The following is a 59,848-nucleotide window of genomic DNA, read 5'->3' as shown; positions in this document are numbered from 1 at the left end:
TATGGAACCCTGACCTGTTCACCGGACATGCCAACTTGTCCCGGATGTGCTGTTTTCGACTCTCTCTCTACCGCACCCGCTGTCTCCAACTCTGAATGCTCTGCTATGAAAAGCCAACTGACATTTACTTCTGAGGCGATGACCTTGTTGCACCCTCTACAACCACTGTGATTATTATTTGACCCTGCTGGTCATCTATGAAAGTTTGAACATCTTGGTTATGTACTGTTATAATCTCCACCCGGCACAGCCTTAAGAGGACTGGCCACCCCTCAGAGCCTGGTTCCTCTCTAGGTTTCTTCCTAGGTTCCTGCCTTTCTAGGGAGTTTTTCCTACATCTGCATTGCTTGCTGATTGGAGTTTTAGGCTGGGTTTCTGTATAGCTCTTTGTGACATCGGCTGATGTAAAAAGGGCTTTATAAATACATTTGATTGATTTTCTTCAGGTCACTGTACCCCCTTTCGCACAAGGCTCTGACTTTCCAAAAAGCAGGCAAGGTCAGCAATACAGGCGGCTTGATGTAATTGAAACCAGTAGTCATGAGTGTAATTGATATGGTTTAGTTATTTCTGTTGGAGTTTACATTATGGAGAATAGGGTGGCTTGCCTGGGGCCTCCATATTACGTCACACCGCGCAAAAACAACTTCCGGCATGACTTCGGCATTCTGATGGGTTTTATGTAATAACTTGAAAAATAGAAAAGTGAGGTAACTTTGCATTTGGACTTTTGATGCGTATACTAATGCAATTCCATATGTTACATTTGGTTGAATTTTTATGCTTACCTACCCTTTAATGCAGGGTTTGATCTAAACTTCAGAAGTTTCAAGTGGAATGGTTACAATTTTATGTTAATAGAGTGGGATGGTTTTTCTGCTGGTGTATCCTGAGGTAGCTTCTTTCTGTGAACTTCTTCCCGCATTGCGTACAGGCGAACTGCCTCTCTCCCGTGTGAACCTTCAGGTGTATCTTCAGATTGTCCTGGCGGGAGAACCTCTTCTCACACTGGGGGCAGCTGTAAGGTTTCTCCCCTGTGTGGACCCTCTGGTGCCTCTTCAGGTCACGAGTCTGGGAGAACCTCTTCTCACACTGGCTACAGCTGTAGGGTTTCACCCCTGTGTGGACCCTCTGATGGTTTTCCACCTTCTGGAGGCAGCTGAAGCCTTTGTTACAGAACATGCATAGGAACCGTTTCTCTTTACTATTGCCTGATGTGGCTCCCCCTCCCTGAGCCTGGTCTCTAGCCTTCTCGTTTGAGTTCAATACCTGATCGAAAAGGACTTGTGAATCGCAAGGCCCCACTGACGTGGACACTGGGTCGTGATCCCTGAGCGAATGTAAAGGAGAGTGGGTCGCAACATTTGGATTGGTCTCTAAGCTTTCCCTGTAATCTAAGGAATCTCTGCCCTGGGACTGTCCGTCTCCTAGATGACTATCTGCATTCCATGTGGGAGGAGCGTCGCCCTCCACTTTCACAGTCACTTCATCTACCACTATAACCTCCACTTTCTTGTCTTGGCACCCTTCGGAGTATACACTACTACTGTACTGGTTCCAGTCCCCTCTAGACAGATCAGTCTGTCTCTCTAAGCCCAAGGATATGTTGCCAGCGTCCATTTCTGTCACGTAAGAACAAGACAGGTCATCACCGCCAGTGTCTAGCGCATTATCATCACCGTCTCCACGGCAATGAACCATCCTCTGGCTCTGGTGAAATACAGGTAAGTACTCTGAGCCTGGAGCTGGAGGACAGCCCAGTCTCTCTGGATCTGATCTGTGGTCATATCCTGTGTGCAAGAGCCTGTGGGTTTCAGTTAAAGTCTCAGGGTCCATCTCTGACGACGTTCGGTATTCCACTGACCCGATGCTGCATCGGGTCCTGGGCAGCGCTGGGGCGGTGATGGGGTTCTCTGTGGCTAAAGGAGCCGTTCTTTCAGTCTTCTCCTGCTTGACCAGAGACGATCCTCCAGGACCTGCAGCCTCTGCATCTGCAGACTGACGAGAAGAGGGGTGGTACATGAGTTGAATTGGATAACAATGTCATAGGGAAGTCGCACAAGCTCCTATATCCTCCTGAGACCCAGCAATTCATTTTTATGTTCTTTAAATGAACATTCGTTTTTGATCCGTATCTCTAAGGCCATACATGCCACTGTGTTAGGTCCTGTTGTACCTATGAGAGGAAATGTTGGGCTTTTCAATTATCACGTGTAGCGGTGTCACCTTCATCATTTTTTCTTGTGTGTAATTATTTTTGAGAGTTTGATATTCAATATTTTCTAATAGGTAAATATCTCAATGGTTTGAGTTTACAGAGAAGTGGAATAATTTTCACACTAAATAAGATCTAAACAAGAGCTTATTAATAAATGTTCTCTGTTCATATTCCCTATCAATTTTTATGTCCAAACTTTTTTTACGGGTCTCTGAAGGCTATGACAGGTAAATGTGGCTGTACAAAAGCTGAAGAACGGCAGGTAGCCTAGTGGTTAGAGCGTTGAGCCAGTAACCAAAAGGTTGCTAGATCGAATCCCTGAGCTGTCAAGGTAAAAATATGTCGTTCTGCCCCTGAACAAAGCAAATAACCTACTGTTCCTAGGCCATCATTGTAAATAAGAATTTGTTCTTAACTGACTTGTCTGTTTAAATAAAGCTCAAATAAAAGAAATAAAAAACAACATACGCACATCCAGATACTTTCCGCAGGGAAAACAGAAAGGAAAACGCAGCACACTGCTGCTCATGCTCCCAGGTGATATTTATTTACAACAACATGTAAGCAAGTGAGTAGCATTTGAAATGATTTCACTATTTAAATAATATCATGATGTTTTTGTGTTTTAAAGAATGTATTTAAAAAATGTTTTACTTCAATGAAGAGTTGAGAGAGAAGGTGCTCTACACTAAGGGTGGGGGAGGGTTTAGAGAGGAGAAGGGGCAAATGTGTGTAGCACGGAGGGAGAAAGTAGCCAAACCAACTCACGCTAGTTCGACAAACTTGTTGCTGCCATAGTTTCTGTCATGCATGTCTTGACTGCATTGTTGTAAAGGCGCTAGCTAGCTACAGTAGCAAGGCTGAGGCTATTTTGCTGGGCTTCCCTCCCTTGTCTTCAACTCTGTTCATATGAAACAGCCTACCTGTTGGTTGATCATTGTAGCCAACTTAATTCTGTAACTTTAATTCCATTTTGCATTGATTTGAAAGCTCCCACTTCACTTGCTACACATGGTTCCTCTTGATTGACCGACAATAAGCTACACCAGTGTGAAACGTATGTGGGCTACCGGTGCCTTTTTTTAAATGAAAACTGTCAAACTATTTTATTTTTTTTAAAGTCATGTAATGGTCTATCCTTGTAGGCTATGTAGCAGTGTCACATAGATCATTATATAATTTTAGAAAAATGAATACTCTCCCTAGTAATCGAATAGTAACAGTTTGGATATTCGAATAACCATGCCTATCCCTAGCTGAGAGTAGCCTCTAACTCTATTACACTAACCTCTATCAAAATAACATGCTGGGTTGAGGTTCCACTCCCCTCATCAATAGTGATTGGTTGGTCATCTCTCCATGTATTGTGTACCGCTGGCTTCACAAAGCTCCTGTGGCCTTCAGTGAGATGTCCTTCACCTGAGAGAGTTATTGGGGAAAAGAGGTGCTTAGTAGAGCCTGACCGATATGTTTTTTTTTGTCCAATACTGATTCCTGTATTGGGGTGACAAAACTTAAGGATACAGATATATCTACCGATATACTGTTACAGTGGAAAATTAAAGTGTAATATTTTCATAAATTGCTGTCTAATAACTACTTCAAATGTTCTTATATTGTGACAAATTATACGTAAGAATGGCCGCAATTGTTCAGATAAGCATCAGATGACCTTTTTCCATATCGGTTAGTTTCAATGATCCACTGATACCAATATCGGTCGGGCTCTAGTGGTTAGATTAGCTACCGTGAATGCTCAACAGTAGATTGTACACTATTGACACAGTCTAGAATTGGCAAGGATGTAAGGTAACATTTCTCATAACTTCTTGATATACTATTTATTGATTGATGTATTATGTATCCATTTTTTTTCATTAAATACAATAAACAAACATCTGGTTAGAATATTATATATTGTGTCTTTACGCAAGATGGCTAAGTAATCAGGGGAATTGTTGCTTATTATCCAAGAACTGACCAAGCTGTCAAGAACCCAAGTGGGGTATTCTGCAAAATGTACCTCTTGCCATTCCTCTGTATCGGTCGAGGATCTTGACACTACTGGGACGACTGGCATGGACGCGCTCCCGTGATACCTTCAGTTCGAGTAGCTGTAGTTTCTTCTGCAATGCCCTGTTTTCTGTCTGGCTTTTAGTTATTTCCAAACTAAACACTGCATGTTCGTCGTCTATGAGTTTACAGATCTCTGCCACGGCTGCATTCGCTAGAACCTCCATGATGGAAGCTATTTGAGTGTGAAAAACCATGCAGTTAGCCATCGTTAGCTAACGTTATCAACTAGCAAGCTAGCGTTACCTAGATAACATATAAACGAAGTCCTGTCTCCAACGCGAATTACACACTGCCTGTGGTAGGTTTGTGATATTTTCTGTTCCAGCGTGTTAATAAACGTCTAAATAAAAACACTAACATGGAAATTGTTCTTGGTCACTGTTTACTTCCGTTTACACTTGAAAGGAAATTATCTTATTGGTTGGCGTCATAGCTCAAAGGTTGTGGTTAAATGAAAAAGGTACACGCACCGTTCTTTGAAACGCGGCACTGGTTTTTATACTGAACAAAAATACACTGCTCAAAAAAATAAAGGGAACACTTAAACAACACAATGTAACTCCAAGTCACTCACACTTCTGTGAAATCAAACTGTCCACTTAGAAAGCAACACTGATTGACAATAAATGTCACATGATGTTGTGCAAATGGAATAGACAACAGGTGGAAATTATAGGCAATTAGCAAGACACCCCCAATAAAGGAGTGGTTCTGCAGGTGGTGACCACAGACCACTTCTCAGTTCCTATGCTTCCTGGCTGATGTTTTGGTCACTTTTGAATGCTGGCGGTGCTTTCACTCTAGTGGTAGCATGAGACGGAGTCTACAACCCACACAAGTGGCTCAGGTAGTGCAGCTCATCCAGGACGGTACATCAATGCGAGCTGTGGCAAGAAGGTTTGCTGTGTCTGTCAGCGTAGTTTCCAGAGCATGGAGGCGCTACCAGGAGACAGGCCAGTACATCAGGAGACGTGGAGGAGGCCGTAGGAGGGCAACAACCCAACAGCAGGACCGCTACCTCTGCCTTTGTGCAAGGAGGAGCAGGAGGAGCACTGCCAGAGCCCTGCAAAATGACCTCCAGCAGGCCACAAATGTGCATGTGTCTGCTCAAACGGTCAGAAACAGACTCCACGAGGGTGGTATGAGGGCCCGACGTCCACAGGTGGGGGTTGTGCTTACAGCCCAACACCATGCAGGACGTTTGGCATTTGCCAGAGAACACCAAGATTGGCAAATTCACCACTGGCACCCTGTGCTCTTCACAGATGAAAGCAGGTTCACACTAAGCACATGTGACAGATGTGACAGAGTCTGGAGACACCGTGGAGAACGTTCTGCTGCCTGCAACATCCTCCAGCATGACCGGTTTGGCGGTGGATCAGTCATGGTGTGGAGTGGCATTTCTTCGGGGGGGCGCACAGCCCTCCATGTGCTCGCCAGAGGTAGCCTGACTGCCATTAGGTACCAAGATGAGATCCTCAGACCCCTTGTGAGACCATATGCTGGTGCGGTTGGCCCTGGGTTCCTCCTAATGCAAGACAATGCTAGACCTCATGTGAATGGAGTGTGTCAGCAGTTCCTGCAAGAGGAAGGCATTGATGCTATGGACTGGCCCGCCCGTTCCCCAGACCTGAATCCAATTGAGCACATCTGGGACATCATGTCTCGCTCCATCCACCAACGCCACGTTGCAGATTGTCCAGGAGTTGTCTGGATGCTTTAGTCCAGGTCTGGGATGAGATCCCTCAGGAGACCATCCGCCACCTCATCAGGAGCATGCCCAGGCGTTGTAGGGAGGTCATACAGGCACGCGGAGGCCACACACTACTGAGCCTCATTTTGACTTGTTTTAAGGACATTACATCAAAGTTGGATCAGCCTGTAGTGTGGTTTTCCACTTTAATTTTGAGTGTGACTCCAAATCCAGACCTCCATGGGTTGATACATTTGATTTCTATTGATAATTTGTGTGATTTTGTTGTCAGCACATTCAACTATGTAAAGAAAAAAGTATTTAATAAGAATATTTCATTCATTCAGATCTAGGATGTGTTATTTTAGTGTTCCCTTTATTTTTTTGAGCAGTGTATAATGTTTTGGTTCGCCTGAGATAAGGGAAACTTAGTCCCTCAGATTAATATAGATTTTTTAAAATTAATCAGCACAGATTAGATTTTTTATTTAATTTCAACAAAATGGTCATACTCTATCCTTCTGGACTTGAAGTACAGTACTTTTATTTCACAAAATTATATGTAACAAGAAGTATACATTTTCTCACTATGGTAACACAATCGTTTGTAAATCTGGTACCCTCGAATTGATAAAATGAATGTAAGAATACTTTGGAAAAGGTTCAACATTAAATTACACACAACTTCACTACTTCATGCCAAGTAAACATGAAGCAAAGCACTATACTTTCCTCATAAAACACCAGCATCAAACAACAGGACAGGGTTGTCACTTTACATCAGTGAAGCATTTTTACAGACACCATGCCACCAACCATATCATCTACTCTGCCTCATCATACTACACAGTACCAGTCAAAAGTTTGGACACACCTACTCATTCAAGGGTTTGATCTGGGCCTTTATCCATAGTCTCAGAGTAAGAGCGCTGATCTAGGATCCCCTCCTGCCTATACTGTACTGGCTCTGACCTAATACCATTCATGTAGTTGACAGTGGACTAAACCTCAGTGACACTGTGTGTGGTCTGTGTGCTGCTCGGTTGGTTACTCTGTGGGTTCAGACGAGGTGTAGTGTGGTTGTCCTCCATTACCATGGTCCCCTCAGGGTTCCCCAGACTCTCCTCACAACCCTCCTCCTTCACCAGAAGCACCTCTGGACCCTCATCCTCCTGGAAGAGACAGGTGATACAGATTACACAGACATACACTCCCTCAGGTACATACACACAGATAATAAACACATTTTCAACATAGTGTTTACCCATCCCAACTACATAAACGCTGTAGTTACATAATTACTTCATTGATGTTAAACCCATCATGGTGGACATAAATATGATGTTGTGGATACATATGAGTCAGCTATGATAAGTCAAAAGTCATCATCAGACGAGCCTGACTAAACTATTTAGAAGTGTACATGTAACCGAGTTAAGAACGTACCGTAAACTCACTCCATAGCTAGCTTGAAATGTTGCCGATGGAGCCATTCAAGAGGTACCTGTTGTAGGGCGAAGTAGTTTTGCACGCTGTCAAGGAGGGCGGTCATGAGTCTTGCACTGGTTCAAGCCCAGTATGGGGCAGTCAAACAGTGGAGGAAGCTAAGCTGTTAGCAGCATACGGACTCCCTTCACATAGAGTAGGTGTTTGTTAGTGTGGGTACATTTAGTAAGTGTATATTGGTTATAATGCACTGTTGTGTGTATGCAGAATAGGGTGAAAGATGTGTTGTACGCTGAGTGTAGAAAATATTAGGAACACCTTCAGAATATTGAGTTGCACCCCTTTTTGCCCTCAGTACAGCCTCAATTCATCGGGGCATGGACTCTACAACGCATCGGAAGTGTTCCACAGAGATGCTGAGCCATGTTGACTCCAATGCTTCCCACAGCTGTCAGGTTGGCTGGATGGCGCCTACTACTCATGATGCTACGTTTGATACCAGAGCTCTGAGGCATGCGTCGAAATCGCTTAGCAGTTTACTTTGAAGCAGTGTGTCGATGCTTGTATAATTTTATCAGATGCACGTGATCAATGACGTCCGAAACGTTTCGTTTTGCCGATTAGCCACCTGATTGGTTTGGTATTGGCTTCTGTAGAAGACAAAAAGGCTACCCTGTGCGACGTCATCTATAATAATTTGGCTGTTCTAAATGCTTTTCATCAGCAGGTGCCACTAGTGTACACTGTGTTAATCAAAGCCTCGAGTAATGAACCTATTTTGGACACAACTGGCTGGAAATGCTCAATGCTTCATCTACTACCATAACTTGTACAAACACATTTAAATATTTTATCTTGCACATTCACCCTCTGAATGGCACATATACACAATCCATGTCTCAATTGTTTCAAGGCTTAAAAATTAATCTTTACCCGGTCTCCTCCCCTTCATCTGTACTAATTGAAGTGGATTTAACAGGTGACATCAATAAGGGATCATAGCTTTCACCTGGTCAGTCTGTCATGGACAGAGCAGGTGGTCATAATGTTTTGTACACTGTGTCTTCAGGGAGTGTCAATAAAAGTCAGACTGAAAAGTCAGTGTTTATTAAACATAAACCAGTTTTAAAAAGACCATATGAAAACCCCACATCTCAACTAAAACTGCATGAACTTGATAAACTGCATTCACTTTCTCATTAAAAGTGTATTATTTTTTATTTATTTTACCTTTATTTAACTAGGCAAGTCAGTTAAGAACAAATTCTTATTTTCAATGACGGCCTAGGAACAGTGGGTTAACTGCCTGTTCAGGGGCAGAACGACAGATTTGTACCTTGTCAGCTCGGGGGTTTGAACTTGCAACCTTCCAGTTACTAGTCCAACGCGCTAACCACTAGGCTACCCTGCCGCCCCAGGGGGGGGGGGGGGGGTAGTTGAATGGAAGTAATGAAATAGGTATTTGTGAAAATCACATAGCCTACACAATAAACACTATGCAGGCTTTTTAGGCATATATGTCACACAATGTCTGGATGAAATATTCTCCCAAAGAATATTCAACACTGAAATCTGCATCTGTGGGTCTTTTCTGCTGACAACAATGAAAATTCATATTTGTCTTTATTGCAAGGTTTGATCAACACATCAGATGCTATCCAGTGGAATGGTTACTTTCAATGTTATAGAGTGGAATGGTTTTTCTGCTGGTGTATCCTGAGGTAGCTCCTCTCTGAGAACCTCTTCCTGCAGTGCGTATTGGAAAATGGCCTTTCTCCTGTGTGGACCTTCAGGTGCATCTTCAGCTGATTCTGACGGGTGAACCTCTTCTCACACTGGGGGCAGCTGAAGGGTTTCTCCCCTGTGTGGACCCTCTGGTGCCTCTTCAGGTCACCAGCCTGGGCGAAGCGCATGTTACACTGGGTACAGCTGAAGGGTTTCACCCCTGTGTGGACCATCTGGTGCCTTTTCAGGCTGGACGAGTGGGAGAAACTAGCCCGGCACAGATGGCAGCTGAACGGTTTCTCCCCCGTGTGCATCCTCTGGTGGATCTCCACCTGTTTGGGGAAACTGAAGGCTTTCCCACAGAACGAACACAGGAAGCGCTTCTCTTTGCCACTGGATCTGCTGATAGCATTACTACCACTTTCATTTGTCAATGGGCTTGCGTAGCCATTTCGTGTTGAGGCACTGGCATTGTCTGAGGTCTGGTTTAACATTAGGAAAGTGTGAGGAGGACGAAGGCCAGGGAGTGTCTGTGTTGTCTCAGGGTCCATGTTCCAGTTGATAGATCCTATAGAAGGCGGGTTGAAGGCAGCACCTGTTAGGGGGTTAACCTGAGGCACCATCAGCCTCTCTGAATCACAACTATAGGAGCAGGAAGGAGCATCGCTAACCAACTCTGTGTCTGTTCTCTCCAGCTGAATACAGACACCTCCCCGCCCTCGCAGACCTAATCTACGTCTCGCCCTGGTCTCAGCCAGTCTGTTGTCATGGAGACTAAGTTCAGCTGTTGTTTTGTGTTCCACTGTCTGTTTCTGGTTGTGGTTAACAGTGTTGTTCCCCAGCCCAGAATTGAGGACGCTGTCCCATCCGCTGACCTCCACTATGTTGCATCTGGTCCTGGCCTGCTCAGTGATGTCGTCCCCTGGGATCTTGGCTACACCGGTCTTGGAATCCAAGATGGACACCCAGACTCCTCTGTTAGCCTCTAGCCAACCACCTGCGGGAAGAGGTTACAAAATAGACTTCATAAACATGGCAGAGAACTCGACATATGGAGTTATGGAAAAAAATCATAGCCAGGTGCATCACTATCCCATTGAAGATCTATTACTGTATGTAGGCTATATGTATTTCTCTCTTACCTTGCTCCCCCATCTTTAGTCCACTCAGCAGGTCAGTGCTCTCGGATATGTCTTCTATTCTCTCCTCTTTGACTACCAGCAGATCAATCTTCCCATCCTCCATGTCTACTGACTGTAAGAGATACAGAGTGAGAGGATGTTGGATCAAGAAATCTGATATGAGCACCCTGCTATGGCGCATCTGATTGGGCAATGAGGGATTGCTATGAATACTATGCAAATGTGTTAGTCGATTTGATTACTTGACACTATTTAATGATTTGCTAAATCAAAGGCATAGTCCCACACTTAAAAACAAAATTAATCAAGACCTGGGCCAGGCAGAGTACACCTGGCGGGAGGGAACGTGTGTGGCGTTTCTTTCACCTCTATTGGCATCCAGCATAAACCAGGCCCAGCTCTAGCTACACTTCATCCCCGAACCCACTTGTTTAACAAGCAACGCCTCATGTTAACCTAACTCTCTCATTCTGAAAATGAACCACATACTGTAGAGGGTAAACATTAGTTCACATATAGTAGTTAGTTCGTTAACATTTCACACAAATTGCCAGGGTCCAGTACGCAACTAACGCGTTATAACTTGAGGAACCGCAAGGAGTCGTATAATCAGTTAATACTATAGCGAATTATTTAGGTTACTAACGTTAGCTCATCTGATTTTGTAACGTTAGATAGCTAGCTGTCTGACTTTATTAGCCAGCTAATTTTCATACAATACACTAAATGATTTGATCATCAAAGTTGGCTAATGTTGCTCAACAGCTCTCTGGCTAGCTAACGGAGAATTCGATCCAACTAACGCGTTATAACTTGAGGAACCGCAAGGAGTCGTATAATCAGTTAATACTATAGCGAATTATTTAGGTTACTAACGTTAGCTCATCTGATGTTGTAACTTTAGATAGCTAGGTGTCTGACTTTATTAGCCAGCTAATTTTCATACAATACACTAAATTATTTGATCATCAAAGTTGGCTAATGTTGCTCAACAGCTCTCTGGCTAGCTAACGGAGAATTCGATACTTAACAATGCTAATACTTGTTCCACCACTTTCTCCCTCGCCTCAAACTTTCCAAATGCCAGTTGTTTTTCGGTTACTGCTCATGATGTACGCTTCATCACCTTCTCATCCCCGTCTCCGTGGCCAGGCTTCTCACCTACCTCTTCGTTATCGTTCACGGGAAGCGCTGCTGTGAGTTAACTGGCAAACTGCCGTTGCAACCTACAACTGTCCTTCCAGAGCCGATGCTGTAACTAGCAGGTTGATTGTCTCTTCTCTCTTCAGTCGCGTGCTGCATTCTGTTGTTATGTGAACAATTGGCTGAGCCTTGGATTCCGACAGTATTTCTCCAAACGCGCATCACTCGTTCGCTTGCAGCCAGTTGTGATCCAAGTCCCCCCACAAAAAAACTTCTCTCATCGTATCTACACGATTCAAAACGGCGATTTTCGACGAAAGGTGACTAGTTTGCATCCCTGTTATGTAGTCTTACTCATTATGATTTAAAAGGCGGAACCTAGCAGCACTCATACTCTAAGATACTTTTTGGATACGGGTTCTGACCTAATACCATACAGTGGGCTCACCTCAGTGAGACTGTGTCTGGTCCTGTGCTGCTTAGTTGGTTCCTCTGTGGGTTCAGGAGGAGGTGTTGTTTGGTTGTTTTCCATAACCATGGTCCCCTCAGGGTTCCCCAGACCCTCCTCACACCCCTCCTCCTTCACCAGCAGCACCTCCAGACCCTCCTCCTGGAAGAGACAGGTGATACAGATTACACAGACAAACACTCCCTCAGGTATGTACACAAAGATAATAAACACACTTTTGACATGGAGTCTTTACCCATCCCCACCACGTTTGAGTCCTATACTGTAGTTACAGAATGACTTAATTGTTGTTAAACCCATCATGGTGGACATAAATATGATGTTGTGGGTCAAAATAAATAAATAATGATGATAAGTCAAAAGTCATCATCAGACAAACCTGACTAAACTATTTTGACATGTACAGTAGGTGTTTGTTAGTGTTTGGGTTTGTGTAGGTATATTTAGTAAGTGTATTTTGGTAATAAAGTGCTGTCTGGTGTATGCAGAATAGGGTGAGATCAGATGTGATGTATATTAAAGAGTCTCAATGAAAGTCTTAGAATGAAAAGTCCAATTGTTTTATTAAACATAAACAAGTGTTCAATACACCATATGAAAATCACATACATTTTATTATATATTTATATTTAAAATCGCCATGAACTTGATGAACTGCATTCATTTTCTCATTAAAAGTGTTTTGGGAAAATAATGAAGTAGTTAAATGGAAATAATGAAGTAGGCATTTGTGAACATGATATGTGACTCGCTTTATCATAATCAGTCACATTGACCCCAAAACACAGTGCTGGAAAAAGGAGAATGTTAGCTTTCTACCGAGACCATCATGATCACTCTACTCCAAATTACAAGAAAGTTACGTGCCATTACATGCAGAGTATCACCAAATCATGTTTTTGAGAAAAACGCAGTTAACGTTTGCAATTACTTTTAAGACATTTATTCAAATAATGAACAACAACTATTTACTTAATTACAAAACAATACATGAAATCCATTGACCAGTGCCCATGCTCTTCTTTTTCACTTACACACACACACACACACACACACACACACACACACACACACACACACACAATTGTACACATAAACTATGTATACAAAAGAATGTGGACACCCCTTCAAATGACTGAATTTAGCTATTTCAGCCACACCCGTTTCTGACAGGTGTATAAAATAGAGCGCACAGCCATGCAATCTCCATCGACAAACATTGGCAGTAGAATGGCCTTACTGAAGAGCTCAGTAACTTTCAATATGGCCCGGTCATAGGATGCCACATTTCCAACAAGTCAGTTCGTACAATTTATGCCCTGCTAGAGCTGCCCCTGTCAACTGTAAGTGCCGTTATTGTGAAGTGGAAACGTCTAGGAGCAACAGCGGCTCACCCGCGAAGTGGGAGGCCACACGAGCTCAAAGAATGAGAAGCTCAAATCGTCTGTCCTCAGTTGCAGAACTTACTACTGAGTTCCAAACTGCCTCTGGAAGCAACGTCAGCACAAGAACTGTTTGTTGGGAGCTTCATGAAATGGGTTTTCATGGCCGAGCAGCCGCAGAGCAGCCGCACACAAGCCTAAGATCACCATGCGCAACACTAAGCGTCGGCTGGAGTGGTGTAAAGCACGGCGCCATTGGACTCTGGAGCAGTGGAAACACGTTCTCTGGAGTGATGAATCACACTTCACCATCTGGCAGTCCAACGGAAGAATCTGGGTTTGGCGGATGCCAGGAGAATGCTACCTGCCCCAATGCATAGTGCCAACTGTAAAGTTTGGTGGAGAAGGAATAATGGTCTGGGGCTGTGTTTCATGGTTTGGACTAGGCCCCTTAGTTCTAGTGAAAGAAAATCTTAATGCTACAGCATACAATTACATTCTAGATGATTCTGTGCTTACAACTTTCCTATTTCAGCATGACAATGCCCCCCTGCACAAAGCGAGGTCCATATAGAAATGGTTTGTCGAGATTAGTGTGGAAGAACTTGACTGGTTTGCACAGAGCCCTGACCTCAACCCCATCAAAACACCTTTGGGATGAATTACAACGCAGACTGCGAGCCAGGCCTAATCGTCTAACATCAGTGCCCGACCTCACTAACGCTCTTGTGGCTGAATGGAAGCAAGTCCCCACAGCAATGTTCCAACATCTAGTGGAAAGCCTTCCCAGAAGAGTGGAGGCTGTTATAGCAGCAAAGGGGGGACAAACTCCATATTAATGCCCATGGTTTTAGAATGAGATGTTTAACGAGCAGGTGTCCACATACTTTTGGTAATGTAGTGTACAAGCAACAGAATGAGCTAAAAATGGTCAGAGTAAGTCCTGGTCTCTAAGCAACAACTAAAATGAGAAACGTTAAAGAAAATCTGACTACACCACTGCGTCACCAGAGAGTAAGGTCCGACTGTCTCTTTGGATCCGATTCGTGTGGGCTTTGGCTAGAGTCTTTGTCACTGGCTTGAGCTGACGAGCGTTTGGTACAAATATAAGTATAGAGATTTAGGAAAACACTCACCATGATCACGCATGAACGTTTTTGTACTAGCGCCACACACAGGACTTTGGTCTCAAAATGTCAGTAGCATCAGGATGTCTGACTTCTTAAATCCAGGGATCTGTCCTGGGAGCGGCACCGCGTGGATATTGGTGAAGTTGTTGACATAGTGGACAATTCACTGAGTGTCCTCGTAGGACAGCACCTGTTTTCTGGCGAGATGACCACCACACCTCTTTTTTCCTTGGAGCCTTATCACGATCCATAGAACTATAGAACTTTATCACTGCAGTCAGCTTTTTGTAGAAATTCTGACATTTTTAAACATGCCTGTTAAAATGTGCTGAAAGGCACAATGTATTCTCAGCTGTTTTATTTCTATTCATGATTTAGCCTACTACTCATTTTTTCTTAAATATCTCATGAACTTGTTAATACTGTTGCAGCCCCAATAAGAACAGAGGACATCAGGTTGTATTACTCAAATGAAAACTTACGCGTGTCGGAACTTGAATGTTTCTCTGCAGATTTGCTCAAAGAAATATGTCCTCTGATGTTTTCGTTTTGTTAGTTCCGGTTCGAGATAACCATTTCCTTGCAGAGGTTCATGGAACCAGAGATCTTGCCAATGAGCACTAGATGTTTTTCATCTGAAAAATAAGACAACTAACAATATACTATTTTTTAACATTCAGTCATTGTCGTCATCTATTCTAGCCAATACATTTTAAAGTGATATAAACATGTTCAAGAAAACAAACTACGCAACCTGTACAGATCGAAATGCATGCGTGAATCACACACACTTTTATTAGTAGTGTAAATGGGTCAGATTCGATATAAATAAATGTCATAACTTTATAGATTGCCATTTCATGGCTTTATGTAACCTGTCTTTAGAACAAATACCAGCACCCACAACACACACAGGTCCCATAAGTTACTATCTACATAGCTAGGTTGCATGGGCTACACATCCCCCACTTCACTCTCTCCCCCCAAAGCCACACATTCACACACACACACACACACACACAGTTGGCTTTAATACATGAACAGTTAGCTAGTCAGTCTACGTGTGCCTTATCACACCCAAACACACGAACAGATAGACAGGCACAGAAAACATGCACACATTACACACCCACATAAACTTGACTACTACTTGAATGGCAAGCACTTACCATTGGTGAGTTAGCTAATTCATCTGGTCACATCTCTTGACCATCTCCTCGGGGGTAAAAACCAAATATCACAGCTTCCCTTTATTGGCCTTGCACGTTCACCTGAACTCGCAATCCTTTTCAATTTCTTGCCCAGCACCACTGACATATTTCCCCTCGACCGACTGAAGCGCCGTCATTGATCGATTCACCATTAACAGGTGCACAGGTGGTCTTCCTCGGTTGCCTCCTCAAGGTGCTCGGCCTCGACTTCAGTGAGCTTGTCTGAGTCGCTTATGTCATTGCTCTGTGGCGCAGGGTCAAAAAGTAGTCGGCAATAAGTTGATGCCACTGATCGTCTGAACCAGCTCCCAGCACAACATTACTATTTAAAAATCTTGCGATTTTTCTCTCCCGGAAATCCATCAGTGCAGTTGAAAGCAAAGCTAACTAGCTACGGTGTAGGCAGTAGTGACAGTGTAACTATGTATGGTGGGTCTTTATGAGCGAGAGAGTGTAGCCTTTTCCCGCGGATGATACACTACAGTAGCTTTGATTGGGAAAACAGGAAAATCATCCGATTGAATAGCTTATTGTAGCTTGATTTAAGCTATATAGTGAGCTAGCTAGTTTGTAATTCATTCATGATTTCGGAATAGATGAGGATTTTGATAGTGCAGATAAGCTAGTGCCTCAAAAGCCTGATGTGTTACAAGCTAGCATCCACCAAACGGATTGGAAAGTGCTACGTTTCATCCTACGTTTAAAGGATTAAAAACTATATTCATACTGAATTTGGCAATAACACATACAGATGATGAAAGCAAAGACATTGTTTTGTTAAAACCAGATGAAACCCCCAAATAGCAAAAAATCTCAATTTCGACAAAAACACAATTTATATGCAAATTAGTAATTGCTACTTCCGACTGATTATTATAGAGCGCGTCACATATAGTCTACACCAGGGATGGGCAACCCTTTTGTCTATGGATTAACCCCCCCCCCCCCCAAGCTATCTAAACTTGTAGTAATCATGGCCGAATTACTGACAGGGGGCAACCAATTGATCGTTAGATATCATATAAAAAACTGCAAGCAGTTGTTTCCACCCTCTGGCAAAATGCATATTATTTCCAAACTTGTAGCATTCATGATTTAATTACTGACCTGAGGGCCCTCATGATCATGCGTAGAATTGCATAAAATTACATTAAAAAATTAAAAATCATTAAAAATCTTCTATCCACCTCATGGCAAAAATGTGTAGAATTGCAGAAAACTTGCTTAAAAATTGCAACATTTTCTCTATGCCCCATGACAAAATGTGTAGAATTGCAGGATTTTTTTTTTCTTTGCTAAAATGCTTTACTCGCAAAATATAGCTTAGGGCCCCCAAAAGGCTAGGGCGATTTTTTGTGTGGCTCCCACACCCATCAATGCTGCCCATCCCTGGCCTACACAGTACAAACACAATATGTAACAGACTTTTTCGGCACAAATATGCCTAAAATATATATCACATGTCTGGATGCAATATTCTACCCAGGAATATTCAACACTGAAATCTGCTACTCGCATTATTCCAAATGCATCTGTGGGTCCTTTCTGCTGACAACAATGAAAATGAATCTTTATATTTAATACATCTAAACGTCTGAAGCTATTGAGTGGAATGTTTTTTCTGCTGGTGTATCCTGAGGTAGCTCCTATCTGAGAATCTCTTCCCACAATGCGTACAGGCGAATGGCCTCTCTCCCGTGTGGACCTTCATGTGCATCTTCAGCTGGTGCTGGCGGGTAAATCTCTTCTCACACTGGGGGCAGCTGTAGGGTTTCTCCCCTGTGTGGACCCTTTGGTGCCTCTTCAGGTCACCAGCCTGGGCGAAGCGCATGTTACACTGGGTACAGCTGAAGGGTTTCACCCCTGTGTGGACCCTCTGGTGCCTCTTCAGGGTGCCAGCCTGGGAGAAGCGCATGTGACACTGGGTACAGCTGAAGGGTTTCACCCCTGTGTGGATCCTCTGGTGGACCTCCACCTTCTGGAGGCAGCTGAAGCCTTTGTTACAGAACATGCAGAGGAACCGTTTCTCTTTGCTATTGCCTGATGTGGTTACCCCTCCCCGAGTCTGGGCTTTAGCCCTGTCGTTTGAATTCAATACCTGATCGAAAAGGACACGGCTGTGTAAATCGGAAGGCCCCATCGACGTAGACACTTGGTCATGATCCCTGAACGTGTGTAAAGGGGAGTGGGTCGTGACATTTGGATTTGTCTCTAAGCTTCCCCTGTAATTTAAGAAATCTCTGCCCTGTGAGTGTCTGTCTACTAGGTGACTATTTGCATTCCATGTGGGAGGAACGTTTGATTTGATTTGATTTGACTCAACGTCGCCCTCCACTTTCATGGTCACTTCATCTACAACCAGACCCTCCCCTTTCTTATCTAGGCACCCTTCAGAGTATACACTGCTACTGTACCGGTTCCAGTCCCCTCTGGACAGATGAGTTTGTGTCTCTAAACCCAAGGATATGTTGCCAGGGTCCATCTCTGTAGCGTAAGAACAAGATGAATCATCACCACTAGTGTCTAACGAGTTACCATCCCCACTGGAATTAACCGTTCTCTGGCTCTGTTGAAATACTGGTAAGTACTCTGAGCCGGGAGCAGGAGGACAGCCCAGTCTCCCCAGCCCCAGTCTCTCTGGATCTGATCTGTGGTCACATCCTGTGTGTAAGAGACTGTGTGTTACAGTTAAAGTCTTGGTGTCTGTCTCTGACTTGAGGACGGCGTTCAACATTCCACTGACCTCCGTGATGCTGCGTCGGGTCCTTGGCTGTGCTGGGGCGGTTGGGTCTTTTCTGTTTACATGGGGCGCTTCAGCCGTTCCAGTTTGGATGTCTCTGCTGTGCCATGGGTCCTCCTCTCCTTCAGACCTCTCTAGCTTGACACCGGGATCTTCAGCCTCTGCATCTGCAGACTGACAAGAAGAGAGGAGGTTATTACCATTACATTAGTTGAATTGGATAACAATGTGAAGTCTCACAAAGCTCACCTATGGCAGATAAATGAGGATATATGTAAGCAAGTGAATCGCTGAGGGGAGCGTTCTGAAATAAACGGACACATTTGATTTACAAAGTAACACATTTTTTATGCAACACTATTACACTAACCTCTGTCACGATAACTTGCTGGGTTGAGGTTCCACTCCCCTCATCAACAGTGATTGGTTGGTCATCTCTCCAAGTATTGTGTCCCACTGGCTTCACAAAGCTCCTGTGGCCTCCAGTGAGATGTCCTTCACCTGAGAGTGTGATTGGGGGAAAGCTGTGGTTAGGTTAGCTACTGTCAATGTTCAATGTCAGTGCTGGACTTGTGCAGGAGCTCACTGGAGCCGAGTACCAGCACATTACATTTTCTACTGCTTCAAATGTTCTACTGCTTCAACTCCTGTTCCTCTTATAGAATATTAGTTCAAAAGTATTGTGGAGATCCTGCACCTAAATATAAACTGTACCGGCACCCAAAATGAGTCCTAGTACCTAGTTAAGTCAAGCACTGTCAACGGTATATTGTACACTACTGACCAAGTCTACAATAGGCAAGGATGTAAGGTAACACTTGATGTATTATGATCCATGCATCATATTGTTTTCATTTAGTAAATAATGCAGTAAGTAATGCAGTAAATCAAGAATCTGGTTAGAATATGATATTGTTTCTTTGTGCAAGAGAGCTAGTCTGCGTACCAGACGTTTTACCTAACATTACACTCCTTGTCACATCTTTGGAGTACAATGAGTGGAATTAAGTAGCTGAACAGAGACGGCAACCAGACTACAAGATAGCTAGCTAACTAAGTAAGTAAGTAATCTAATCACGGAAGCTACTGCATACATACTGCTCCGTGGTTTCCATGGCGCTGTGAGGTATACTCAGGGTCGATATTATACGTAATAAGGAATTTCCCTCGACCACGCCCACAAATGTTGGAAAACAAATATTCTTTCCCGTTCACCTTTATTGTAAAATAGACATCGTGGTCATACAGAAATAACAAAACATGCCTGAAAAGCTGCTGTGTTGTTCAATGCACATGTAACCAACACTAGTGGTTCTGGGGAGGGGGCAGGGGGGCCCTGTGACAACAATTTTGGACCCCCTTGTGGCCCCCCTAAATGTGGAGTAAGAAATAATTGTTACATAAAAATGTGTTGCTATCATTCCTTTTTTACATCTGTTATTAGACAGAAAATGCTAATAAATTGTTGAATGATTATGAACATGGTCTTTTGCCTGCTAATGCCTGCAATGCAGTGAGGAAAATGATATGACAACAATAACGTCTAATGTAACTGGTCCCTCTAACAGTACAACTGGTACAGCTTGGCCCCTCCAGATGAAATGGTCTAGAACCGCCACTGCTAACCAGGTCAAAAACCCTGATCTACGGATCGCATTGCTGCCACGTAGGGAAATATAGCCTGCAAGAAGAGCCCTGTGGCTTTAGGCAACTCGGCGTGGGAAATGTGGGGACCAGGTGCTCAAGTAGCTTACACGTAGCTAAGCGTGTGGAAAACGTGTAATGTTTACGTGCTGCTGAGCGGTTTGTTGCAAACTCTACATTTTTAACAACCGTTTTATATTTTTATTTTTCCCCTTGCTCAACGTTTTTAATCTCGTACGCTTTATCTGGACATTATTCTACAGGACCTCCACCAGCCGAAGCTAAGTAGCAACATTAACATTATGCCATCTAATTGCAGTCGCTTTATTCATAATATACAGGAGAACTATCGCCTTATGTTGAGTCCAGCTTCAGACGCAATCGTTAAGCATGGGTAATTTCAGTGTTGGAAAAGATGAAACAGCGTTGGTGCCACCAAAAAGTACAGCTAGTAGTATAAATCCTCTCGCACAGTCGCCGCAGCCGGACAGTTTTCTCTTGGCTTCTGGAAGCAAATGCTGTCGAAATGCTCAACTGGTGTCGCTCATTCAGCCGAGTGAAACTTTCAACCGGTTCTCCCCATTAAGCAAGAAGCCAGAGCCTTCTCAGGTCTCTCCTCCACCTGTTACGGCGTCGGAGCCGCCAAAACATCCCACCACTAGCTCTGACCATTACCTGCAGGATTACAGGCTGACTACACCGCTTGCGGTGCAAAATACATTTAGAAATCTGTAATTCAATTATTGCACCCACACTGCCCCCGCACGCCAACGAGCGTCTGCGTTGCCAAGGGCTAAAATAGAAGTCAGTTCTTTTTCTGACACAGATCGACTGCAAGTCCTGCCTCTCCCATCTCCTCATTGGTTTATAGAAGCAGGTACCCACGTGCCATCTCCTTATTGGTTATACCCACGTGGGTGACTGAAAGATGAACAAGGCCAGTGGCAGTAATGCACCTGATTTATGAAAGTTCCCAATTGCAATATAAAGTCAAGAGAAGAAAAAGCCTGGAAGGAGGAGAGATGACTAGAAACGATTCGGTTGACTGGTTTTATGTGTGGATTAATTGGCGGAGTAGAGGACCTTGTGCATTTCAGGAAAAATAACAACTCAATGTTTATATCCCAGGACAAATTAGCTAGCAACAGCAAGCTAGCTAAAAAGGACAAATTAGCTAGCAAGTGCAAGCTAGCTAACTAAATTGCCATAAATGTTTAATGCTTTTCGACCTGTCCCCAAATTAATATAATTGGTTCAGAGTTTGTTTTGATATTTTAACCTGCCTGTCATGATCGCGTTTGGTGTGGGGGGACAAAATACATTTATGTACGATGGCGCGCGCAGCCGGTTTGTGTTCCGTGTTAGACTTAAAAAGAATCACCCAGAGATCATACACTGTTTACCAGGGGGCAGGGCTACAGACGTAAATGCTAATCTTAAGATGGTGTTGGCTAAGGCTAAAACTGGCGAGTATAGGGATATTGTTATCCACCTCGGCACCAACGATGTTAGGATGAAACAGTCAGAGGTCACCAAGTGCAACATAGCTTCCGTGTGTAAATCAGCTAGAAAGATGTTTTTTATTTTTATTTTTATTTCACCTTTATTTAACCAGGTAGGCAAGTTGAGAACAAGTTCTCATTTACAATTGCGACCTGGCCAAGATAAAGCAAAGCAGTTCGACACATACAACGACACAGAGTTACACATGGAGTAAAACAAACATACAGTCAATAATACAGTAAAAAAACAAGTCTATATACAATGTGAGCAAATTAGGTGAGAAGGGAGGTAAAGGCAAAAAAGGCCATGGTGGCGAAGTAAATACAATATAGCAAGTAAAACACTGGAATGGTAGTTTTGCAATGGAAGAATGTGCAAAGTAGAAATAAAAATAATGGGGTGCAAAGGAGCAAAATAAATAAATAAATTAAATACAGTTGGGAAAGAGGTAGTTGTTTGGGCTAAATTATAGGTAATCTGTAAGATGCTCTGACAGTTGGTGCTTAAAGCTAGTGAGGGAGATAAGTGTTTCCAATTTAAGAGATTTTTGTAGTTCGTTCCAGTCATTGGCAGCAGAGAACTGGAAGGAGAGGCGGCCAAAGAAAGAATTGGTTTTGGGGGTGACTAGAGAGATATACCTGCTGGAGCGTGTGCTACAGGTGGGAGATGCTATGGTGACCAGCGAGCTGAGATAAGGGGGGACTTTACCTAGCAGGGTCTTGTAGATGACATGGAGCCAGTGGGTTTGGCGACGAGTATGAAGCGAGGGCCAGCCAACGAGAGCGTACAGGTCGCAATGGTGGGTAGTATATGGGGCTTTGGTGACAAAACGGATTGAGGGTATTGGAGGCTATTTTGTAAATGACATCGCCAAAGTCGAGGATTGGTAGGATGGTCAATTTTACAAGGGTATGTTTGGCAGCATGAGTGAAGGATGCTTTGTTGCGAAATAGGAAGCCAATTCTAGATTTAACTTTGGATTGGAGATGTTTTATATGGGTCTGGAAGGAGAGTTTACAGTCTAACCAGACACCTAAGTATTTGTAGTTGTCCACGTATTCTAAGTCAGAGCCGTCCAGAGTAGTGATGTTGGACAGGCGGGTAGGTGCAGGTAGCGATCGGTTGAAGAGCATGCATTTAGTTTTACTTGTATTTAAGAGCAATTGGAGGCCACGGAAGGAGAGTTGTATGGCATTGAAGCTTGCCTGGAGGGTTGTTAACACAGTGTCCAAAGAAGGGCCGGAAGTATACAGAATGGTGTCGTCTGCGTAGAGGTGGATCAGAGACTCACCAGCAGCAAGAGCGACCTCATTGATGTATACAGAGAAGAGAGTCGTTCAAGAATTGAACCCTGTGGCACCCCATAGAGACTGCCAGAGGTCCGGACAGCAGACCCTCCGATTTGACACACTGAACTCTATCAGAGAAGTAGTTGGTGAACCAGGCGAGGCAATCATTTGAGAAACCAAGGCTGTCAAGTCTGCCGATGAGGATGTGGTGGTTGACAGAGTCGAAAGCCTTGGCCAGATCAATGAATACGGCTGCACAGTAATGTTTCTTATCGATGGCGGTTAAGATATCGTTTAGGACCTTGAGCGTGGCTGAGGTGCACCCATGACCAGCTCTGAAACCAGATTGCATAGCAGAGAAGGTATGGTGAGATTCGAAATGGTCGGTAATCTGTTTGTTGACTTGGCTTTCAAAGACCTTAGAAAGGCATGGTAGGATAGATATAGGTCTGTAGCAGTTTGGGTCAAGAGTGTCCCCCCCTTTGAAGAGGGGATGACCGCAGCTGCTTTCCAATCTTTGGGAATCTCAGACGACACGAAAGAGAGGTTGAACAGGCTAGTAATAGGGGTGGCAACAATTTCGGCAGATAATTTTAGAAAGAAAGGGTCCAGATTGTCTAGCCCGGCTGATTTGTAGGGGTCCAGATTTTTCAGCTCTTTCAGAACTTCAGCTGAATGGATTTGGGAGAAGGAGAAATGGGGAAGGCTTGGGCGAGTTGCTGTTGGGGGTGCAGTGCTGTTGACCGGGGTAGGAGTAGCCAGGTGGAAAGCATGGCCAGCCGTAGAAAAATGCTTATTGAAATTCTCAATTATGGTGGATTTATCAGTGGTGACAGTGTTTCCTATCTTCAGTGCAGTGGGCAGCTGGGAGGTGTTCTTATTCTCCATGGACTTTACAGTGTCCCAGAACTTTTTTGAGTTAGTGTTGCAGGAAGCAAATTTCTGCTTGAAAAAGCTAGCCTTGGCTTTTCTAACTGCCTGTGTATAACGGTTTCTAGCGTCCCTGAACAGCTGCATATCACGGGGGCTGTTCGATGCTAATGCAGAACGCCATAGGATGTTTTTGTGTTGGTTAAGGGCTGTCAGGTCTGGGGAGAACCAAGGGCTATATCTGTTCCTGGTTCTAAATTTCTTGAATGGGGCATGTTTATTTAAGATTGTTAGGAAGGCATTTAAAAAAATATCCAGGCATCCTCTACTGACGGGATGAGATCAATATCCTTCCAGGATACCCCGGCCAGGTCGATTAGAAAGGCCTGCTCGCTGAAGTGTTTCAGGGAGCGTTTTACAGTGATGAGTGGAGGTCGTTTGACCGCTGACCCATTACGGATGCAGGCAATGAGGCAGTGATCGCTGAGATCTTGGTTGAAGACAGCAGAGGTGTATTTAGAGGGGAAGTTGGTTAGGATGATATCTATGAGGGTGCCCGTGTTTAAGGCTTTGGGGGGGTACCTGGTAGGTTCATTGATAATTTGTGTGAGATTGAGGGCATCAAGTTTAGATTGTAGGATGGCTGGGGTGTTAAGCATGTTCCAGTTTAGGTCGCCTAGCAGCACGAGCTCTGAAGATAGATGGGGGGCAATCAGTTCACATATGGTGTCCAGAGCACAGCTGGGGGCAGAGGGTGGTCTATAGCAGGCGGCAACGGTGAGACTTGTTTTTAGAGAGGTGGATTTTTAAAAGTAGAAGTTCAAATTGTTTGGGTACAGACCTGGATAGTAGGACAGAACTCTGCAGGCTATCTTTGCAGTAGATTGCAACACCGCCCCCTTTGGCAGTTCTATCTTGTCTGAAAATGTTGTAGTTTGGAATTAAAATTTCAGAATTTTTGATGGTCTTCCTAAGCTAGGATTCAGACACAGCTAGAACATCCAGGTTGGCAGAGTGTGCTAAAGCAGTGAATAGAACAAACTTAGGGAGGAGGCTTCTAATGTTAACATGCATGAAACCAAGGCTATTACGGTTACAGAAGTCATCAAAAGAGAGCGCCTGGGGAATAGGAGTGGAGCTAGGCACTGCAGGGCCTGGATTCACCTCTACATCGCCAGAGGAACATAGGAGGAGAAGAATAAGGGTACGGCTAAAAGCAATAAGAATTGGTCGTCTAGAACGTCTGGAACGGAGAGTAAAAGGAGGTTTCTGGGGGCGATAAAATAGCATCAAGGTATAATGTACAGACAAAGGTATGGTAGGATGTGAATACAGTGGAGGTAAACCTAGGTATTGAGTGATGAAGAGAGAGATATTGTCTCTAGAAACATCATTGAAACCAGGAGATGTCATTGCATGTGTGGGTGGTGGAACTAATAAGTTGGATAAGGTATAGTGAGCAGGACTAGAGGCTCTACAGTGAAATAAGCCAATAAACACTAACCAGAACAGCAATGGACAAGACATATTGACATTAAGGAGAGGCATCCTTAGTCGAGTGATCAAAAGGGTCCAGGGAGTGGAGAGGTTGGTTTGGGGGTCACGGCGATTTAGACAGCTAGCCAGGACATCGGTAGCAAGCTAGCATAGGATGGAGGTCTGTTGTTAGCCACCTCTTGCATTCCGTCAGTAGATTAGTGGGGTTCCGTGTGGTAGAGGGGATTAGTCCAAATCACACAACAACAAAAATAAATAAAAACAATAGATATAGTTATAGAGGCCCAAGAAGAAACATAATAAAAAATAAATAAATTGTCCGATTGTCTATTCTGAGAGCAGCCGGTAAGACAGCTAACGGTTAGCAGGCCGCAGATGGGCGTTCAGGTAACGTCGCGACGGAGGAGCCAGCCGGATCTCCTTCGGGTAGATAACGTCGGCAGTCCAGTTGTGAAGGCCCGGTGGGGCTCCGCGTAGGCAGTAAAACGGGTCCGGATAGGTGACTGCAGCCCAGGAGTGATTGACGGAGCTCAGGAGTGATTGACAGAGCTGGCTAGCTCCGGAATAATTGATGTTTGCTCCGGAATCGACGAAAGCAGATAGACACACGGATAGCAGCCAGCTAGCTGTGAGATCCGGGAGTGAATGTCCAGAGAGCAGTTGAAATCCAGGGACATGGAGTGAAAAATTGGTCCGGTATGTTCCGTTCCGAGCCGCACTGCGCCGTACAAAACTGGCAATAGATTTTCGAGCTAAAGGATAGCTGATGACCACAAACCGTGGTTAGCTGAATACTAACAAGTTGCCAGTAAAGAAGCTAACTAGCTTCTGATTAGCTTCTGGCTAGCTCCTGGCTAGCTTCTGGCTAGTTTCTGGCTAGCTTCTTGGAGTTTCTGGCTAGCTTCTGGCTAGCTTCTTGGAGGATTGCAGATTTGAGGTAAATAATACTTATTTATAAATATAAATTGGTGAGGCGGCTTGCAGGAGTGTATTGAAGATGAGTTGATGGAAAATAAAAATAAAATGTATGTGAAAAAAGTTGTAAATATATATATATACACGACACGACGAGGACAAAAGACATCTGAACTGCTATGCCATCTTGGGCAAGATGTGCCGGCATCGAGTAATTGTCTCTGCCCCCCTCCCAGTTAGGGGGAGTGATGAGCTCTACAACAGACTATCACATCTCAATCGCTGGTTGAAAACTGTTTTCGGCCCCTCCCAAAAGATAGAATTTGTAGATAATTGTCCCTCTTTCTGGGACTCACCCTTAAACAGGACCATGCCTGGCCTGCTCAGGAGTCACGATCTCAATCCTAGCTGGAGGGGTGCTCTCATCTTATCTATGAACATAGACAGGGCTCTAACTCCTCTAGCTCCACAATGAGATAGGGTACAGGCCAGGCAGCAGGCTGTTAGCCAGCCTGCCAGCTTAGTGGAGTCTGCCACTAGCACAGTCAGTGTTGTCAGCTCAGCTATCCCCATTGAGGGCGTGTCTGTGCCTCGATCTAGATTGGGCAAAACTAAACATGGCGGTGTTCGCATAAGCAATCTCACTGGAATAAAGACCTCCTCCATTCCTGTCATTATTGATAGAGATTGTGAGATCACAAAATAGGTTTACTTAATGTTAGATTCCTCCCTTCCAAGGCAGTTATAGTCAATAAACTAATCACTGATCATAATCTTGATGTGATTGGCCTGACTGAAACATGGCTTAAGCCTGATGAATTTACTGTGTGAAGAGGCCTCTCCTCCTGGTTACACTAGTGACCAAATCCCCTGCGCATTTCAAATTCAATTTAAAAAACGACTAAGTTCACATATTTTGAGCTTCTAGTCATGAAATCTATGCAGCCTACTCCTACGTTTTATAGCTACTGTTTTCCTGGGACATATACAGTGTTCCCTGAATTCCTATCGGACCTTGTAGTCATGGCAGATAATATTCTAATTTTTGGTGACTTTAATATTCACACAGAAAACTCCACAGACCCACCTCTCCAAAAGGCTTTCGGAGCCATCATCGACTCAGTGGGGTTTTGCCCAAGATGTTTCCGGAACTACTCACTGCCACAGTCATACTCTGGACCTAGTTTTGTCCCGTGGAATAAATATTGTGGATCTTAATGGTTTTCCTCATAATCCTGGACTATCGGACCACCATTTTATTACGTTTCCAATCGCAACAAATAATCTGCTCAGACCCCAACCAAGTATCATCAAAAGCAGTGCTATAAATTCTCGGATAACCCAAAGATTCCTAGATGCCCTTCCAAACTCCCTCCACCTACCCAAGGACATCGGAGTACAACAATCGGTTAACCACCTAACTGAGGAACTAAATTTAACCTTGCATAATACCCTAGATGCAGTCGCACCCCTAAAAACAAAACATTTGTCATAAGAAACTTGCTTCCAGGTATACAGAAAATAACCGAGCCCTGAAGCAAGATTCCAGAAAATTGGAACGGAAATGGCGCTACACCACACTGGAAATCTTGGAAAGACAGCTTGGAAAGACAGTACCATACAATATCGAAGAGCCCTCAATACTGCTCGATCATCCTATTTTCCCAACTTAATTGAGGAGAATAAGAACAATCCCTCCCCAAACAAATTATACTGTCGCAAAGCTAACTAAAAAACATTTCCCAAGAGAGGATGGCTTTCACTTCAGCAGTAATAAATACACTAACTTCATTGACAAAAAGATCATGATCATTAGAAAGCAAATTACGGACTCCTCTTTAAATCTGAGTATTTCGCCCAAGTTCAGTTGTCCTGAGTCTGCACAACACTGCCAGGACCTAGGACCAAAGGAGACACTCAAGTTCTTTAATTCTATATCTCTTGGCACATTCATGAAAATAGTAATGGCCTCTAAACCTTCAAGCTGAATACTGGACCCTATTCCAACTATACTACTGAAAGAGCTGCTTCCTGTGCTTGGCCCTCCTACGTTGAACATAACAAAGGGATTCCTATCCACCGGATGTGTACCAAACTCACTAAAAGTGGCAGTAATAAAGCCTCTCTTTAAAAAAAACAAATTTAACCAAGAAAATATTTTAAAAACTAATCGGCCTATATTGAATCTCCCATTCCTCTCAAAAATGTAAGAAAAAGATGTTGCGCGGCAACTTACTTCCTTCCTGAAGACAAACACTTCAGTCTGGTTTCAGACCCCATCATAGCACTGAGACTTCACTCGGGAAGGTGGTAAATTAACTTTTAATGGCGTTAGACCAAGGCTCTGCATCTGTCCTCGTGCTCCTAGACCTTAGTGCTGCTTTTGACACCATCAATCATGACATTCTTTTGGAAAGATTGGATACCCAAATTGGTCTACATGGACGAGTTCTGACCTGGTTTAGATCTTATCTGTCGGAAAGATATCAGTTTGTCTCTGTGGATGGTTTGTCCTCTGACAAATCAACTGTAAGTTTCGGTGTTCCTCAAGGTTCCGTTTTAGGACCACTATTGTTTTCACTATATATTTTATCTCTTGGTGATGTCATTCGGAAACATGATGTTAACTTTCACTGCTATGAGGACGATACACAGCTGTACATTTTGAAGAAACATGGTGAAGCCCCAAAATTGCCCTCCCTGGAAACCTGTTTCAGACATAAGGAAGTGGATGGAGGCAAAACTCGGACAAAACAGACATGCTAGTTCTAGGTCCCAAGAAACAGAGAGATCTTCTGTTGGATCTGACAATCTTGATGGTTGTACAGTCGTCTTAAATAAAACTGTGAAGGTCTTCTGCATTACTCTGTACCCTGATCTCTCTTTTGACGAACATATCAAGACTATTTCAATGACAGTTTTTTTTCATCTACGTAACATTGCAAAAATAAGAAACTTTCAGTCCAAAAATGATGCAGGAAAGTGAATCCATGCTTCTGTCACTTCTAGATTAGACTACTGCAATGCTCTACTTTCCGGCTACCTGGATAAAGCACTATATAAACTTCAGTTAGTGCTAAATACGGCTGCTAGAATCTTGACTAGAACCAAAATATTTGATCGTATTACTCCAGTGCTAGCCTCTCTACATTGGCTTCTTGTTAAGGCTAGGGCTGATTTCAAGGTTTTACTGCTAACCTACAAAGCATTACATGGGCTTGCTCCTACCTATGTCTTCGATTTGGTCCTGCCGTACATACCTACACGTATGCTATGGTCACAAGATGAAGGCCTCCTTATTGTTCTTATAATTTCTAAGCAAACAGCTGGAGGCAGGGCTTTCTCCTATAGAGCTCCATTTTTATGGAATGGTCTGCCTATGCATGTGAGAGACGCAGACTCGGTCTCGACCTTTAAGTCTTTATTGAAGACTCATCTCTTTAGTAGGTCCTATGATTGAGTGTAGTCTGGCCCAGGGGTGTGAAGGTGAATAGAAAGGCATTGGAGCAACAAACCGCACTTGCTGTCTCTGCCTGGCCGGTTCCCCCCTCTCCACCGGGATTCTCTGGCTCTAACCCTATTACGGGGTCTGAGTCACTGGCATACTGGTAGTCTTCCATTCCGTCCCTAGGAGGGGTGTGTCACTTAAGTAGGTTGAGTCACTGACTTGATCTTCCTGTCCGGGTTTGGCGCACCCCTCGGATTCATGCCTTGGGAGAGATCTTCGCGGGCTATACTCAGCCTTGTCTCGGGGTAGTAAGTTGGTGGTTTGAAGATGTCCCTGTAGGAGTGTGGGGGCTGTGCTTTGGCAAAGTGGGTGGGGTTATATCCTGCCTGGTTGGCCCTGTCTGGGGGTATCGTATTTATGCTGCAACTGTTTGTGTCGGGCGACTAGGGTCAGTCTGTTATGTCTGTAGTATTTCTCCTGTCTTATCCGGTGTCCTGTGTGAATTGAAGTTTGCTCCCACTAATTCTCTCTCTCTGCCTCTCGGAGGACCTGAACCCTGGGACCATGCCTCAGGACTACCTGGCCTGAACTCCTTGCTGTCCCCAGTCCACCTGGTTGTGCTTCTGCTCCAGTTTCAACTGTTCTGCCTGCGGCTTTGGAACCCTGACCTGTTCACCGGACTCTCTCTCTCTGAAGCAGGCAATGTTAAAAATGCATTTTTCTTAAATGTAGTTTTGTAATTTACTAAAACAGCAGACAAGAAAATTGTTTGAAAAGGATCAAGTTTTTTCTGTGAGCCAATGGGGTAACCTACAAGAGCCTTAAGCAAGCATTCACACTCCTTTTTCACATTTTGTGTTACAGCCTACAGTATTTAAAATTGATTACATGTATGTTTTTTAGTCACTGGCCTACACACAGTGCTCAGTTCCCCATAGTGTTAAATTGGAATTGTTTTTCATTATTTTTTTAAAACAAATTATTTCAATTTAAAAGCTGAAATGTCTTGAGTTTAATGTATTCAACCCCTTTGTTATGGCAAGCAGTGGATTTCAAACACAGATTCAACCACAAAGACCAGGGAGGTTTTCCAATGCCTCGCAAAGGGCACCTATTGGTAGATAGGTAAAACATTTAAAAAAGCAGACTTTGAATATCTCTTTGAGCATGGTAAAGGTATTCATTATACTTTGGATGGCGCATCAAAACACCCAGCCACTTTAAAGATACAGGTATCCTTCCTAAGTCAGTTGCCGGAGGAAAGAAACCGCTCAGGGATTTCACCATGAGGCCAATGGTGACTTTAAAACAGTTACAGCGTTTAATGGTTGTGACGAGAGAACTGAGGATGGATGAAAAACATTGTATTTAGTCCACAATACTAACCTAATAGACAGAGTGAAAAGAAGGAAGCCTGTACAGAATAACAATATTCAAAAACATGCATCCTGTTTGCAACAAGGCACTAAAGTAATAGTGCAAATTAAATGGCAAAGCGATTAACTTTTTGTCCTCAATACAAAGTGTTATGTTTGGGACAAATCCAACAACACATTACTGAGTTCCACTCTCCATATTTTCAAACATAGTGGTGGCTGCATCATGTTACGGGTATGCTTGTAATCATTAAGGGCTGGGGAGTTTTTCAGGATAAAAAATAAACGGAATGGAGCTAAGCACAGGCAAAATCCTAGAGGACAACCTGGTTCAGTCTGCTTTCCAGCAGACACTGGGAGACTAATTCACCATTCAGCAGGACAATAACCGAAAACACAAGGCCAAATCTACACTGGAGTTGCATACCAAGAACACAGTGAATGTTCCTGAGTGGCCGAGTTACAGTTTTGATTTCAATCTACTAGAAAATCTATGGCAAGACCTAAAAAAGGGAGGTCTAGCAATGATCAACTACCAATTTGACAGAGCTTGAAGAATTTTGAAAAGAATAATGGGCAAATGTTGCACAATACAGGCATGGAAAGCTCTTAGAGACTTACTCAAAGATTCACAGTTCTAAAAGGTGACTCAGTGGTGTGAATACTTATGTAACTTAGACATTTCTGTATTTCATTATCAACAAATTTGCAACAAATTTCAAATAACATGTTACAACTTTATCATTACGGGGTATTGTGTGTAGATGGTTGAGAGAAAAATATTTTGAATCCATTTTGAATTCCGCCTGTAACACGACAAAATGTGGAATAATCAAGGGGTATGAATACTTTCTGAAGGCAATGTAGGTAACCATAGGTTGTTTTCCCCACAGGCAGGTGTTCTATCTAAAACTGACTTGGACCATCCTATGTAGAGATCTCAGTAAATATTGTATTGTCTCTACCACGCTGGCTGTACTGAATTCAGAAAGTATTCAGACCCCTTGACTGTTTCCACATTTTGTTACGTTACAGCATTATTCTAAAATGTATTCATTTGTTTTTTCCCCTCATCAATCTACACACAATACCCCATAATGACAAAGACAAAACAGGTTTTTAGAAATGTTTTTAAAATAACTGCTGTCACATTAACATACACATTCAGACCCTTTACTCAGTACTTTGTTGAAGCAGCTTTTGGCAGTGATTACAGCCTAGCGTCTTCTTGGGTATGATGCTACAAGCTTGGCACACCTGTATTTGGGGAGCTTCTCCCATTTTTCTCTGCAGATCCTCTCAAGATCTGTCAGGTTGGATGGGGAGTGTCGCTGCCCAGATATTTTCAGGTTTCTCCAGAGATGTTTGAATGGGTTTAAGTCTGGGCTCTGGCTGGGCCACTCAAGGACATTGTCCCGATGCAACTCCTGCGTTGTTTTGGCTGTGTGCTTAGGGTCATTGTCCTGTTGGAAGGTGAACCATTGCCGCAGTCGGAGGTCCTGAACACTCCGGAGCATGTTTTCATCAAGGATCTCTTTGTACTTTGCTCTGTTCATCTTTCCCTCTCCTGGCTAGTCTCCCAGTCCCTGCCGCTGAAAAACATCCCCACAGCATGATACTGCCACCACCATGCATCACTGTAGGGAGGGTGCCATGTTTCCTCCAGATGCAACACTTGGCATTCAGGATGAAGAGTTCAATCTTGGTTTCATCAGACCAGAGAATCTTGTTTCTCATGGTCTGAGAGACTTTAGGTGCCTGTTGGAAAACTCCAAGTGGGCTGTCATGTGCCTTTTACTGAGGAGTGGCATCCGTTTGGCCACTCTACCATAAAGGCCTGATTTGTGGAGTGCTGCAGAGATGGTTGTCCTTCTGGGAGGTCCTCCCATCTCCACAGAGGAACTCTGGTGCTCTGTCAGAGTGACCATTGAGTTTTTGGTCACTTCCCTGACCAAGCCCTTCTCCCCCGATTGCCCAGTTTGGCCGGGCAGCCAGCTCTAGGAAGAGCCTTGGTGTTTCTAAACTTCTTCCATTAAGAATGATGGAGGCCACTGTGTTCTTGGAACCTTCAATGCTGCAGATTTTTTTTTGGGTACCCTTCCTCAGATCGGTGCCTTGACGCAATCCTGTCTCAGGGCTCTACGGACAATTCCTTCGACCTCACGGCTTGTTTTTTTCTCTGACATGCACTGTCAAATGTAGGACCTTATATAGACAAGTGTGTGCCTTTCCAAATCATGTCCAATCAATTGAATTTACCACAGATAGACTCCAATCAAATTGAAACATCTCAAGGATGAACACTAGAAACAGGAAGCACCTGAGCTTAATTTCGAGTCTCATAGAAAAGGGTCTGAATACTTAAGTAAATAAGGTATTTCTGTTATATTTTTTTAACATTTGAAAAAAATATTAAAAACCTGTTTTCGCTTTGTCATTATGGGGTAGTGTGTGTAGATTGAGGAAAAAGGTTAATTTAATCAATTTTAAAATAAGGCTGTCATGTAACAAAATGTGGAAAAAGTCAAGGGTTCTGAATACTTTCCGAGTGCACTGTATGCTCCCTCTCAAGATAATACCTTTCTGAACTGCCTATCATCAAAGCTGTGGAAGACCATCGCCCAAGAACTGCCAGATCCCTACATTTGTTTTGTTCAATTGTTTTTTGTTTTTAAAGCGACTGTCAGATTCTACTTGTTCTATATACAATATACAGACATAATTCTGGGTAACACATCTGAACATATCTGCATTGGTGAACGAGGTGACAGGCACTACGATATGAACGCGACAGGCCATGCATCCTCGTCCTTCGGTTAAATGTACCTCTTGCCATTCCTCTGTATCGTTCGACAATCTTGACACTACTGGGACGACTGGCGAGGACGCGCTCTCGCGTTGTCCTTTCTGCGCGCTCCCGTGCCACCTTCGATTCCAGTAGTTTCCTCCGCAATGCCCTGTTTTCTTTCTGGCTTTGAGTTATTTCCAAACGAAACACTGCATAGTCGTCGTCTACGAGTTTACAGATCTCTGCCACGGCTGCATTCGCTAGAACCTCCATGATGGAGGCTATTTGAGTGTGAAAAATCATACAGTTAGCCATTGTTAGCTAGTTAGCTATCAAATAAGTCCTGTCTCAAACTCGAACTAAACACTACACGGGGTGATGATGTACAGTTCAATTAATCCGATTTTAAGTTCCAGGATGTTAAAACGTCTAAATAAAACCGCTAACGTGGAAGTTGTTCTTAGCCTTGTTCACTTCCGTTTACTTGTCTGTTTCCGGTGTTGTGCCTAAATACTCCCCCCTGACAGTCGCATTTCCACAACTGAAGCCACACTTTATGATTGTTAACTCTGAAAGAGAAGAATAACAGTAAAGTAACAAGTTATACAATTTAATTAAATACACTGATGTAATTGAAAAAATAAGGCAAAAAAACGTGAATGTCAAATATATTCAATAAACAAATAATTAAATAGTACCTCTACGCCTCACTGAAGCATGGCCTTTGATGTGGTTGTTGGCCATATATTGCTCAGCTTTATATGTGCAGAAGGGGCAGTGATGAAGTTGACTGCTGCTGCATTTTTTCATTTTGGGACTCGCCCTCCACTCTGTACATCAAAGAAAATAAGCATAGACATAAAATGCACGATAATTAGAAAGGCATGAAATAAAGCAATAGGCATTTCATTTCATCACTGTATATACTATGTGTAGGCTGTGTAGACTCGCTATGTGTAACTTAGGGAATGGCCGTCGGCATCAACGATACACATTTAGAGCCAGCAAAACACAAATCATACATTGAAGAAACACAGAAAATCAACGATCAAATCGATTACATGTAAACCTAGGCTTACTGCTCAAGTAGTCAAATTTGTCTAAATAAGATTCCCTCATTGTAAGCAATTAGCTAGCTCACGTGCAAAAGGATGCTATTGCTAATTAGCTAGCTTAAATTGGTGCGGTGTGTTGGTTACATAAAAATATACCAATGCACTGGTATGACATGAATATTACAAAGTGCATTATACATAATGACTATCTCACTTCCATGGTTTTATATTTTTATCCATGAAGGTTAGGTTCGATTAAGATTCACTTTCGTGGATGGTACCTTCAATGTAAACCTCAATTTGGGTGACCTTGATGTCGGATTTATAGCGGGGGAGGCACTAGTAATGTTCGTCATCTCTCCCATGTCTTATTCAACTAGTAGTGGTTCTGAAATGTTTATTGCTTTCCTACATTTTACTCCCTCCTCTGTTTAATATAACACACATACATTAATTATTCATTTCGGTTGCCTATCCTGACGTGAAGTTTGTTATATAGAAAGTATTTGACTCTGATATGTGCCACAGAAAGTATTTGACTCTAGCCACAAAATTAAGGAAATAAGAAGGGGGGAAGGATTTTGTCAAGGCTATTTTCTTGCCTGAAGAAATTCTCCCCCCCCCCATTTATATGGATCTTTCAAGGTTCTTTGATCCCAACTTCTGACTAGATTGCCACTAAAGGGGCTGTCTGGGGCTGTTTTTCACAGTTCAGGCTAGTTCCAGTGAAGGGAAATCTTAACTCTACAGCATACAATGACATTGTAGACGACTCTGTGCTTCCAACTTTGTGGCAACAGTTTGGGGAAGGCCCTTTCCTGTTTCAGCATGACAATGCCCGAAGTGCACACAGCGAGGTCCATACAGAAATGGTTTATCGAGATCGGTGTGGAAGAACTTGACTGGCCAGCACAGAGTCCTGACCTCAACCCCATATTAAAGCCTTTGTGAGGAATTAGAAAACTGACTGCGAGCCAGGCCTAATCACCCAACATCAGTGCCCGACCTCACTAATGCTCTTGTGGCTGAATGGAAGCAAGTCCCACAGCAATGTTCCAACAGCCTTCCAATAGCCTTCTAAGAAGAGAGGAGGCTGTTATAGTAGCAAAGGGAGGGGCCAAAACCAAACAAATGCCCATGATTTTGGAATGAGATTTTCTATGATCAGGCATCCACACACTTCTGGTCATGTAGTGTAGTTACAAGCGAAAATGTGGTAACACCCAACTCAGCCAGCTAACAGAAAAATATCCTGCTTTCCTCAGCATAACGCTTGCAACATAACATGACTTGCTCTACAGTCTCTGCATCCCAGTATTGGAAAAAGTACCAAATTGTCATACTTGAATGAAAGTATACATACCTTAATACAGGTATTCCCAAATTGGGGTACGTACAGTTGAAGTTGGAAGTTTATATACACCTTAGCCAAATGCATTTAAACTCAGTTTTTCACAATTCCTGACATTTAGTCCTAGTAAAAATGTCCTGTTTTAGGTCAGTTAGGAAAACCACTTTATTTTAAGAATGTGAAATGTCAGAATAATAGTAGAGAGAATGATTTATTTCAGCTTTTATTTCTTTCATCACATTCCCAGTGGGTCAGAAGTTTACATACACTCAATTAGTATTTGGTATCATTCCCTTTAAATTGTTTAACTTGGGTTAAACGTTTCAGGCAGCCTTCCACAAGCTTCCCACAATATGTTTTGGCCCATTCCTCCTGACAGAGCTGGTGTAACTGAGTCAGGTTTGTAGGCCTCCTTGCTCGCACACGCTTTTTCAGTTCTGCCCACAAATTTTCTAAAGGATTGAGGTCAGGGCTTTGTGATGGCCACTCCAATACCTTGACTTTCTTGTCCTCAAGCCATTTTGCCACAACTTTGGAAGTGTGCTTGGGGTCATTGTCCATTTAGAAGACCCATTTGCGACCAAGCTTTAACTTCCTGACTGATGTCTTGAGATGTTGCTTCAATATATCCACATACTTTTCCTTTCTCATGAAGTCATCTATTTTGTGAAGTACACCAGACCCTCCTGCAGCAAAGCACCCCACAACATGATGCTGCCACCCCCGTGCTTCACGGTTGGATGGTGTTCTTCAGCTTGCAAGCCTCCCCTTTTTCCTCCAAACATAATGATGGTCATTATGGGCAAACAGTTCTATTTGTGAAGCAGTGGCTTCTTCCTTGCTGAGCGGCCTTTCAGGTTATGTCGATATAGGACTTGTTTTACTGTGGATATAAATACTTTTCTACCTGTTTCCTCCAGCATCTTCACAAGACCTTTTGCTGTTGTTCTGGGATTGATTTGCACTTTTTGCACCAAAGTACGTTAATCTCTAGGAGACAGAACGTGTCTCCTTCCTGAGCGGTATGACGGCTGCATGGTCCCATGGTGTTTATACTTGAGTACTATTGTTTGTATAGATGAACGTGGTACCTTCAGTCGTTTGGAAATTGCTCCCAAGGATGAACCAGACTTGTGGAGGTCTACAAAAAAAATGTTTAGGTCTTGGCAGATTTGTTTTGATTTTCCCATGATGTCAAGCAAAGAGGCACTGAGTTTGAAGTTAGGCCTTGAAATACATCCACAGATACACCTCCAATTGACTCAAATTATGTCAATTAGCCCATAATTTTCTGGAATTTTCCAAGCTGTTTAAAGGCACAGTCAACTTAGTGTATTTAAACTTCTGACCCACTGGAATTGTGATACAGTGAATTATAAATGGAATAATCTGTCTGTAAACAATTGTTGGAAAATTGTTGTTTGCAAGACATTTGTGGAGTGGTTGAAAACAAATTTTAATGACTCCAACCTATGTGTATGTAAACTTCCGACTTCAACTGTACGCGCAATACCGTCGATTGGTACGCCAAATAAAAATGTGATTCACATTTTTTAATAAAAAAATACTTTTTCAAACAGTTGATTTTTCAACGGGGCTATACATTTGGGTGAGGTTTTTTCTCGCCTGAGTAGCCTCGTTTCATTGCCATAAAATAAAATAAAACCATCTAGTGTTCAGCGAAATAACAACACAATGTCAAATAATCCAATCACATTAACCGTTACTCTCTTGCGGGAATTCCACTAACGTTCTGTATGTAGCCAAACGTAGCTGCTGCTTATTTTGTTTGCTCGAAAATTGATTAATGGTTAAAAAAGTAAGGCCCACATCCATAGAGACACATACCAGCTCTACTGGTAGTTCTGCTACGACAAACAGTACTACACCTGCACCGGTCGACGACACAAGTTGTTTGGCTTCCACGAGCACATCCAATGCTAGCATCAGTAATTCTACATTTGTTGTTAGCCCAGCTAGCATGGACACTGACAGTTGGGAATCTGATGCAGCTGGAGAGCTACTGCCCCCTTACCCAGGAAAGCACTGAACAACAGACAGGGACGTTGGACCATCGAAGAGTTGCAAATATGATGAGAACTACATTTATTTTGGGTTCACTTATATTGGGAGTAGTGCCTTTCCTCAGCCAGAGTGTGTTATATGTGCAAAAGTACTATCTCACAACTCGATGAAACCTTCACCTTACACAGACATTTAGAAACAAAACATTCCAATTTGAAAAATAAGCCACAGGAGTTTTTGGAGTGAGAATTTAAAATGACTTTCGAGTAGTAAGACATGTATAAAAGCAACAGATACCGTTAATAAGAAGGGGCTAGAAGTGTCTTATATGGTGAGCTACCGAGTGGCTAGGACAGGCATGCCCCATACTATTGTGGAGGACTTAATTCTTCCTGCTGCCGTGGATATGGCTGGGACAATGCTGGGGGAAAAGGCCCAAAGAACTATACAGACAATGCCTCCAACAAACAACACAGTTTCACAACGCATCAGTGACATGGCAGGAGATCATTTGAAACAATTACTGCTTCGCATACAAGCCAGTGAATTCTATGCGTTACAGCTGGATGAGTCAACAGATGTGGCGGGAGTGGTAACGCACGTGCAAGCAGTAGCTCCCAACGCTACTTGGGTACACTGCAGCATCAACCAAGAGGCTCTTGCTGTCAAGGGAATACCTGACAGCTTGAAAGATGTTTTGGACACTACAGTGAAAATGGTTAACTTTGTTCAAGCAAAGCCCCTGAACTCTTGTGTTTTTTCTGCATTATGCAATGATATGGGCAGCGACCATGTAACGCTTTTACAACATACAGAAGTGCACTTGTTATCAAGGGGCAAAGTATTGACACATTTTTTTTTTAAATTGAGAGACAAGTTTAAAGTTTTCTTTACTGACCATCATTTTCACTTGTCTGACCGCTTGCATGATGGTGAGTTTCTCACACGACTGGCCTATCCGGGTTATGTTTTTTCTCGCCTGAATGATCTGAATCTAGGATTACAGTGACTCTCCGCAACTATATTCAAAGTGCGGGACAAAATTGAGGCTATGATTAAGAAGTTGGAGCTCTTCTCTGTCTGCATTAACAAGGACAACACACAGGTCTTTCCATCATTGTATGACTTTTTGTGTGCAAATGAACTCAAGCTTACGGACAATGTCAAATGTGATATAGCGAAGCACCTGAGTTAGTTAGGTGCGCAATTAAGCTAGTACTTTCCCAAAACGGATGACACAAACAACTGGATTCATTATCCCTTTCATGCCCTGCCTCCAGTCTACTTACCGATATCTGAACAAGAGAGCCTCATCAAAATTGCAACAAGTGGTTCTGTGAAAATTGAATTTAATCCAAAGCTACTGCCAGATTTCTGGATTGGGCTGCGCTCAGAGTATCCTGCCTTGGCAAATCGCGCTGTTAATAAGACACTGATGCCCTTTGCAACCACATACCTATGTGAGAGTGGATTCTTGGCCCTCAATAGCATGAATACTAAATACAGGCACAGACTGTGTGTGGAAAATGATTTAAGACTGAGACTCTCCAATACAACCCAAAATTGCAGAGTGATGTGCATCCTTTCAAGCACACCCTTCTCATTAACCTGTGGTGAGTTATTCACAATTGTCGATGAACAAATAAGGTTTTATATGTAAGATGGCTAAATAAAGAGCAAAATTACTGATTATTATTTGTGCCCTGGCCATATAAGAGCTCTTTGACACTTCCCACGAGCCTGGTTGTGGCAAAAACTCACACTCATTCTTATGTTTAATAAATGTATCGTATAGTGTGTGTGTGGCAGGCTTACAATGATGGCAAAAAACTATATTTGAGAGTGATCTGACCCTAGTGCTAGAGGGGGTACGCAACTGGAGGTTGAATGTCTGAAGGGGTACGGGACTATAAAAAGTTTGGGAACCGCTGCCTTAATAGAAAATTACTCAAGTAAAAGTGAAAGTCACCCAGTAAAATATTACTTGAGTAAAAGTCTAAAAGTATTTGGTTTTAAATATACTTAAGTATCAAAAGTTAATTTAATTTCTAAAATATACTTATCTAAAGTAAAAGTATAAATTATTTTAAATTCCTTGTATTAAGCAAACCAGAGAAGGCACAATTCCTTGTTATAAAAATGTTTTAAAACACTAAGACATTATTTAAAAAAGATGCATGTATGTTTAGTGAGTCTGCCAGAACATAGGCAGTAGGGATGACCATGTCTTGATAAGTGCATGAATTTCACAATTTTCCTGTTCTGCTAAGCCTTTAAAAATGTAGTGAGCACTTTTGGTGTCAGGGAAAGTAAAAAATACAATATTTTCTTTAGGAATGTAGTGAAGTAAAAGTTGTCAAAAATATAAATAGTAAAGTAAAGTACAGATTCCCCCAAAAAACTTCTCAAGTAGTACTTCAAAGTATTTTTACTTAAGTAGTTTAGACTACTGCTACCTCACCACATTCCTCATACTTGCCATCTGGGTGTTTCCCCACTAACAATAACTCACTTCCCAATCCACAATGACCCAACCTCAGCCTTGTCAACAGAACCCCATCCATCCTTTCACTCCCAGATACCAACCGACCTTCCACACAGAATTCTGGATAGAGAAAAACTGCCTTCTTAGCTCCTCTCTCTCCCACTCACATTGCAACTCCTGTGTAACCCCTCTGCTTTGATGCTCATACATTCCATCCCCCTAACGGGACCATAACCTCTACCTCCTCCCTCTTCAGAGCAACCTTATCTGTTGTCTCATTTCCCCCTACTCCAACATGAGCTGAGACCCACAGAAAACTGACCTTACACCCTTTCTGTCCCACCTTATGAAGTGGCAACAGCTCTATTATCAGGTCTGGGCGTGGCTTTGACTTCCTACCTCTGTGTCCAGCAGACTACTTCTTCTTTGTTTTTTTTATGGCGAATTAGCCTCAAAAGGTGTATTGTCACCATTAACTGGATGGGGGTACAAAATAAAAGTAAATTCCATTCAGCGATGGGAACATTTACATTTAAGCTGCAATATGTAACTTTTTGGACGACCCAACCAAATTCACAAAGAAATATGAGGTATAGATCCACCATAGTCATTGGCAACATGTCTAAGAATTGGTAGATTGGTTCTATGTGCACCATTTCTATGCTTCTCATTCTTAAGTTTATTTATTTGTTCTTTTACTTTCGGTTTTGTACACCAGCTTCAAACAGCTGAAAATACAATATTTGTGGTTATGGGAAATATATTTCACAGCGGTTTAGATGATATAATAATTCTCTACACTCTAGACCCTTTCTTCTGTAAAGTTGCTGGCCCTGTAATCGCCAAGCCTATCTCTGACCTTTTTAACCTGTCTCTCCTCTCTGGGGAGGTTCCCATTGCTTGGAAAGCAGCCACGGTTAGTCCTTATTTTCCCCTGTTTATCAAAAGGGTAGGAAAAACTTGTCAATAATCAACTGACTGGCTTTCTTGATGTCTATAGTACTCTCTCTGTCTATAGTATTTTCTCTGGTATGCAATCTGGCTTCTGCTCAGGTTATGGATGTGCCACTGCAACCTAAAGGTCCTCAATGATGTCACCATTGCCCTTGATTTTAAGCAATGTTGTGCTGCTATTTTTATTGGCTGCCAAATCTTTTGACATGGTGGACCATTCCATTCTTGTGTGCCAGTTAAGGAGTATTGGTATCTCTGAGGGGTCTTTGGCCTGGTTTGCTAACTACCTCTCTCAAAGAGTGCAGTGTATAAAATCAGAACATCTGCTGTTTCAGCCACTGCCTGTCACCAAGGGAGTACCCCAAGGCTCGATCCTAGGACCCATGCTCTTCTCAATTTACATCAACAACATAGCTCAGGCAGTAGGAAAAATGTGTTGTGTTAAACACTCCGCAACTAAGATTTCCTAATGTCCTACAATCTTTCTCTGCCCTTAACCTTGTTCTGAACACCTCCAAAACAAAGATCATGTGGTTTTGTAAGATAATGCCCTCTCCACACCGGTGTGATTACTACCTCTCAGGGTTTAGAGCTTGAGGTAGTCACCTCATACAAGTACTTGGGAGAATGGCTAGACCTTCTCTCAGCACATATCAAAGCTGCAGGCTAAGGTTACATCTCGAATTGGTTTACTCTATCGTAATCATTCCTCTTTCACCCCAGCTGCCAAACTAATCCTGATTCAGATGACCATCCTACCCATGCTAGATTTCGGAGACACGATTTATAGATCGGCAGGTAAGGGTGCTCTTGAGCGGCAACATTTTCTTTACCATTTGGCCATCTGATTTGCCATCAATGTTCCGTATAGGACACATCACTGCACTCCATACTCTTCTGTAAACTGGTCATCTCTGTATACCTGTCGCAAGACCCACTGGTTGTTATTTATAAAACCCTCTTAGGCCTCACTCCCCCCTATCTGAGATACCAACTGCAGCCCTCATCCTTCACATACAACGCCCGTTCTACCAGTCACATTCTGTTAAAGGTCCTCGAAGCACACACATCCCTGGGTCACTCGTCTTTTCAGTTCGCTGCAGCTAGCAACTGGAACGAGCTGCAACAATAGCTGCCATGCTATTTTGTCATCCTAGGTCTCTCTTTATGCAGTGTTGTCTTTCTTGTTGTGATGTTTGTTTTGTCCTATATTTTTATTTTATTTTTAATCCCAGGTCCCCCATCCCCGCAGGAGGCCTTTTGGCTTTTGGTAGGCCGTCATTGTAAATAATAATTTGTTCTTAACTGACTTGCCTAGTTAAATTAAATTACATTTCACCAACACTCATCTGGGACACCAAAAACATGGCGACCCACGACTAACCAATGTGCCACAGAGATTTTATTAATATTGTGGGAAAAACTTCTATATGAACATCAAACGCTGCTTTTCATTGCTGACCAGCACAAGTCACTAATGTGCATTGTTTTTAAAAGCTCAGAGTAATTAATAGTTTTTCTGCACAATTTGGTTTAAGCCTCCATCACTAACTTGAAGAGAACTAAGGCCTATTACTCGCATCCCACCGCTTCCAATGCATTGTGGAAAAGTGTGCATCAAATTCTACTAGATGAAGAGCTGAGATGAGTATAACATTCTGGCGTATGAGCCATACTCTATTATCAAAATGTTGCATACTACTGAACCTTCTAGTTTGCATATTGGGCATGCGTCATGCGTGATTGCGTTGTTTCCCGCTATTAGTTGATTTCGGTAGCGTGTCCCCATATCTAATTGATCAGCTATTATCAGTGCCAAAATGAGTATGACATTCGGGCATTTAAAGTAAACACTATTTTCTAAATGTCGCATACTATTAAACATGGCTGTGAGAAGATGTTTTGGGTTGGGGTAATGTCGAACGAGGAGGTAATAAATGCCTAGTTCACAATTTTTTTTTTTTGAAATTCTTTCTTAGATTTATCAGGGTACTGCAGCACACCTACTTCCCACAGCTATGCTATTAATCTTAATTTTTTTTCTCATACTCAAAGGACCTAGTATCTAGGACGCCAGTTAGGCTATTCGGACACTGTGATTCAAGTACCTAACAATATGGAGCTATTGGAGTTTATAAAAAAAAAAAATCCATGTGTTGAATTACAATATTTTGGTTTGAATGAGATAAGGGAAACTCAGTCCCTGTAATGATACAAAAATAACCAGAGTCAGTCAATTTTGTATTTAAATTCAACAAAATGGTCATGTACTTAAAACTTTTAAGTACAGCACATTTATTGTACAAAATGATACGTGACAAGTATAATATATTTTCTCACTATGGTAACACTACATTTTCTGTAAATCTTGTACCCTTGCTTTGATAAAAATGTATTTAAAAATACTTTGGAAAAGGTTCAACATTACACACAGCTTCACTACTTCATGTCAAGTAAACATGAATTAAGGCATTATCCGTATCTCATTATAAAACACCAGTATCAACCTAAAGGTTGAAGGTTGTCACTCTTCATCAGTGAAGCATTTTTATAGACACCATCACAATATCACGCGAGGACAGACGCTGGAGACGAGAAGCAAGTACAAGGAGTGAACATTTAATAAAACACGGACAGGAATAGAATATGGACAGCGTCTGGATAGGGGAAAACAAAAACTACAATAATGCTGACACAGGGGGCAATCAACAAGGCAATGGAGTCCAGCGAGTGCTGATGTGTGTAATAACGGTGACAGGTGTGCGTAATGATGGGCAGCCTGGCGCCCTCGAGCGCCAGAGAGGAGGAGCGGGAGCAGGCGTGACATTTCATTGAGTCATCATGCTCATTCTTTCCTCAGTTCACCTCATCCAATTCGCTACCACATCCAAAACCACCAGAATAAACTACAAACAAACAAACTACATTAAATGTCACTATACTCTATAAATGGGCCCTGTGCATTTTATGTTGGTGTATCCTGAGGTAGCTCCTTTCTGAGAACCTCTTCCCACAGTGCGTACAGGCGAACGGCCTCTCTCCCGTGTGGACCCTCTGGTGCCTCTTCAGATGACCAGCCTGGGCAAAGCACATCTGACACTGGGTACAGCTGAAGGGTTTCACCCCTGTGTGGACCCTCTGGTGCCTCTTCAGGCTGGACGAGTGGGAGAATTTGGCCCGGCACAGGTGGCAACCGAATGGTTTCTCACCCGTGTGCATCCTCTGGTGGATCTCCACCTGTTTGGGGAAACTGAAGGCTTTCCCACAGAACGAACACGGGAAGCGCTTCTCTTTGCCACCAGATCTACTGATAGCGCTACTACTACTGTAATTGTTCAATGGGCTTGTGTAGCCATTTAGTGTTGATGCACTGGCATTGTCTGAGGTCTGGTTTAACATTAGGACAGTGTGAGGAGGATGAAGGCCAGGAAGTGTCTGTGTTGTCACGGTGTCCATGTTCCAGTTGATAGATCCTAAAGAAGGCAGGCTGAAGGCAGCATCTGTTAGGGGGTTAACCTGAGGCGCCACCTGTCTCTCTGAATCACAACTATAGGTGCAGGAGGGAGCATCGCTGGCCGAGTCGGTGTCTGTTCTCTCTAGCTGCATATGGACACCGCCCTGTCCCTGCAGACCAAATCTACATCTCGCCCTGGTTTCAACAAGTCTGTTGTCATGGAGACTAAATTCAGATGTTATTTTGTGTTCCACTCTCTGTTTCTGGTTGGAATTAACAGTGTTGTCCCCCAACCCAGAGTTGAGGACGCTGTCCCATTCATTGACCTTCACTATGTCGCCTCTGGTTCTGGCCTGCTCGGTGATGTCGTACCCTGGGCCCTTAGCTGCACCCATCTGGGTCTTGGAATCCAAGATGGCCGCCCAGTCTCCTCTGTTAGCCTCCAGCCAACCACCTGCAGGAAGAGGTTACAAAATAGACTTTACAAACATGGCAGAGAACTCTACATATGGAGGTTTTTTTTTGTAAATTACCTGGTCAAGTTCATACATTATAATGTGTATTTTTTTTATAATGTATGACCTTGACCAGTATGACCTTTTCAGGCTGTTCTGGAGGCAAAGGGCGGTTCGCCCCGGCACTAGATAAACTGGTCACTGAGTGTAAGTTGTATTGATTTCATTTTATGAATGAAGAGAAAATAATAGCCAGGTGCATCACTATTCCTATTGAAGTATATGTATTATGTTCTGTATATGTATGTCTCTCTTACCTTGCTCCCCCATCTTTAGTCCACTCAGCAAATCAATGCTCTCTTGTCCGTCTTCTATTGTCTCTTCTTTGACCAGCAGCAGATCAGGCTTCCCATCCTCCATGTCTACTGACTGTAAGAGATACAGAGTGAGAGGATGTTGGATCAAGACATCTGATATCAGCACGCTGCTATGGATCATCTTCTGATTGGGCAATGAGGCATTGCTATGAGTACAATGCAAACATGTTGATTTCATATTATGCAAAAGTGTTAGTTGATTTGATTACTTGACACTCTTTAAAGGGATAGTTCAGGATTTTGGCAATGAAGCCCTTTATCTACATTTACATTTTAGTCATCTAGCAGACACTCTTATACTTCCCCAGAGTCAGATGAACTTGTGGATACCATTATTATGTATCTGCGTCCAGTAATGCTAACTAGCTTAGCACAAAGAATGGAAATGTTTGGGTACCACTAGCATGCTAGCTGTAACTGAAGACTTCCATTTTTCATTGCCAAAATCCCAAATGGTTTGATAATTCAAAGGCCTGGTCCCACAGTTAAGACAAATTGAATCAAGTCCTGGGCCCGTATCCACAAAGAGTCTCAGAGTAGGAGTGTTGATCTAGGAACTTTCCAAATAATGTTATTTATTATGATCTAAAAGGCCAAACTGATCCTAGATCAGTACTCCTACTCTAAGATACTTTGTGGATACAGACAGTAGTTCACAGTGGGCTCACCTCAGTGAGACTGTGTGTGGTCCTGTGCTGCTCAGCTGATTCCTCTGCGGGTTCAGGAGGAGGTGTAGTCTGGTTGTCCTCCATGATCATGGTCCCCTCAGTGTTCCCCAGACCCTCCTCACACCCCTCCTCCTTCACCCACAGCACCTCTGGACCCTCCTCCTCCTGGATGAGAGGTGATACAGATTACACAGACATACACTCCCACCCTCACACACACAGATACATTTTTTATATATATATATATATATAATTTCACCTTTATTTAACCAGGTAGGCTAGTTGAGAACAAGTTCTCATTTGCAACTGGGACCTGGCCAAGATAAAGCATAGCAATTCGACACATACAACAACACAGAGTTACACATGGAAAAAACACAAACATAGTCAATTATACAGTAGAACAAAAGAAAACAAAAAGTCTATATACAGTGAGTGCAAATTAGGTAAGATAAGGGAGTTAAGGCAATAAATAGGCCATGGTGGCGAAGTAATTACAATATAGCAATTAAACACTGGAATGGTAGATGAATGTGCAAGTAGAGATACTGGGGTGCAAAGGAGCAAGATAAATAAATAAATACTGTATGGGGATGAGGTAGGTAGATAGGTGGGCTATGTACAGGTGCAGTGGTCTGTGAGCTGCTCTGACAGCTGGTGCTTAAAGCTAGTGAGGGAGATGTGAGTCTCCAGCTTCAGAGATTTTTGTAGTTCGTTCCAGTCATTGGCAGCAGAGAACTGTAAGGAAACATGACCAAAGGAGGAATTGGCTTTGGGGGTGACCAGTGAGATATACCTGCTGGAGCACGTGCTACGAGTGGGTGCTGCTATGGTGACCAGTGAGCTGAGATAAGGCGGGGCTTTACCTAGCAGAGACTTGTAGATAACTTGTAGCCAGTGGGTTTGGCGAGGGACAGTATGAAGCGAGGGACAACCAACGAGAGCGTACAGGTCGCAATGGTGGGTAGTGTATGGGGCTTTGGTGACAAAATGGATGGCACTGTGATAGACTGCATCCAGTTTGTTGAGTAGAGTATTGGAAGCTATTTTAGAGATGACATCACCGAAGTTGAGGATCGGTAGGATGGTCAGTTTTACGAGGGTATGTTTGGCAGCATGAGTGAAGGATGCTTCGTTGCGATATAGAGTTAACAGTCTAACCAGACACCTAGGTATTTGTAGTTGTCCACGTATTCTAAGTCAGAGCCGTCCAGAGTAGTGATGCTGGACGAGCGAGCAGGTGCGGGCAGCGATCGGTTGAATAGCATGCATTTAATTTTCCCTGTGTTTAAGAGCAGTTGGAGGCCACGGAAGGAGAGTTGTATGGCATTGAAGCTTGTCTGGAGGTTAGTTAACACAGTGTCCAGAGAGGGGCCAGAAGTATACAGAATGGTGTCGTCCGCGTAGAGGTGTACCAGAGAATCACCAGCAGCAAGAGCAACATCATTGATGTATACAGAGAAGAGAGTCGGCCCGAGGTTTGAACCCTGTGGCACCCCCATAGGAACAGCCAGCGGTCCGGACAACAGGCACTCCGATTTGACACACTGAACTCTATCAGAGAAGTAGTTGGTAAACCAGGCGAGGCAATCATTTGAGAAACCAAGGCTGTCGAGTCTGCCAATAAGAATGTGGTGGTTGACAGAGTCGAAAGCCTTGGCCAGGTCGATGAATACGGCTGCACAGTAATGTCTCTTATCGATGGCGGTTATGATGTCGTTTAGGACCTTGAGCGTGGCTGAGGTGCACCCATGACCAGCTCTGAAACCAGACTGCATAGCGGAGAAGGTACGGTGGGATTCGAAACGGTCGGTAATCTGTTTGTTAACTTGGCTTTCGAAGACCTTAGAAAGACAGGGTTGGACAGATATAGGTCTGTAACAGTTTGGGTCTAGAGTGTCACCCCCTTTGAAGTGGGGGGATGACCGGGGCAGCTTTCCAATCTTTTGGAATCTCAGACAATACGAAAGAGAGGTTGAACAGACTAGTAATAGGGGTTACAACAATTTTGGCAGATAATTTTAGAAAGAGAGGGTCCAGATGGTCTAGCCAAGCTGATTTGTTGGGGTCCAGATTTTGCAGCTCTTTCAGAACATCAGCTATCTGGATTTGGGTAAAGGAGAAATGGTGAGGTCTTTGGCGGTTGCTGTGGAGGGGGCCAGGCAGTTGACCGGGGTAGGGGCAGCGAGGTGGAAAGCATGGCCAGCCGTAGAGTATGCTTATTGAAATTCTCCATTATAGTGGATTTATCGGTGGTGACAGTGTTTCCTAGCCTCAAAACAAGGGCAGCTGGGAGGTGGTGCTCTTATTCTCCATGGACTTTTCATTGTCCCAGAACTTTTTTGAGTTAGTACTACAGGATGCACATTTCTGTTAGAAAAAGCTAGCCTTAGCTTTCCTAACTGCCTGTGTATATTTGTTCTTAACTTCCCTGAAAAGTTGCATATCACGGGGGCTATTTGATGCTGATGCAGAATGCCACAGGATGTTTTAGTGCTGGTCAAGGGCAGACAGGTCTGGAGTGAACCAAGGACTATATCTATTCCTAGTTCTAAATTTTTTGAATGGGGCATGCTTATTTAAGATAGTGAGGAAGGCACTTTTAAATAATAGCTAGGCATCATCTACTGACGGGATGAGGTCAATGTCATTCCAGGATACCCTGTCCAGGTCAATTAGAAAGGCCTGCTCGCAGAAGTGTTTTAGGGAGCGTTTGACAGTGATGAGTGGAGGCCGTTTGACCGCTGACCCATTACGGATGCAGGCAATGAGGCAGTGATCGCTGAGATCTTGATTGAAAACAGCAAAGGTGTATTTGGTGGGCGAGTTAGTTAGGATGACATCTATGAGGGTGCCCGTGTTTACGGATTTGGAGCTGTACCTGGTAGGTTCATTGATCATTTGTGTGAGATTGAGGGCATCAAGCTTGGATTGTAGGATGGCCGGGGTGTTAAGCATGTCCCAGTTTAGGTCACCTAGTAGCACGAGCTCAGAAGATAGATGGGGGGGGCAATCAATTCACATATGGTATCGAGGGCACAGCTGGGGGCAGAGGGAGGTCTATAGCAAGTGGTAACAGTGAGAGACTTGTTTCTGGAAAGGTACATTTTTAGAAGTAGAAGCTGGAATTGTTTGGGTACAGACTTGGATAGTAATACAGAACTCTGCAGGCTATCTTTGCAGTAGATTGCAACACCGCCCCCTTTGGCAGTTCTAGCTTGACGGAAAATGTTATAGTTAGCGATGGAGATTAAGGTTTTTGGTGGTTTTCTTAAGCCAGGATTCAGACGCGACTAAGACATCCGGGTTGGCAGAGTGTGCTAAAGCAGTTAGTAAAACTAATTTAGGGTGTAGGCTTCTAATGTTAACAGGCATGAAACCAAGGCTATTACGGTTATATAATTCAATAAATGATAGCACCTGGGGAGTGGGAGTGGAGCTAGGCACTGCAGGACCTGGATTAACCTCTACATCACCAGAAGAACAGAGGAGAAGTAGGATAAGGGTACGGCTAAATGCTATACGAACTGGCTGTCTAGCACGTTCGGAACAGAGAGTAAAAAGAGGCAGGTTTCTGATTTAAAAGCATAGTGTACAGACAAAGGTAAGGTAGGATGTGAGTACATTCGAGGTAAACCTAGGCATTGAGTAATGATGAGAGAGATATAGTCTCTAGAGACGTTTAAACCAGGTAATGTCATCGCATATGTAGGTGGTGGAACAACATGGTTGGTTAAGGCATATTGAGCAGGGCTAGAGGCTCTACAGTGAAATAAGACAGTAATCACTAACCAGGACAGTAATGGACGAGGCATATTGATATTAGAGAGAGGCATGCATAGCCAAGTGAACATATGGGTCCAGTGAGTGGTTGGGCTGACTGGGAACACGCCGATTCAGACAGTTAGCAGGCCAATGCTAACAGTTAGCAGGCCGGGGCTAAACAAGCTAGCAGTTAGCAGACCGGGGCTGGCAAGCTAGCAGACCGGGTTAGCAACCAAGCAGTTAGCAGGGGCTAGTAGTTAGCAGACCAGGGCAGGCAAGCTAGCAGTTAGTAGACCGGGGCTAGCAAGTTAGCCTTTGGGGGACGTCGCGATGGGGGTAAGTCTGTTTTTGCCTCTTTGTGTGGTGACGTCGATAGACCAGTCGTGGAATTAGTAGGGTTCCAAGTAGTTCTAGGTAGCTAGCAGGCCTAGCAGGTTAGAAGAATGGGCCTTCAGCGGGCGTCGCACCTGAGGGGCCAGTTGGAATCCTCGGGCAGATTAGTCGTAGAGGATCGGCGGGGTTCCGTGCCCCGTACCGGAAGTAGAAGGGGTCCGGATATTGTAGCCCAGGAATGAGCCGGGAGATGGTTCAAGCATGGGCTAGCCCCAGGCTAGTTGGTGCTAGCTCTGGGACGGAAACGTTAGCCAGAAGTAGTCAACCCTGGTTGCGGTTAGCTAGCTGTGATGATCCAGATGAAAAGGTCCAGAGTTTGTGGTAGGAATTCGGGGATATGGAGAGAAAAATAGGTCCGGTATGCTCTCTTTTGAAACGCGTTGTACGATAGTAAATAATAAACACACTTTCAACATGGAGTGTATATCCATCCCCACTACGTTTGAGTCCTATACTGTAGTTACAGAATTACTTAATTGTTGTTAAACCCGTCATGGTGGACATAAATATGTTGTGGGTAAATATGTGGTTGTGGGTACAAAGTCAGCAATGATACGTCAAAAGTCATTATCAGACAAACCTGACCAAACTATTTTGACATGTACAGTAGATGTTTATTAGTGTGTCGGTATGTGTAGGTATATTTAGTAAGTGTATATTGGTTATAAAGCACTGTTGGGTGTATGCAGAATAGGGTGAGATTATGGCCCATATCCACAAAACTCTCAGAAAAGGTCCAAGAAAACCTGTTAAAGCCTGTTTTAAGACAACAACAAAAACTCCCAGCTCAGAGTAGCCAGGAGTAAAATCAATTCATAAACGTTTATAAACAGCAAAGGTACCTCAAAGGAAAGATAGTAATGAAGCTCAATGACATTGTTGCAAATGATGGGGAATAACCAATTGCGATTAGGCATCGCCAGCTGTGAACGCAGACATGGATGATCTATTATGTTGACAAGATATTCGAATGACTGCTCAAACAATAGAAATGTATGTCCTAAACGATGGAAGGCAGGCGATATCTAGCCAACGAGAGGGCAGATACATGAATGAACAACAGGCACAACTAAATTGTTTTTCTCAAAGTTGCTGTAATACCAACCGCATCCACTTATATCAGTACATTTGTAACAGCCTAAACATTACGAAACTTTTTTCGATCAAATCATTTTCACATAGTTCGACACTCTCTCATAGGCCTCCATACAAAACATGTCTTATCTCACACGGACCAGGGATTGTAACCCAAATTATTTTCCAATACTTTAGTTCTGAACACAACCATTTTTCCCCTTGTTCCGTTCCACTGATCCGACCAGTAAAATAAAGTTCTGAACCGGTTTGAACAAAACCAAAAAAAAGCTATGGTTTATATCGTTCCTTTCGGTTCCTTTTTAAACCTCTGAAATCTAAATGTTTTTACAGCTAGCTCGACACTAAACTACTTCACCAAATCAGTGATGATAGAGCAGCTTGCTATGGAGCGGGCAAGCTATTTACATGCATTGGACAGACAAGTGTTGGGCGCGAGATGCGCCTGCAGGTGGGGATAGAGCAAGAGAGGGTGGAAGAGGAGCTTAGCTTGAAGCACTGGGCATTTTGTTGTTATGACATGTATTGTCTGGTTTAGGCCCACAGAATTATACCTACAGAGGAGCGGCTTCTATGAAGGAACTTTGGATGTCTTTGAGCTTCCGAGTTGGCTTAACATTGGACCAGAGATAGCTAGTTAGCTATCTAATAACATTATGTGCAGAGGGCACCAGAATTAAAACAAAAACACATCTTACCTTCTAATAGTTAATCAATCCATTGTGAAACTTGATAACTATAGTGTCCTTAAAACTAGCACAGAAAAAGTTAATTCATTCTTTAATTAAAAATCTTTCTCCCTAATTTCTGAATCACGCTTGCAACGTCATTAGTAGACAAGCTTCGGTGGGGAGGGGCAGATAGCATACACACACTGGCAAAGATTTTAATCTGGCAGGCAGACACTGGAATACGTTTCTGAGTGACAAGAGTGAGAGCTTTGCATAGGCACATAGGACTGGAAAAAAAACGCCTAGAACATAATATACATTTATTAACCGGTTCCCATGCTTTTAAAATAACACTTTTGTTCCAGAACAGTATAGATGACTTTCGTTCCTGGTTCTTATTCTGTTCTTCTAAAAACGTAATTATTTTCCGGTTATGTTCCCTGAACCAGTTCAAACCCCAAACGTGTACAGATTTTGGGCAGAGTAAATCTTCTCATGTCACCTCTTCCTCTCTGACAACTACTGTGATGTAATCTTGTCCCCAGACTCTTCCTCATATGTGCTGTGCACAATAACCTGGGGAAGAGGTTACGGTGAATGTACATCAAAGGACCCCCCCACCCCAGAAGAAGTGGAGGAAATGCACGTTTAGGATCCACCTCCAAAGAATGACAAAGGCTACTAATACATATTCACAAATTGAGTGTGGTAATATCCATGCAGTTGATAATCATCAACAAATAGGACACTGACAGCTGTCAGTGTAGCTAGCTAACTAGCATGCTAACCTTAGCTAGCTAGCTACAGCGCCCTCTGTAATTATTGGGAGAGCGAAGCATTTTTTCTTCATCAGTGGCTTGTATGCGGCTTGTGTGTGTGAAGGCATGGAGATGCTAAATGTGTTTGTTAATTAACAAAATTTCATGACCACCACAGCCCAACTTGGGTGTATGATATTTCTCATTATTCACAATTTATTTAGGATTATCAGTAATCATGGTAGTAATCACACTGATGTAGAAGTGTTTAGAAACATATTCTATTCTTATTTACAACAGAAGTGACACCAAAATGACACAATACATTATTTACCATTCATTTCTATTTGGCACAAAATAATCTGAAACACAACCAAAACAAACTGCGAATGCACCAACAAATTTGTAGAGTCACAAGCTTTGATGTAGTCATGGCATGCTATGAATATGGGGAAAAAAATTCATTCCTGCAGTCAACTAACCAAATTGCCCACTAGTGACCTCATGGGTGGAATGTTATTAATAGACATTCTTTAAAAACAAAAGTCAAATCCGATGTTTCTATTTCAAACTATTTGTTATATTTCAGTCTTTGATGTATATAAAGTATAATATTGTTATGCAAAGCCAAACATTTATACATTTCAACTCTATATCAGACATGGTACAAGTGGCTTCTTTTTTAAGCCCATAACCATGTGTGTGAGGAGAATACTTTTGTTTCAAAGTAGATTTGTTTAAGACTACCTAGAAACACTCTGTGACCCTGACTTAGCCCACTGCAGTAAAAGGTTATTTTACCATTCATTTCTAGTGGGCACAAAATAATCTGAAACACAACCAAAACTGCAAATGCATCCAATAAGTTTGTAAAGTCACAACTTGACTACTTTATCTATAAGAATCTTTAGCGGTGATAATAATTTTGACCTCTAACTTTTTGAGAAAAAAAGTATTACTTGTTAAACTAAATATTTTTCTCTGAGCAATTTAATTAGTATAAAATAATAAATTAGATTTAGATTTTTTAAATTACATACAATATAGCTCAGTGTTTGAATTGTTTATTTTATAAAGTCATTATTGCTCATCTTTATCAAGTGTGTCAATAATTTTCGACCCCATAGTATATCACACAATGTCTGGATGCAATATTCTACCCAGGAATATTCAACACTGAAATCTGTTACTCTTGTTATTCCAAATGAATCTGTGGATCTTTATTGCTGAAAATTCTTCTTTGTTGTTGATGCAGGTTTTGATCTAAACGTCAGAAGCTATTGAGTGGAATGGTTACTTTCTATGTTATAGAGGGGAATGTTTTTTCTGCTGGTGCATCCTGAGGTAGAGCCTCTCTGAGAACCTCTTCCCGCAGTGCGTTTGTATGCAAACAGCCTTTCTCCCGTGTGGACATTCAGGTGGATCTTCAGCTGGTCCTGGCGGGAGAACCTCTTCTCACACTGGGGGCAGCTGTAGGGTTTCTCCCCTGTGTGGACCATCTGGTGCCTCTTCAGGTGGCCAGCCTGGGCAAAGCGCATATGACACTGGGTACAGCTGAAGGGTTTCTCCCCTGTGTGGACCCTCTGGTGGATCTCCACATTCTGGGAGCAGCTGAAGCTTTTGTTACAGAACATGCAGAGGAACCGTTTCTCTTTACTATTGCCTGGTGTGGTTCCTCCTCCCCGAACCTGGGCTCTAGCCCTGTCGTTTGAGTTCAATACCTGATCGAAAAGGACGCGGCCATGTGAATCGGAAGGCCCCATCGATGTTGACACTAGGTTGCGATCTCTGAACGAGTGTAAAGGGGACTGGGTTGTGACATTTAGATTTGTCTCTAAGCTTTCCCTGTAATCTAAGAAATCTCTGCCCTGTGAGTGTCCGTCTCCTAAGTGACAATCTGCATTCCACGTGGGAGGAGCGTCTCCCTCCACTTTCACAGTCACCTCATCTACGACGATAACCTCCACTTTCTTATCTTGGCATCCTTCAGTGTATACACTACCACTGTATCGGTTCCAGTCCCCTCTAGACAGATCAGTCTGTGTCTCTAAACCCAAGGATATGTTGCCAGGGTCCATCTCTGTAGCGTAAGAACAAGATGGATCATCACCGCCAGTGTTTAACTTGTCACCATCACCATGGGAATGAACCGTCCTCTGGCCCTGGTGAAATACCGGTAGATACTCTGAGCTAGGAGCAGGAGGACAGCCCGGTCTCCCCAGCCCCAGTCTCTCTGGATCTGATCTGTGGTCAGATCCTGTGTGTAAGAGCCTGTGTGTTACAGTTAAAGTCTCAGTGTCTGTCTCTGGCTTGAGGACGGCGTTCGGCGTTCCACTGACCTCCGTGATGTTGCCTCGGGTCCTGGGCGGTGCTGGGGCGGTGCTGGGGACCTCCGTGGCAACAGGGGGTGCTCCAGCCACTTCAGTCTGGATGTCTCTGCTGTGCCGTGGGTCCTCCTCTCCTTCAGACCTTTCCTGCTTGACACCAGGAACTACAGCCACTGTATCTGCAGACTGCCACAAGAAGAGAGGAGGTTATTACCGATACATGGGTTGAATTGTATAACAATGTCATAGGGAAGTCTTGCAGGCTCCCCTATGGAAGATAAATAAGGATGTACAGTACATGTAAGCAAGTGAATCGCAGTGGGGAGCCTTTCTGAAATAAACTGGCCACATTGGTGTACTGTAAATTTGATGTAATACTATTACATTAACCTCTATCACGATAACTTGCTGGGTTGAGGTTCCACTCCCCTCATCAACAGTAATTGGTTGGTCATCTCTCCATGTATTTTGTCCCGCTGGCTTCACAAAGCTCCTGTGGCCTCCAGTGAGATGTCCTTCACCTGAGAGAATTATTGGGGGAAAGAGATGGTTAGGTTAGCTACTGTCAATGCTCAACGCTACACACTGTTGACAGTTTTAGAATTCTAGGTAAGGTAACACTTCGCATAACTGATTGATATACTATTTATAGATTGATTATAATCCATGCAACCTATTGTTTTCAATGATTAAATAATAGGAATGTCTATGTGCAAGATAAGTAATCAGGGGAATTATTGCATACAATCCAAAAGCTGACAAAGACCCAATTCTGGTTAATTGGTTAACCAACAAGATATGATGAGTGACAGCCCTGATAATAATGTCCTCAAAGATGGAAGGCAGGCGGGAGGAGGTATATAGATGACTCATCTTTGTATCTGTGCCATTAGAGTCTGCGAGCATGTGCAGCGCCATTGAGGCAATCTCTATTTATTTTAAATTAGTCCATTTTCTTCTTATTCTTCAGCTGATTGCTCCCAACTCATAGGAATCCCCACCCAGTTAACTACTTTAAAATGGTGGAAGCCCTCAATGACAATATCCATTCTAAAAACGGGTTATATCCATGACGAGTCCTCTATCTATCTCTATGACAACAGGCAAAACTCTGATATAAAGGATTTTTTTCCCCCAAATTTGCAGAAATGCCACTTATATCAGTGCATTGGTAACAACCTAACCATTATGAAACGTATACTGATCAAATTAGCCTCACGTAGGAAATTAGCCATTACATGTTATGTTGACCAAATTCGACACTCATTTACCTCCATACAAAAATGCCTTCCTGGACTTATTTTAGTAGACAGATTTTGAGTTGAGAAAAACTCTCGCTTCGCCTCTTCCTTCCTGGGTTAACACATCTAAAGTCACACATGCGCAGAGGGGAACGGGGCGACAGGCCCCGCATCCTCGGCTTTCTGCAAAATGTACCTCTTGCCATTCCTCTGTATCGGTCGAGGATCTTGACACTACTGGGACGACTGGCGAGGACGCGCTCCCGTGTCATCTTCATTTCCAGTAGCTGTAGTTTCCTCCGCAATGTCCTGTTTTCTTTCTGGCTTTGAGTTATTTCCAAACGAAACACTGCATAGTCGTCATCGACGAGTTTACAGACCTCTGCCACGGCTGCATTCGCTAACACCTCCATGATGGAGGCTATTTGAGTGTGAAAAACCATAGTAGCTAGCCCTACCTTGATCACATCTATCAACTAAGTCCAGTCTCCAGCGCGAATTAAACACGACATGGGGTAAGTATGCAATGCTGTGCAGTTAAGTTAGTCATAATTTGAGTTCCATGGTGATAATAAACGTCTGAATAAAAACGCTAACGTGGAAATGGTTCTTGTTCATTGTTTACTTCCGTTTTACACTCAATATGGCGTCATAGCTCAAAGGGTGTGGCTAAATAAAATAAAAATGTATTTGCGCTGTTCTTAAAATATGCAGTGGTGGAAAAATGGTTATACTTAATTAAAGGTAAATATACCTTAATAGAAAATGACTCAAGTAAAAGTCACCCAGTGAAACACTAATTGAGTAAAAGTATCTGGTTTTAGATGTGCAGTGGTGGAAAAAGTACTCAATTGTCATACGTTTTAGTAAAAGTAAAAAGTAAATGCTTTACATCAAATTCCTTATATTAAGCAAACCAGACAGCACGACTTTCTTGTTATTTTTATTTATGGACAGACTGGGGCACACCAACACACATTGACAAATGCAGTATTTGTGTTTAGTGATTCCGCCAGATCGGAGGCAGTAGGGATGACAATGCCTTATATTGATAGGTGCATGAATTGGACCATATTGCTGTCCTGCCTGAGAATTCTAAATGTAAGGAGTACTTTTTGATGTCAGGTAAAACGTACATATTTTCTTTATGAATATAGTGGAGTAAAAGTTGTCAAAAATAGAATTGGTAAAGTACAGATATTTTTTACTTAAGTACTTTACACCACTGGAAATAAGGTACTGTGTATTACATTACACATCAAACCTCTTCAACCATTGTCTATTATATTGGCAAGATATTCGAGTGACCTCTCTAAAAATGGAAAGACTTGTCCTTAAAGATGGAAGGCAGGCGGGAGGAGGTGAAATCAGGTGGGAACATTCTAGCTAATGTGAGGGCCAATGCAAGTGGGAACAACAGGCCAACGAGAGCAATATGTAATTATTCGTGTACACAATTCAGCAAATGATACAGCAAGTGCAGCGAAATGCTTATGTTATTAGCTCCTAGCAATGCAGTAAAGTACACAAATCATAAAATAAAAAACAAGATAGAGGACTAATGGTGCAACTGGGAACTCTGGGGGGGAGGACTTCAAATCATGACGTGATCTAAAGGTTGAAATGTCATTGCACGAGAAAGAGGCCCGAGTTCCCCGATTTGGAATTCCAAGATGGATTACCTTTTTTCCCCCTCAGTTGTCTTTAGATTTCTGTTCCCAGTTGTTTTGAACGTGGCATCCTCTTTGTGTCTGTGACAGTATGGACATATTTCTACAGTCTATGGCAGTGCCATTGAGGCTATCTCCATTTTAAAGTAGTCAATTTTCTTCTTTATTGGCTGATTGCTCCCAACTCATAAGAATCCCCACCCAGTTGACTACTATAAAATGGTGGAAGCCTTCAATGTCAATGCTAAAATGGATTATATCCATGATGAGGTCTCTATCATCTACAGTTGAAGTCGGAAGTTTACATACACCTTAGCCAAATACATTTAAACTCAGTTTTTCACAATTCCTGACATTTAATCCAATTAAAAATTCCCTGTCTTATGTCAGTTAGGATCACCACTTTATTTTAAGAATGTGAAATGTCAGAATAATAGTTGAGTGATTGATTTCAGCTTTTATTTATTTCATCACATTCCCAGTGGGTCATAAGTTTACATACACTCAATTAGTATTTGGTAGCATTGCCTTTAAATTGTTTAACTTGAGTCAAATGTTTTGGGTAGCCTTCCACAAGCTTCCCACAATAAGTTGGGTATATTTTGGCCCATTCCTCCTGACAGAGCTAGTGTGACTGAGTCAGGTTTGAAGGCCTCATTGTTCGCACACTCTTTTTCAGTTCTGCCCACATATTCTCATGATGCTATCTATTTTGTGAAGTGCACCAGTCCCTCCTGCAGCAAAGCACCCCCACTACATGATGCTGCCACCCCCGTGCTTTACGGTTGGGATGGTGTTCTTCGGCTTGCAAGCCTCCCCCTTTTTCCTCCAAACATAACAATGGTCATTATGGCCATACAGTTCTATTTTTGTTTCATCAGACCAGAGGACATTTCTCCAAAATGTACGATCTTTGTCCCCGTGTGCAGTTGCAAACCGTAGTCTGGCTTTTTTATGGCGGGTTTGGGGCAGTGGCTTCTTCCTTGCTGAGCGGCCTTTCAGGTTATGTCGATATAGGACTTGTTTTACTGTGGATATAGATATTCTTTTACCTGTTTCCTCCTGCATCTTCACAAGGTCCTTTTGCTGCTGTTCTGGGATTTATTTGCACTTTTCGCACCAAAGTACGTTAATCTCTAGGAGACAGAACGCTTCTCCTTCCTGAGCGGTATGACGGCTGCGTGGTCCCATGGTGTGTATACTTGCATACTATTGTCTGTACAGATGAACATGGTACCTTCAGATGTTTGGAAATTGCTCCCAAGGATGAGCCAGACTTGTGGAGGACTACCATTTTTTTCTGAGGTCTTGGCTGATTTCTTTTGATTTTCCCATGACGTCAAGCAAAGAGGCACTGAGTTTGAAGGTAGGCCTTGAAATACGTCCACAGGTACACTTT

General features: G+C 43.0%; 3 protein-coding genes across 4 annotated transcripts; all 3 read right to left on the bottom strand.

Annotated features, from left to right (window-relative positions):
* Positions 1–545: 545 nt before the first annotated feature.
* LOC115145679 (zinc finger protein with KRAB and SCAN domains 1-like) lies at positions 546–4,680 on the bottom strand. The gene is made up of 3 exons (XM_029687205.2): positions 4,242–4,680; positions 3,507–3,637; positions 546–1,998 (listed from the first exon to the last, which is right to left on the bottom strand). The coding sequence occupies exons 1-3, from the start codon at positions 4,498–4,500 to the stop codon at positions 850–852; spliced, it is 1,539 nt and encodes a 512-aa protein (XP_029543065.2). The 5' UTR covers positions 4,501–4,680; the 3' UTR covers positions 546–849.
* Positions 4,681–8,524: 3,844 nt separating this feature from the next.
* On the bottom strand, positions 8,525–34,196 carry LOC115121035 (neurotrophin receptor-interacting factor homolog). 2 transcript variants are annotated; one of them, XM_065003949.1, is made up of 6 exons: positions 33,744–34,196; positions 18,746–18,876; positions 18,379–18,549; positions 11,892–12,053; positions 10,301–10,412; positions 8,525–10,155 (listed from the first exon to the last, which is right to left on the bottom strand). In XM_065003949.1, exons 1-6 carry the CDS (start codon positions 34,018–34,020, stop codon positions 9,116–9,118), a joined length of 1,893 nt encoding a protein of 630 aa, XP_064860021.1. In that variant the 5' UTR covers positions 34,021–34,196; the 3' UTR covers positions 8,525–9,115. The 2 variants fall into 2 exon arrangements, 1 of the variants encoding a protein (XP_064860021.1); XR_010459697.1 differs by lacking the exons at positions 8,525–10,155; positions 10,301–10,412; positions 11,892–12,053 and adding an exon at positions 12,451–15,059 and having other exon boundaries at positions 15,594–18,549.
* A 9,978-nt stretch (positions 34,197–44,174) lies between these two features.
* Positions 44,175–57,421, bottom strand: LOC115145668 (zinc finger protein 662-like). Its single transcript, XM_029687194.2, has 6 exons — positions 56,976–57,421; positions 55,929–56,059; positions 55,551–55,724; positions 46,530–46,694; positions 45,802–45,913; positions 44,175–45,483 (listed from the first exon to the last, which is right to left on the bottom strand). Exons 1-6 carry the CDS (start codon positions 57,220–57,222, stop codon positions 44,519–44,521), a joined length of 1,794 nt encoding a protein of 597 aa, XP_029543054.2. The 5' UTR covers positions 57,223–57,421; the 3' UTR covers positions 44,175–44,518.
* Positions 57,422–59,848: the final 2,427 nt, after the last annotated feature.

This window comes from Oncorhynchus nerka, linkage group LG18, assembly GCF_034236695.1.
Source record: "Oncorhynchus nerka isolate Pitt River linkage group LG18, Oner_Uvic_2.0, whole genome shotgun sequence".
Lineage (NCBI taxonomy): Eukaryota > Metazoa > Chordata > Actinopteri > Salmoniformes > Salmonidae > Oncorhynchus > Oncorhynchus nerka.
Note: the sequence above shows the minus strand (reverse complement) of the source record. Positions and strands in the feature narration are given on the sequence as shown.

What these genes read in the sequence shown, in the direction of transcription:
- LOC115121035 (XM_065003949.1), bottom strand. Translation starts at nt 34,020, where the DNA reads ATGGCTAACTGTATGATTTTTCACACTCAAATAGCCTCCATCATGGAG. An exon ending in CCAGACACAGTCTCACTGAG is followed by an intron (nt 10,413 to 11,891) that starts GTGAGCCCACTG and finishes TATCTCTTACAG; the next exon opens with TCAGTAGACATGGAGGATGG. An exon ending in ACTAAAGATGGGGGAGCAAG is followed by an intron (nt 10,156 to 10,300) that starts GTAAGAGAGAAA and finishes CTCTTCCCGCAG; the next exon opens with GTGGTTGGCTAGAGGCTAAC.
- LOC115145679 (XM_029687205.2), bottom strand. Translation starts at nt 4,500, where the DNA reads ATGGCTAACTGCATGGTTTTTCACACTCAAATAGCTTCCATCATGGAG. An exon ending in ATACAGAGGAATGGCAAGAG is followed by an intron (nt 3,638 to 4,241) that starts GTACATTTTGCA and finishes TAACTCTCTCAG; the next exon opens with GTGAAGGACATCTCACTGAA. An exon ending in AGCATGTTATTTTGATAGAG is followed by an intron (nt 1,999 to 3,506) that starts GTTAGTGTAATA and finishes TCTTCTCGTCAG; the next exon opens with TCTGCAGATGCAGAGGCTGC.
- LOC115145668 (XM_029687194.2), bottom strand. Translation starts at nt 57,222, where the DNA reads ATGGTTTTTCACACTCAAATAGCCTCCATCATGGAGGTGTTAGCGAAT. An exon ending in CCCGAGGCAACATCACGGAG is followed by an intron (nt 46,695 to 55,550) that starts GTCAGTGGAACG and finishes CCTCTCATCCAG; the next exon opens with GAGGAGGAGGGTCCAGAGGT. An exon ending in CCACACACAGTCTCACTGAG is followed by an intron (nt 45,914 to 46,529) that starts GTGAGCCCACTG and finishes TATCTCTTACAG; the next exon opens with TCAGTAGACATGGAGGATGG.